At 45.9% G+C, this 52,500-nt stretch overlaps 1 protein-coding gene across 1 annotated transcript; it reads left to right on the top strand.

Moving 5' to 3' along the window:
* Window positions 1–12,064: 12,064 nt before the first annotated feature.
* Window positions 12,065–36,839, top strand: LOC139367760 (solute carrier organic anion transporter family member 4A1-like). Its single transcript, XM_071106084.1, has 11 exons — window positions 12,065–12,984; window positions 21,025–21,115; window positions 23,314–23,435; window positions 23,554–23,665; window positions 25,066–25,220; window positions 27,707–27,965; window positions 30,939–31,101; window positions 35,426–35,604; window positions 35,949–36,013; window positions 36,336–36,484; window positions 36,660–36,839. Exons 1-11 carry the CDS (start codon window positions 12,156–12,158, stop codon window positions 36,837–36,839), a joined length of 2,304 nt encoding a protein of 767 aa, XP_070962185.1. The 5' UTR covers window positions 12,065–12,155.
* Window positions 36,840–52,500: the final 15,661 nt, after the last annotated feature.

The following is a 52,500-nucleotide window of genomic DNA, read 5'->3' as shown; positions in this document are numbered from 1 at the left end:
ACATACTGGTACTGCACCTGTATGAGATACATACTGGTACTGCTCCTCTATGAGATACATACTGGTACTGCACCTGTATGAGATACATACTGGTACTGCTCCTCTATGAGATACATACTGGTACTGCACTTGTATGGGATACATACTGGTACTGCTCCTCTATGAGTTACATACTGGTACTGCTCCTCTATGAGATACATACTGGTACTGCACCTGTATGAGATACATACTGGTACTGCTCCTATATGAGATACATACTGGTACTGCTCCTCTATGAGATACATACTGGTACTGCTCCTCTATGAGATACATACTGGTACTGCTCCTCTATGAGATACATACTGGTACTGCTCCTCTATGAGATACATACTGGTACTGCTCCTCTATGAGTTACATACTGGTACTGCTCCTCTATGAGTTACATACTGGTACTGCTCCTCTATGAGTTACATACTGGTACTGCTCCTCTATGAGTTACATACTGGTACTGCTCCTCTATGAGATACATACTGGTACTGTTCCTCTATGAGATACATACTGGTGCTGCTCCTCTGAGTTACATACTGGTGCTGCTCCTCTATGAGTTACATACTGCTCCTCTATGAGATACATACTGGTACTGCTCCTCTATGAGTTACATACTGGTGCTGCTCCTCTATGAGTTACATACAATTGTTTACAGACAGATTATTTCACTTATCATTCACTGTATCACAATTCCAGTGGGTCAGAAGTGTACATACACTAAGTTGACTGTGCCTTTTAAACAGCTTGGAAAATTCCAGAAAATGATGTCATGGCTTTAGAAGCTTCTGAAAGGCTAATTGACATAATTTGAGTCAATTGGAGGTGTACCTGTGGATGATTTCAAGGCCTACCTTCAAACACAGTGCTCTTTGTGGGCAGAACTGAAAAAGTGTGTGCGAGCAAGGAGGCCTACAAACCTGACTCAGTTACACCAGCTCTGTCAGGAGGAATGGGCCAAAACACACCCAACTTATTGTGGGAAGCTTGTGGAAGGCCACCCAAAACGTTTGACACAAGTTAAACAATTTAAAGGCAATGCTACCAAATACTAGTTGAGTGAATAGTTCAACTCAACTGAAAGTTGAGTAAACGTGTGAAGAAATAAATAAAAGCTGAAATAAATAATTATCTCTACTATTATTCTGACATTTCACATTCTTAAAATAAAGTGGTGATCCTAACTGACCTAAAACAGGGATTTCTTACTGGGATTATATGTCAGGAAATGTGGAAAAACTGAGTTTAAATGTATTTAGCTAAGGTGTATGTAATCTTCCGACTTCAACTATATGTAAACACAGTGAGGATTGTCAGTCAGAACTTACTGTTTGTGATGAGGTTAGTCAGAATTTACTCTTAAATGCTCAATCTGGGTGGCAGTATACACAATGGATGTCATCCTCGTAAACCATCCTTGTACTAGTGTTTCTTGTGCGTACAGTAAGGATGTAACTGTATATAGATAAACAGTGAGAAGAAGAACACTTCCTCTGGGGCCACACAGAGATGAAGGAATCCCGGGGTATGAATAGCGTACTTTGTAGACAACACACAATGGGGAGATCACTATCAAGGCTTGATCTCGTGGAAATAGTAGGTTTGCTGTTCGCTGCCTTAATCTCCCAGGAAGCATTGAGTCAACTGGGGCTAAAAGACAACAGTCTTAGAGGGCTGTACCCTGGTTAGTTTTGATTGGTCGATTTTTCTTTTTTTCCTCCTATGACGTTACCATTGGACCATACTCTTCTCCCAGAATCAAACATAGCACATGCTCGGGCCATCCTTTCACAATACACTGTTTTTTTTTATCATACAGTACTTTCCCAAATTATTGATTTTAAAATATGTTTAGTTTGATATTTTCCTCTCAAAGTCCGTCCAGGGTCAGCGTCAAGTTCCTGTACCATATTACCAAACTAGCGGTGTAGCTAACTAATGATCTAGTTAACTAATGGTCTAGTTAACTAATGGTCTAGTTAACTAATGGTCTAGTTAACTAATGGTGTAGATAACTACTGGTGTAGGTAACTACTGGTGTAGCTAACTAATGGTGTAGATAACTACTGGTGTAGATAACTACTGGTGTAGATAACTACTGGTGTACTGGTTTAGTCTAACTACTGGTGTAGGTAACTACTGGTGAAAATAACTACTGGTATAGTTAACTAATGGTGTAGCTAACTACTGGTGTAGATAACTACTGATGTACTGGTGTAGTCTAACTACTGGTGTAGGTAACTACTGGTGTAGGTATCTACTGATGTAGGTAACTACTGGTTTAGGTAACTACTGGTATACTGGTGTAGCTAACTTCTGGTGTAGGTAACTACTAGTGTATATTACCACTGGTGTAGGTAACTACTGGTGTATTTTACCACTGGTGTGGGTAACTACTGGTGTAGTCTACCTACTAGTGTAGGTAACTACTGGTGTATTTTACTACTGGTGTAGTCTAACTACTGGTGTAGCTAACTTCTGGTGTAGGTAACTACTAGTGTATATTACCACTGGTGTAGGTAACTACTGGTGTATTTTACCACTGGTGTGGGTAACTACTGGTGTAGTCTACCTACTAGTGTAGGTAACTACTGGTGTATTTTACTACTGGTGTAGTCTAACTACTGGCGTAGGTAATTACTGGTGTATTTTACTACTGGTGTAGTCTACCTACTAGTGTAGGTAACTACTGGTGTATTTTACTACTGGTGTAGTCTAACTATGGTGTAGGTAACTACTGGTGTAGTCTAACTACTGGTGTATTTTACTACTGGTGTAGTCTACTGGTGTAGCTAACTTCTGGTGTAGGTAATGAACGGTGTAGATAACTACTGGTGTAGTCTAACTACTGGTGTAGGTAACTACTGGTGTAGTCTAACTACTGGTGTAGGTAACTGCTGGTGTACTTTACTACTGGTGTAGTCTAACTACTGGTGTATTTTACTACTGGTGTAGTCTAACTACTGGTGTATTTTACTACTGGTGTAGGTAACTGCTGGTGTATTTTACTACTGGTGTAGTCTAACTACTGGTGTAGTCTAACTACTGGTGTAGGTAACTGCTGGTGTATTTTACTACTGGTGTAGGTAACTACTGGTGTAGTCTAACTACTGGTGTATTTTACTACTGGTTTAGTCTAACTACTGGTGTAGGTAACTACTAGTGTATTTTACTACTAGTGTAGTCTAACTACTGGTGTAGGTAACTACTGGTGTATTTTACTACTGGTGTAGTCTAACTACTGGTGTATTTTACTACTGGTTTAGTCTAACTACTGGTGTAGGTAACTACTAGTGTATTTTACTACTAGTGTAGTCTAACTACTGGTGTAGGTAACTACTGGTGTATTTTACTACTGGTGTAGGTAACTACTGGTGTAGGTAACTACTGGTGTAGGTAACTACTGGTGTATTTTACTACTGGTGTAGTCTAACTACTGGTGTATTTTACTACTGGTGTAGTCTAACTACTGGTGTATTTTACTGCTGGTGTAGTCAAACTACTGGTGTAGGTAACTACTGGTGTATTACTACCGGTGTAGGTAACTACTGGTGTATTTTACTACTGGTGTAGGTAACTACTGGTGTATTTTACTACTGGTGTAGTCTAACTACTGGTGTATTTTATTACTGGTGTAGGTAACTACTGCTGTATTTTACTACTGGTGTAGGTAACTACTGGTGTATTTTACTACTGGTGTAGTCTAACTACTGGTGTATTTTATTACTGGTGTAGGTAACTACTGCTGTATTTTACTACTGGTGTAGGTAACTACTGGTGTATTTTACTACTGGTGTAGTCTAACTACTGGTGTATTTTACTACTGGTGTAGCTAACTGCTGGTGTATTTTACTACTGGTGTAGCTAACTGCTGGTGTATTTTACTACTGGTGTAGCTAACTGCTGGTGTATTTTACTACTGGTGTAGTCTAACTACTGGTGTAGTCTAACTACTGGTGTAGGTAAACACTGGTGTAGTCTAACTACTGGTGTATTTTACTACTGGTGTAGTCTAACTACTGGTGTATTTTACTACTGGTGTAGCTAACTACTGGTGTGGATAACTACTGATGTACTGGTGTAGTCAAACTACTGGTGTAGGTAACTACTGGTGTATTCTACTACCGGTGTAGGTAACTACTGGTGTATTTTACTACTGGTGTAGGTAACTACTGGTTTATTTTACTACTGGTGTAGGTAACTACTAGTGTATTTTACTACTGGTGTATTTTACTACTGTAGTTTAGAGTTACCAGAATGCCAAGAGTGTGCAAAGCTGTCATCAAGGCAAATGGTGGCTATTTGAAGAATCTCAAATGTAAAATATATTTTGATTTGTTTATAACTTTTTTGGTTACTACATGATTCCATATGTGTTATTTCATAGTTTTGATGTCTTCACTATTATTGTACAACGTAGAAAATAGTAAAAATAAAGAAAAACCCTTGAATGAGTAGGTGTTCTTAAACTTTTGACCTGTAGTGAACTCTGATGTCATCACGGCTGTGGATATCAGCTTTGTGGTATTATCTATGTGGACTCTGGGCAGAGGCTCCTGATCCTGAAAGCAGCAGCTTTGATTTAACCTGTAAAGTGACACTCAGGGAACACCTGTATGTTTCAGCTGGTTAGGGAGAGGGAAGTCGAGGCACTTATTGGACTGAAAAACTACTGGTGTACATAACCTCTGATAGTGTGTGTTTTAGAGATGTAGAGAGACCATCCTTTGGGATCCCTCATAGTCCAGTATCGTTTCCCTCCAGTTATCATGGTTCAGCGTTGTTGTTTGGGTCTGGCTGGACATGGTTCTGGAGGTGGCTGGCTGGACATGGTTCTGTAGGTGGCTGGCTGGACATTGTTCTGGAGGTGGCTGGCTGGACATGGTTCTGGAGGTGGCTGGCTGGACATTGTTCTGGAGGTGGCTGGCTGGACATTGTTCTGGAGGTGGCTGGCTGGACATGGTTATGGAGGTGGCTGGCTGGACATTGTTCTGGAGGTGGCTGGCTGGACATGGTTCTGGAGGTGGCTGGCTGGACATTGTTCTGGAGGTGGCTGGCTGGACATTGTTCTGGAGGTGGCTGGCTGGACATTGTTCTGGAGGTGGCTGGCTGGACATGGTTCTGGAGGTGGCTGGCTGGACATGGTTCTGGAGATGGCTGGCTGGACATGGTTCTGGAGATGGCTGGCTGGACATGGTTCTGGAGGAGTTGATGTCTCATTACGATGGCTTCTATACTGGAGGAGTTGATGCCTCATTATGATGGCTTCTATACCGGAGGAGTTGATGCCTCATTACGATGGCTTCTATACTTGAGGAGTTGATGCCTCATTGCGATGGCTTCTATACCGGAGGAGTTGATGCCTCAATACGATGGCTTCTATACCGGAGGAGTGGATGCCTCATAACGATGGCTTCTATACCGGAGGAGTTGATGCCTGATTACGATGGCTTCTATACCGGAGGAGTTGATGCCTCATTACGATGGCTTCTATACCGGAGGAGTTGATGCCTCATAACGATGGCTTCTATACAGGAGGAGTTGATGCCTCATTACGATGGCTTCTATACTGGAGGAGTTGATGCCTGATTACGATGGCTTCTATACCGGAGGAGTTGATACCTCATTACGATGGCTTCTATACCGGAGGAGTTGATGCCTGATTACGATGGCTTCTATACCGGAGGAGTTGATACCTCATAACGATGGCTTCTATACCGGAGGAGTTGATGCCTCATAACAATGGCTTCTATACCGGAGGAGTTGATGCCTCATAACGATGGCTTCTATACCGGAGGAGTTGATACCTCATTACGATGGCTTCTATACCGGAGGAGTTGATGCCTCATAACGATGGCTTCTATACCGGAGGAGTTGATGCCTCATAACGATGGCTTCTATACCGGAGGAGTTGATGCCTGATTACGATGGCTTCTATACCGGAGGAGTTGATGCCTCAATACGATGGCTTCTATACCGGAGGAGTTGATGCCTGATTACGATGGCTTCTATAACGGAGGAGTTGATGCCTCATAACGATGGCTTCTATACCGGAGGAGTTGATGCCTCAATACGATGGCTTCTATACCGGAGGAGTGGATGCCTCATAACGATGGCTTCTTTACCGGAGGAGTTGATGCCTCATTATAATGGCTTCTATACCGGAGGAGTTGATGCCTCATAACGATGGCTTCTATACCGGAGGAGTTGATGCCTCATAACGATGGCTTCTATACCGGACGAGTTGATGCCTCATTACGATGGCTTCTATACCGGAGGAGTTGATGCCTGATTACGATGGCTTCTATACCGGAGGAGTTGATGCCTCAATACGATGGCTTCTATACCGGAGGAGTTGATGCCTGATTACGATGGCTTCTATACCGGAGGAGTTGATGCCTCATAACAATGGCTTCTTTATCGGAGGAGTTGATGCCTCATTACGATGGCTTCTATACCGGAGGAGTTGATGCCTGATTACGATGGCTTCTATACCGGAGGAGTTGATGCCTCATTACGATGACTTCTATACCGGAGGAGTTGATGCCTCATTACGATGGCCAGCTTCTGAGCAGGCACTCACAGAAGTGCTTGTGGTTGTGGTTCTAGACTTGGCTCTAAAACGGATAATATTGAATATGTTCCCATCTGTCCTGTAGGTGATGTTTATGCCTATGGACAGTCTGCTCTCTGTAAGGTGACCCATTCCAGCCAGAAGAGGGTTGTTGCGATGACCCAGCCTTCCTTTACTTCGGTCCTTATCTCGATTGGCTCTGTGGTTTCACTACCAGAGAGAATGACACACCGGCATGCAGGAAGTGGAGGATGTTAACACATTGTGTAGGGCAGCCACATCAGGAGGATTCTCCACAGGGCCTCATGGTTAACAGAGGTCAAAGGTCATGTATAGTGGTAGTCTATCATGTCTGAAGACACACACACACACACACACACACACTATCCCTAAGCAGGTTACAACGGTGATAAATCACTTCAGAACAGCTGCAGTGCTATTCAGTTCTCTATTCACACACAACATTCACATTACAACATAACTGTTCTGCTCTAGTGAATATCTGTTCAGTTAATGAGGTTGCATTTACACTAGTTACCATTGTTTGCAATTCACCTTTTGACCTCTGATCCCTGAGATGTGTTAGCCGAAAATAGTATATTACTGTATAATACAGTGGTTATTATATATGATATTATGTTATGTTATACTGTATAATACAGTGGGGGGGGTTCTGGGTCCAGTAAGGTGGTCAATGGGAGGTGGTAGTAGCCAGTTACACAGGATTAGCTACTGTAGTGGTGGGCCGTTCCACTTGGGCCGTCATCAGCAGGATCCAACCGTTAGGGTTGGGCGTTGGGCCGTCTATTTTATTTAAGAGGCTTGGAGAGACGGGCTTAGAGCCTGGGATACCTCAGTCTTTATCTCTCTCCCTGACTCTGTTTCTATCATCAGGCTGGCTCTCTCGCCCTCTCTTCTCTAGGATATATTTGGGATTACCATGAGGAGGTAGGATGTTAATCGTGCTTAATATTGACTTAGTGTTTGCTGTCATGCTTCATGATTGGTATTGAAGAGGAATTGAGAAAACATTGAAAAAAAAAACAGTATGGTGAATCTAAGGAATTATTTTCCTCAATCTGATTATATTGTGAACTAAATGAAGTAAATGATGTTGAACCGAGGAGAGGATTATTAGGCTAATAGGTTATGTGAAAGAAGAGGGGGGGGGGGGAATTCTGCATAGCTCCCAAAACTAAGCAAGAAAAGAGGAGTTTCTTAAAACGAGTCCCTCAGAATAAAAGATAACAGCACTGTGCTCACTTTAATTATATGTTTAAAACGGTTGTTAGCTTTTCTTTCGTAATACTTGCATAACCAAACATTTAAGAAAAGGAACCAATAAAATGAAATGGGTTTAGCGACCATTGAACAAGACATCACATGTTTGTAGTTCTGGAGAAGGTTGGCAGGCCAAACTGTTTCTGCAGGTGTCCTGCAAGTTCTTTAAGCAGTTACATTATATTCAATAGAATGGTTTCAAAAATCAAAACAGAAAATGGTCTCTACAAACCAAGCAACAAGGAGTGTGTTTGATAAGGTAAGACTGGTGTCCTTAGAAATATTCAAGTGTTATCTGACTAAATGCTTTTGCTTCTTTTTGATTGCTGTTTTCGTGTTGGGATAGGTTTGATGAGATGGAGTCTGAACGGTAGAATTTGATTAGCTGGTGAACTCTTCAAGGGAGAATGAAAGCAAAGGCAATGTTGGCTACTGTGTACTTTGCCAGCGATTGACTTAAAGTATGAAAGCAAGTATTTCAGGGATTGACATAAAGTCTGAAAGGCACTTGCCCATTGGGAAAATCGGGAGTAATAGTTGGTTGCCCGAAGATTATGATCACTTGACCGAAAACATGTAAATGAGCTATTTACACGTAGAAGTGTCTTACTGTGTATTGTCTGCCTTTCACCTACACACAGGGGAGGAATCAGAAACATCAATACTGGAATTATTTTTCATTTGGTTATCAGCAAAACAATTGTCAGAGCAGATTCAACTTGCCCAACTGCCATGTACAGTACATTCAGAAAGTATTCAGACCCCTTTATCCACATGTTGTTACGTTACAGTCTTATTTTAAAATGGATTTAATACATGTTTTTCCTCATCAATCTACACACAATAGCCCATAATGACAAAGTGAATACAGGCTTTTAGAAATGATTGCAAAAAAACAAACAAAAAATATATAACTTATATAACTTACATAAGTAATCAGACCCTTCTCTATGAGACTCGAAATTGAGCTCCGGTGCATCCTGTTTCCATTGATCATCCTTGAGATGTTCCTACAACTTGATTGGAGTCCAACCTGTGGTAAATTCAATTGATTAAACATGATTTGGAAAGGCACACACCTGTCTGTCTATATAAGGTCCCACAGTTGACAGTGCATGGACTTGTCCGTAGGGCTCCGAGACAGGATTGTGTCGAGGCACAGATCTGGGGAAGGGTACCAAAAAATGTCTGCATCATTGAAGGTCCCCAAGACCACTGGGGCGACAAGTAGCCTAGTGGTTAGAGCGTTGGACCAGTAACCGAAAGGTTGCTAGATCGAATCCCAGAACTGACAAGGTAAAGATCTGTCATTCTGCCCCTGAACAGGGCAGGTAACCCACTGTTCCTAGGCCGTCATTGGAAATAAGAATTTGTTCTTAACTGACTTGCCTAGTTAAATAAAAGGTACAATTTAAAAACTCCATCCATCTTAAATGGAATACATTTGGAACCACCATGACTCTTCCTAGAGCTGGTCACCTGGCTAAACTGGGAAATCAGAGGAGAAGTCAGGGAGGTGACCAAGACTCAGATGGTCACTCTGACAGAGCTCCAGAGTTCCTCTGTGGAGATGGGAGAACCTTCCAGAAGGACAACTATCTCTGCAGCACTCCACCAATCAGGCCTTTATGGTAGAGTGGCCAAACGGAAGCCACTCCTCAGTAAAATGCACATGACAGCCCTCTTGGAGTTTGCCAAAAGGCACCTAAAGGACTCTCAGACCATGAGAAACAAGATTCTCTGGCCTGATTGCCAAGCGTCACTTCTAGAGGAAACCTGGCACCATCCCTACGGTGAAGCATGGTGGTGGCTAAAAAACCTGATAAAAAAACCTGCTCCAGAGCGCTCAGGACCTCAAACTGGGGCAAATGTTCACCTTCCAACAGGACAACGACCATAAGCACACAGCCAAGACAACGCAGGAGTGGCTTCGGGACAAGTCTCTGAATGTCCTTGAGTGGCCCAGAGTCCGGACTTGGACCCAATTTAACATCTCTGGAGAGACCTGAAAATAGCTGTGTAGTGACACTCTCCATCCAACCTGCCAGAGGTTGAGAGGATCTGCAGAGAAGAATGGGGGAAACTCCCCAAATACAGGTGTTCCAAGCTTGCTTTTTTAAATCAACTGCCCAATGGGGCAACCTCCCAGCACACTCAACTAGCATGACTACTCAGTTCACTTGCCCCAGGTAACCGGGCAACCCTTCATGTCAATCCCTGCTATGCCTATTGTATAAGGCCCCTGTGTTTCTATTCCAACTGTGGCCAGCTGTCTGTCTGAACACACACACACACACACACACACACACACACACACACACACACACACACACACACACACACACAAGCAAAGCCATTTACAGAGTTAGCCAATCACCTCAGTACCCCTGCCTTACCATCCGTTTTCATTTATTTCTTCATTTTGGGGAATAAGAAGTGGAGGTGAGGTGGTGTGGGGTGAGGTGGTGTGGGGTGAAGAGGGGTGAGGTGGTGTGGGGTGAAGAGAGGTGAGGTGGTGTGGGGTGAGGTGGTGTGGGGTGAAGAGAGGTGAGGTGGTGTGGGGTGAAGAGGGGTGAGGTGGTGTGGGGTGAAGAGAGGTGAGGTGGTGTGGGGTGAGGTGGTGTGGGGTGAAGAGAGGTGAGGTGGTGGGGTGAAGAGGGGTGAGGTGGTGTGGGGTGAAGAGGGGTGAGGTGGTGTGGGGTGAGGTGGTGTGGGGTGAAGAGAGGTGAGGTGGTGGGGTGAAGAGGGGTGAGGTGGTGTGGGGTGAAGAGGGGTGAGGTGGTGTGGGGTGAAGAGAGGTGAGGTGGTGTGGGGTGAGGTGGTGTGGGGTGAAGAGAGGTGAGGTGGTGTGGGGTGAGGTGGTGTGGGGTGAAGAGAGGTGAGGTGGTGTGGGGTGAAGAGGGGTGAGGTGGTGTGGGGTGAGGTGGTGTGGGGTGAAGAGGGGTGAGGTGGTGTGGGGTGAGGTGGTGTGGGGTGAAGAGGGGTGAGGTGGTGAAGAGGGGTGAGGTGGTGTGGGGTGAAGAGGGGTGAGGTGGTGTGGAGTGAAGAGGGGTGAGGTGGTGTGGGGTGAAGAGGGGTGAGGTGGTGTGGGGTGAGGTGGTGTGGGGTGAAGAGGGGTGAGGTGGTGTGGGGTGAAGAGGGGTGAGGTGGTGAAGAGGGGTGAGGTGGTGTGGGGTGAAGAGGGGTGAGGTGGTGTGGGGTGAGGTGGTGTGGGGTGAAGAGGGGTGAGGTGGTGTGGGGTGAAGAGGGGTGAGGTGGTGTGGGGTGAAGGGGGTGAGGTGGTGTGGGGTGAAGAGGGGTGAGGTGGTGTGGGGTGAAGAGGGGTGAGGTGGTGTGGGGTGAAGAGAGGTGAGGTGGTGTGGGGTGAAGAGGGGTGAGGTGGTGTGGGGTGAAGAGGGGTGAGGTGGTGTGAGAGATCCAGGGATCAGCTGATCACCATATGAATGACCTTTGGTTCACCTGTTAGCCTGTGTTCTACCTTCTGCTCCACAGCACCATGTGCGGTCACTGGATTCATTTGCATACATTTATCAGAGATGTTATTCAAAGTATTTCAACTGTCATTCATGGAGGACGATGCTCTTGAGAGCCAGTAAAGTATATAGGGAACATTCACTGAGTAGATACAGTATGTCTTTATGTAAAATGGTGAGATGACTGCTGTGTTTGTCTGGGGGGGGAACCTGTGGGTCTGGACAATGTAGTTGTGTTAGTGTCTTGGCCTGTCCTTGGACCAGCTCCCCCCATGCAGAGCTAATCCCTTTAGTGTTTTGTTCTGGTCCTCTGGACCACTCCATCGCCCTGGCATCATCACAGGAGGGTAATAGGCAGTACAGTACCATGAGACCGTGTTAAACCAGACCAGACCAGAGACACATGCTCTCTGTCTGTCAGCAGGCACTAGACCGAAAGGAATTGGCTCAGATTTAAAGTTCACGTGTTTTATTAGAATCATATTTTTTTTTATCTCCACGTTTTCATATTTTCAAAAGAACACCTTGTGATAATGTCTGACAATCTTCTCCTCTATCCTTTTTTAGGAGGACGTTTCCCAGAGGCCGCAGTAAAGCACATCCTGTCCATTTCCCTGTGTAGTGGTCCCCTCTGGCAGAGGATTGCTTTCTACTTGCAGACACTTTCACTGCTCAGTGGCATATCCATACCCTGGGTGAGATAGAGTACAGACACTAGCCGACAGGAGAAAGTCAACCCTTTCTTACAACGCACTCACTCTCCCAGGCCTTTTATCCCTCTCAGAGAGCCCCTCCCTGGGGTCATGCCTATCCTACTCACTGCCGACGTCTCCTTCAGCTCCAAGCAGGAGCTGCTGGACCTCCAGGACGGCCCTATGTGCCCCTCCCTAGAGACACCCAGCCCTGTAGACTCTCGGGAGGACAGCCCAGTGGGTTCAGGCCCTGGCAGCGCCGCTGGAAATAGCCCCGCTCACCACATCATCCTCACCCGGGCTGCTACCCCACTGCCTGGACAGCTTTACACGGGCCAAGCACCCGCGGAGACCCCACTGGGCCTCACATTCATCCCCACACACTCAGAAGGCCTGTGTGGCTGGGGGGCTCTGACGCCCCGAGTCATCCAGACCTTCAACACCCCTCGCTGGGTACTGTTCTTCCTGTGTGTGGCCTCCTTCCTCCAGGGCATGATCATCAACGGCTTCATCAACACCGTGGTGACCTCCATAGAGAGACGTTTTGACCTGCGCAGCTACCAGACCGGTCTCATCGCCAGCTCCTACGACATCGCTGCCTGTGTGTGCCTGGCCTTTGTCAGTTACTTTGGTGGGACGGGGCACAAGCCTCGCTGGCTGGGCTGGGGGGTGCTGGTCATGGCGCTAGGATCTCTGGTGTTCGCCCTGCCTCACTTCACCACTTCCCCGTACCAGGTAAGCATGCCCGAGCAGACAGGGGTGTGTACGGGGAACCGTACCAGACGTTGCCATGATAACGAGGGTGGGGGCCTGTCCAGCTACCGCTTTGTCTTCATGCTGGGCCAGTTCCTGCATGGGGTGGGAGCCACGCCCCTCTACACTCTGGGCGTCACCTACCTGGACGAGAACGTCAAGTCCAGCTACGCTCCGGTGTACATCGGTGAGTCACTGAGCACAACACCGTGAGCGTCGTTCTGATCTCTTTATGAGATCTTTTGTATTTCCTGTTCATATTCATTCATCTGGTGCATGTCTTTATCATCCACTAGAGAAAAGTTTCCATTGTTTTTAATAATGATACAATGTTTCATTTAAACGTAAAACAAAAATACAAGTGTACTGTGTCAAAGGACCTGTAAACTGCAGATCACAGCTTGATTCTCATATGGTGTAGACTATGGTCTTACTACTCGTCTTCTCTCTGTGCTGCCGGCTGACTGATACCGTGTTGTGGTGGCTGACTGATACCGTGTTGTGGTGGCTGACTGATACCGTGTTGTGGTGGCTGACTGATACCGTGTTGTGGTGGCTGACTGATACCGTGTTGTGGTGGCTGACTGATACCGTGTTGTGGCGGCTGACTGATACCGTGTTGTGGTGGCTGACTGATACCGTGTTGTGGCGGCTGACTGATACCGTGTTGTGGCGGCTGACTGATACCGTGTTGTGGCGGCTGACTGATACCGTGTTGTGGCGGCTGACTGATACCGTTTTGTGGCGGCTGACTGATACCGTGTTGTGGTGGCTGACTGATACCGTGTTGTGGCGGCTGACTGATACCGTGTTGTGGTGGCTGACTGATACCGTGTTGTGGCGGCTGACTGATACCGTGTTGTGGCGGCTGACTGATACCGTGTTGTGGTGGCTGACTGATACCGTGTTGTGGTGGCTGACTGATACCGTGTTGTGGCGGCTGACTGATACCGTGTTGTGGCGGCTGACTGATACCGTGTTGTGGCGGCTGACTGATACCGTGTTGTGGCGGCTGACTGATACCGTGTTGTGGCGGCTGACTGATACCGTGTTGTGGTGGCTGACTGATACCGTGTTGTGGTGGCTGACTGATACCGTGTTGTGGCGGCTGACTGAGACCGTGTTGTGGCGGCTGACTGATACCGTGTTGTGGCGGCTGACTGATACCGTGTTGTGGCGGCTGACTGATACCGTGTTGTGGCGGCTGACTGATACCGTGTTGTGGCGGCTGACTGATACCGTGTTGTGGTGGCTGACTGATACCGTGTTGTGGCGGCTGACTGATACCGTGTTGTGGCGGCTGACTGATACCGTGTTGTGGCGGCTGACTGATACCGTGTTGTGGCGGCTGACTGATACCGTGTTGTGGCGGCTGACTGATACCGTGTTGTGGCGGCTGACTGATACCGTGTTGTGGCGGCTGACTGATACCGTGTTGTGGCGGCTGACTGATACCGTGTTGTGGCGGCTGACTGATACCGTGTTGTGGCGGCTGACTGATACCGTGTTGTGGTGGCTGACTGATACCGTGTCCTGGCAGTGTTTGTGGCGGCTGACTGATACCGTGTCCTGGCAGTGTTTGTGACGGCTGACTGATACCGTGTCCTGGCAGTGTTTGTGGCGGCTGACTGATACCGTGTCCTGGCGGTGTTTGTGGCGGCTGACTGATACCGTGTCCTGGCAGTGTTTGTGGGGGCTGACTGATACCGTGTCCTGGCAGTGTTCGTGAGGGCTGACTGATACCGTGTCCTGGTAGTGTTTGTGGCGGCTGACTGATGCCGTGTGTGAATTATATCCACGTGGTTTCATCTGCATTAGGTGTGTGGGTGGTCAGAGACCACAGACTGACACAGCAGCCACCAGAATGCTGTGAGACTGTCAGACAAGGGTAGAATGACAGGAAACAGGATGTGCAGATGAGAGCAGAGGCTGATTCATTGGTATGAGGGTCATTAGGCTGACTCACTAAACACACGCGCCGATCTAATGGATCGGAATGGCAATGTTTAACTCTATAACAGTGACAGACTGTCGATTGGTTGTTGAATACAGTTGTTCAAATTGGATTGTGGGTAACATTATGTCATTATGTCTCCAACTGAACTCCAACAGACAAGTCCCAGAAACCCCTGCTACATCTGTTCTCTATTGAATCAGGCAATTTGACCATCCCTCAGACCTTCCCTGTCTTCCAATCAGCAGTTTCCCCACAGACGTCAATAATATGCCTTTGAATTGTGCCTCACCCCCCCGCTATTTTCCTTTCAGAGGCAACAGAGGCAATAGAACACAATGACCATTTCAATGACCTCAGTGAGACCTCAGTGAATGGACTCGGTCTGTCTCTGTGAGCTTATTGATCAAAAATAAACAACTCATATGAAAACCAAACTTAGCAAAGTAGGAACAATGAGGTCTTTTAACCCGGGTTGAGACAGGAACAATTGTATTTTATGTATTAAGGATCTATATTACCTGTTGCCAAGGCAGCAGCTACTCTTCCTGGGGCCCAGCAACATTCAGGCAGTTATAGACCGTTTAACATGTTTCATACCACATATCTACATCACATTAGGTGTGTTCCCTCAGACTACATCTCTACTACCACATATCTACAATACATTAAGTGTGTTCCCTCAGACCACTACTCTACTACCACATATCTACAATACTTTAAGTGTGTTCCCTCAGACCACTACTCTACTACCACATATCTACAACACATTCAGTGTGTTCCCTCAGACCACTACTCTACTACCACATATCTACAACACATTAAGTGTGTTCCCTCAGACCACTACTCTACTACCACATATCTACAACACATTAAGTGTGTTCCCTCAGACCACTACTACCACATATCTACAACACATTAAGTGTGTTCCCTCAGACCACTACTCTACTACCACATATCTACAACACATTAAGTGTGTTCCCTCAGACCACTACTCTACTACCACAGTGTGTTCCCTCAGGCCACTACTACCACAGTGTGTTCCCTCAGACCACTACTACCACAGTGTGTTCCCTCAGACCACTACTACCACAGTGTGTTCCCTCAGACCACTACTACCACAGTGTGTTCCCTCAGACCACTACTCTACTACCACAGTGTGTTCCCTCAGACCACTACTCTACTACACAGTGTGTTCCCTCAGACCACTACTCTACAATACATTAAGTGTGTTACCTCAGACCACTACTCTACTACACAGTGTGTTCCCTCAGACCACTACTCTACTACCACAGTGTGTTCCCTCAGACCACTACTCTACTACCACAGTGTGTTCCCTCAGACCACTACTCTACTACCACAGTGTGTTCCCTCAGACCACTACTCTACTACCACAGTGTGTTCCCTCAGACCACTACTCTACAATACATTAAGTGTGTTCCCTCAGACCACTACTCTACTACCACAGTGTGTTCCCTCAGACCACTACTCTACTACCACAGTGTGTTCCCTCAGACCACTACTCTACTACCACAGTGTGTTCCCTCAGACCACTACTCTACTACCACAGTGTGTTCCCTCAGACCACTACTCTACTACCACAGTGTGTTCCCTCAGACCACTACTCTACTACACAGTGTGTTCCCTCAGACCACTACTGTTCTACCACAGTGTGTTCCCTCAGACCACTACTCTACTACCACAGTGTGTTCCCTCAGACCACTACTCTACTACACAGTGTGTTCCCTCAGACCACTACTCTACTACCACAGTGTGTTCCCTCAGACCACTACTCTACTACACAGTGTGTTCCCTCAGACCACTACTCTACTACACAGTGTGTTCCCTCAGACCACTACTCTACTACCACAGTGTGTTCCCTCAGACCACTACTCTACTACCACAGTGTGTTCCCTCAGACCACTACTCTACTACCACAGTGTGTTCCCTCAGACCACTACTCTACTACCACAGTGTGTTCCCTCAGACCACTACTCTACTACCACAGTGTGTTCCCTCAGACCACTACTCTACTACCACAGTGTGTTCCCTCAGACCACTACTCTACTACACAGTGTGTTCCCTCAGACCACTACTCTACTACCACAGTGTGTTCCCTCAGACCACTACTCTACTACCACAGTGCGTTCCCTCAGACCACTACTCTACTACCACAGTGTGTTCCCTCAGACCACTACTCTACTACCACAGTGCGTTCCCTCAGACCACTACTCTACTACCACAGTGTGTTCCCTCAGACCACTACTCTACTACCACAGTGTGTTCCCTCAGACCACTACTCTACTACCACAGTGTGTTCCCTCAGACCACTACTCTACTACCACAGTGTGTTCCCTCAGACCACTACTCTACTACCACAGTGTGTTCCCTCAGACCACTACTCTACTACCACAGTGTGTTCCCTCAGACCACTACTCTACTACCACAGTGTGTTCCCTCAGACCACTACTCTACTACCACAGTGTGTTCCCTCAGACCACTACTCTACTACCACAGTGTGTTCCCTCAGACCACTACTCTACTACCACAGTGTGTTCCCTCAGACCACTACTCTACTACCACAGTGTGTTCCCTCAGACCACTACTCTACTACCACAGTGTGTTCCCTCAGACCACTACTCTACTACCACAGTGTGTTCCCTCAGACCACTACTCTACTACCACAGTGTGTTCCCTCAGACCACTACTCTACTACCACAGTGTGTTCCCTCAGACCACTACTCTACTACACAGTGTGTTCCCTCAGACCACTACTCTACTACCACAGTGTGTTCCCTCAGACCACTACTCTACTACCACATTGTGTTCCCTCAGACCACTACTCTACTACCACAGTGTGTTCCCTCAGACCACTACTCTACTACACAGTGTGTTCCCTCAGACCACTACTCTACTACCACAGTGTGTTCCCTCAGACCACTACTCTACTACACAGTGTGTTCCCTCAGACCACTACTCTACTACCACAGTGTGTTCCCTCAGACCACTACTCTACTACACAGTGTGTTCCCTCAGACCACTACTCTACTACACAGTGTGTTCCCTCAGACCACTACTCTACTACACAGTGTGTTCCCTCAGACCACTACTCTACTACCACAGTGTGTTCCCTCAGACCACTACTCTACTACACAGTGTGTTCCCTCAGACCACTACTCTACTACACAGTGTGTTCCCTCATACCACTACTCTACTACCACAGTGTGTTCCCTCAGACCACTACTCTACTACCACAGTGTTCCCTCAGACCACTACTCTACAATACATTAAGTGTGTTCCCTCAGACCACTACTCTACTACCACAGTGTGTTCCCTCAGACCACTACTCTACTACCACAGTGTGTTCCCTCAGACCACTACTCTACTACCACAGTGTGTTCCCTCAGACCACTACTCTACTACCACAGTGTGTTCCCTCAGACCACTACTCTACTACCACAGTGTGTTCCCTCAGACCACTACTCTACTACCACAGTGTGTTCCCTCAGACCACTACTCTACTACACAGTGTGTTCCCTCAGACCACTACTCTACTACCACAGTGTGTTCCCTCAGACCACTACTCTACTACCACATTGTGTTCCCTCAGACCACTACTCTACTACCACAGTGTGTTCCCTCAGACCACTACTCTACTACACAGTGTGTTCCCTCAGACCACTACTCTACTACCACAGTGTGTTCCCTCAGACCACTACTCTACTACACAGTGTGTTCCCTCAGACCACTACTCTACTACCACAGTGTGTTCCCTCAGACCACTACTCTACTACACAGTGTGTTCCCTCAGACCACTACTCTACTACACAGTGTGTTCCCTCAGACCACTACTCTACTACACAGTGTGTTCCCTCAGACCACTACTCTACTACCACAGTGTGTTCCCTCAGACCACTACTCTACTACACAGTGTGTTCCCTCAGACCACTACTCTACTACACAGTGTGTTCCCTCATACCACTACTCTACTACCACAGTGTGTTCCCTCAGACCACTACTCTACTACCACAGTGTTCCCTCAGACCACTACTCTACAATACATTAAGTGTGTTCCCTCAGACCACTACTCTACTACCACAGTGTGTTCCCTCAGACCACTACTCTACTACCACAGTGTGTTCCCTCAGACCACTACTCTACTACCACAGTGTGTTCCCTCAGACCACTACTCTACTACCACAGTGTGTTCCCTCAGACCACTACTCTACAATACATTAAGTGTGTTCCCTCAGACCACTACTCTACTACCACAGTGTGTTCCCTCAGACCACTACTCTACTACACAGTGTGTTCCCTCAGACCACTACTCTACTACCACAGTGTGTTCCCTCAGACCACTACTCTACTACACAGTGTGTTCCCTCAGACCACTACTCTACTACACAGTGTGTTCCCTCAGACCACTACTCTACTACCACAGTGTGTTCCCTCAGACCACTACTCTACTACCACAGTGTGTTCCCTCAGACCACTACTCTACTACCACAGTGTGTTCCCTCAGACCACTACTCTACTACCACAGTGTGTTCCCTCAGACCACTACTCTACTACACAGTGTGTTCCCTCAGACCACTACTCTACTACCACAGTGTGTTCCCTCAGACCACTACTCTACTACCACAGTGTGTTCCCTCAGACCACTACTCTACTACCACAGTGTGTTCCCTCAGACCACTACTCTACTACCACAGTGTGTTCCCTCAGACCACTACTCTACTACCACAGTGTGTTCCCTCAGACCACTACTCTACTACACAGTGTGTTCCCTCAGACCACTACTCTACTACACAGTGTGTTCCCTCAGACCACTACTCTACTACCACAGTGTGTTCCCTCAGACCACTACTCTACTACCACAGTGTGTTCCCTCAGACCACTACTCTACTACCACAGTGTGTTCCCTCAGACCACTACTCTACTACCACAGTGTGTTCCCTCAGACCACTACTCTACTACCACAGTGTGTTCCCTCAGACCACTACTCTACTACCACAGTGTGTTCCCTCAGACTACTACTACCACAGTGTGTTCCCTCAGACCACTACACTACTACCACAGTGTGTTCCCTCAGACCACTACTCTACTACCACAGTGTGTTCCCTCAGACCACTACTCTACTACCACAATGTGTTCCCTCAGACCACTACTCTACTACCACAGTGTGTTCCCTCAGACCACTACTCTACTACCACAGTGTTTTACCTCAGACCACTACTCTACTACACAGTGTGTTCCCTCAGACCACTACTCTACTACCACAGTGTGTTACCTCAGACCACTACTCTACTACCACAGTGTGTTCCCTCAGACCACTACTCGACTACCACAGTGTGTTCCCTCAGACCACTACTCTACTACCACAGTGTGTTCCCTCAGACCACTACTCTACTACCACAGTGTGTTCCCTCAGACCACTACTCTACTACCACAGTGTGTTACCTCAGACCACAACTCTACTACCACAGTGTGTTCCCTCAGACCACTACTCTACAATACATGTACACATGGATTTTGTTTTCTAGATATTAGCTGTTTTTTTATCTGATTCTACTGTTTGCATCAGTTACCTGATGTGGAACAGAGTTCCATGTAGTCATGGCTCTATGTAGTACTGTACGCCTCCCATTGTCTATTCTGGACTTGGGGACTGTGAAGAGACCTCTGGTGGCATGTCTTGTGGGGTATGCATGGGTGTCCGAGCTGTGTGCCAGTCATTTAAACAGACAGCTCAGTGCTTTCAACATGTCAATACCTCTCATAAATACAAGTAGTGATGAAGTCAGTCTCTCCTCCACTTAGAGTCAGGAGAGATTGACATGCATATTAGTAATGTTAGCTCTCTGTGTACATCCAAGGGCCAGTCCTGCTGCCCTGTTCTGAGCCGGTTGTAATTTTCTGAGGTCCCTCTTAGTGGCACCAGACCACATGACTGAACAGTAGTCCAGGTGTGACAAAACTAGGGCCTGTAGGACCTGCCTTGTTGCTGTTAAGAATGTAGAGTAGCACTTTATTATGGACAGACTTCTCCCCATCTTAGCTACTGGTGTATCAATATGTTTTGACCATGACAGTTTTACAATCCAGAGTTACTCCAAGCAGTTTAGTCACCACATTATTTATTACAAGATTTGGTTGAGGTTAAGGGTTTAGTGAATTATTTGTCCCAATTACAATGCTTTTAGTAACAATGAGGGGATGTAGGAAGACCCTAACTGAAGCTCTTTTCTGGTCTCTGTCTGTCTGGCTCCTCAGGGATCTTCTATACAGCAGCCATCGTGGGCCCAGCTGCAGGGTATCTTCTAGGAGGATACTTCCTCAACATCTACACAGAGATCCACATGACGTGAGTACCTCTGTCTGTCTGCCTCCACGTACCATACCTCTTGACTCAGCTCAGAGGAACAGCTTCTTAATGCGTCTGTATTTACCGGATCTGATTCAGCTGGACCCGTAGACTATAAAAATAATTTCACCTTAAAAGGGGAAATGTGTTCCTACAGCTATACAATAGACTCCAGCCACCCTAGTCACAGACTGTTGTATTGGGCGCATGTGACAAATAACATTTGATTTGATTTGAGTGGCAATTCTACAGATATACAATACTACCCTCTAGTGGCCATTCTACAAATATACAATACCTCCCTCTAGTGGCCATTCTACAGATATACAATTACTACCCTCTAGTGGCCATTCTACAAATATACAATACCTCCCTCTAGTGGCCATTCTACAGATATACAATTACTACCCTCTAGTGGCCATTCTACAGATATACAATTACTACCCTCTAGTGGCCATTCTACAAATATACAATTACTACCCTCTAGTGGCCATTCTACAAATATACAATACCTCCCTCTAGTGGCCATTCTACAGATATACAATTACTACCCTCTAGTGGCCATTCTACAAATATACAATACCTCCCTCTAGTGGCCATTCTACAGATATACAATTACTACCCTCTAGTGGCCATTCTACAGATATACAATTACTACCCTCTATTGGCCATTCTACAGATATTCAATACTACCCTCTAGTGGCCATTCTACAAATATACAATACTACCCTCTAGTGGCCATTCTACAGATATACAATACTACTCTCTAGTGGCCATTCTACAAATATACAATACTACCCTCTAGTGGCCATTCTACAGATATACAATACCTCCCTCTAGTGGCCATTCTACAGATATACAATACCTCCCTCTAGTGGCCATTCTACAGATATACAATACTACCCTCTAGTGGCCATTCTACAGATATACAATACCTCCCTCTAGTGGCCATTCTACAGATATACAATACTACCCTCTAGTGGCCATTCTACAGATATACAATACCTCCCTCTAGTGGCCATTCTACAGATATACAATACCTCCCTCTAGTGGCCATTCTACAGATATACAATACTACCCTCTAGTGGCCATTCTACAGATATACAATACCTCCCTCTAGTGGCCATTCTACAGATATACAATACCTCCCTCTAGTGGCCATTCTACAGATATACAATACCTCCCTCTAGTGGCCATTCTACAGATATACAATACCTCCCTCTAGTGGCCATTCTACAGATATACAATACCTCCCTCTAGTGGCCATTCTACAGATATACAATACCTCCCTCTAGTGGCCATTCTACAGATATACAATACCTCTCTCTAGTGGCCATTCTACAGATATACAATACCTCCCTCTAGTGGCCATTCTACAGATATACAATACCTCCCTCTAGTGGCCATTCTACAGATATACAATACCTCCCTCTAGTGGCCATTCTACAGATATACAATACCTCCCTCTAGTGGCCATTCTACAGATATACAATACTACCCTCTAGTGGCCATTCTACAGATATACAATACTACCCTCTAGTGGCCATTCTACAGATATACAATACCTCCCTCTAGTGGCCATTCTACAGATATACAATACCTCCCTCTAGTGGCCATTCTACAGATATACAATACCTCCCTCTAGTGGCCATTCTACAGATATACAATACCTCCCTCTAGTGGCCATTCTACAGATATACAATACCTCCCTCTAGTGGCCATTCTACAGATATACAATACTTCCCTCTAGTGGCCATTCTACAGATATACAATACTACCCTCTAGTGGCCATTCTACAGATATACAATACCTCCCTCTAGTGGCCATTCTACAGATATACAATACCTCCCTCTAGTGGCCATTCTACAGATATACAATACTACCCTCTAGTGGCCATTCTACAGATATACAATACCTCCCTCTAGTGGTCATTCTACAAATATACAATACCTCCCTCTAGTGGCCATTCTACAGATATACAATACCTCCCTCTAGTGGCCATTCTACAGATATACAATACTACCCTCTAGTGGCCATTCTACAGATATACAATACCTCCCTCTAGTGGTCCTTTGCAGTGTAACATTTACTAATAATTCTCAATAAATAAGCCAAAGCTCTCGACTTCATTATTGTCCATCTCGCAACTTTTTGTCCTCTTCGTCATATCTTCTTCTGTGCCCCTTCCCTGTGTGTAGGACGGAGCTGACTCCAGAGAACCCTCTGTGGGTGGGGGCCTGGTGGATTGGCTTCCTGGCAGGAGGCGCAGCAGGGCTGGTCGTCGCCCTGCCCATCCTGGGTTACCCACGCCAACTACCAGGTTACTGACCAACTTAATGTCACTTCACCAACACCACAGAACCCAACACATCCCAATGAGATCAGTCTTTGACATCAACATATATATCTGTATTTTTGTCCCCCCTTTCTCTGTCCAGGCTCTCAGAAGTATGTGGCCATGCGTGTGTCTGAGACCCACCAGCTGAAAGATGGCAGTCAGGCCAGTGCATCAGACCCTCAGTTTGGGAAGTCAGTGAAAGACATGCCCAGGTACAGTAGGTGACCCTACCCTCTACGATACAGAAGGAACCAGGCCTTCCACTCTCCGTCTCTATTTATTAACTCACACCATAACACTGACAGATGGATTCAATCAGCTAACGTTAACTAACTCACGTTTGTACATCGCGCTGGATTCGTACAATTGACCTTATTTTAGATCAACTGTAATATCAATACCGTTGTAAAGCACAATTTCTCCCCGTTTCCAACAAAACTTGGGCTCAGAAAGCAGACTGATTCTCCATGGCAACAGGGGATTAGTGAGAGGAAACAGGACAAAGACTACATTGTTGTTACATAACATGGTAGTCAAGTGTCTCGGAGTAGGAGGGCTGATCTAGGATCTGTCTGAATCAGCTTACAGTACTACAAAAATTGTTCCAAAAGGTTTCTGTGGCTGTCCCCATAGGAGAACCCTTTTTGTTGCCAGGTATAACTCTGTTGGGTTCTACCTGGAACCAAAAGGGTTTCTTCAAAGGGTTCTCCTATGGGGATAGCCAAATAACCCTTTTTGGTTCTAGAAAGCAAATCGTTTTCTAAGAGTGTATTCGTGCACATTATATTTTAAAGGCGAAAGTTATTGTGGATCAGCTCTCTGAGATGTTGTGGATACGGGCCCAGGTCTCAGCGTTAGAGATTATGGATGAGCTTTACTTTAATTAAGAACTGTAGATCTTACTAAGGAAATAACCCCACTCTCTCTCTCTCTCTCTCTCTCTCTCTCTCTCTCTCTCTCTCTCTCTCTCTCTCTCCCTTCTCTCTCTCTCTCTCTCTCTCTCTCTCTCTCTCTTTCACTCTCCCTTCTCTCTCTTTCACTCTCCTCTCTCTCTCTTTCACTCTCCTCTCTCTCTCTTTCACTCTCCTCTCTCTCTCTTTCACTCTCCCTTCTCTCTCTCTCTCTCTCTTTCACTCTCCCTTCTCGCTCGCTCTCTCTCTTTCACTCTCCCTTCTCGCTCGCTCTCTCTCTCGTTCACTCTCCCCTCTCGCTCTCTCTCTCTCTCTTTCACTCTCCCTTCTCGCTCTCTTTCTCTCTCTCTCTTTCACTCTCCCTTCTCGCTCTCTTTCTCTCTCTCTCTTTCACTCTCCCTTCTCGCTCTCTTTCTCTCTCTCTCTTTCACTCTCCCTTCTCGTTCTCTTTCTCTCTCTCTCTTTCACTCTCCCTTCTCGCTCTCGTTCTCTCTCTCTTTCACTCTCCCTTCTCGCTCTCTTTCTCTCTTTCACTCTCCCTTCTCTCTCTCTCTCTCTTTCACTCTCCCTTCTCTCGCTCTCTTTCATTCTCGCTCTCTCTCTCTCTCTTTCACTCTCCCTTCTCGCTCTCTTTCTCTCTCTCTCTTTCACTCTGTCTTCTCTCGCTCTCTCTCTCTCTCTCTCTCGCTCTCTCTTTCTAGGTCAGTGTTGCTCCTGCTGAAGAACCCTCCCTTCCTCTTCCTGTGTCTGGCGGGGGCCACAGAGGCCACCCTCATCGCTGGCATGTCCACCTTCGGCCCCAAGTTCCTAGAGTCTCAGTTCAGTCTGAGTGCATCTGAGGCAGCCACCTGGTTTGGTGAGAGAGCGTTAGAACACTAACTCCACCCCACACAAACTGTGATGTGAGACACACGTTCTACATGAAGTTAGCAAGCTTGTTTACAATGGGACTCGCGCTGCCACGTCACGGTACGTGGTGCTCTGCCACGTCACGGTACGTGGTGCTCTGCAGCGTCACGATACGTCGTGCTCTGCCACGTCACGATACGTCGTGCTCTGCCACGTCACGATACGTGGTGCTCTGCCACGTCACGATACGTGGTGCTCTGCCACGTCACGGTATGTGGTGCTCTGTCACGATACGTGGTGCTTTGTCATGTCACGATACGTGGTGCTTTGTCACGATACGTGGTGCTCTGCCACGTCACGATACGTGCTGCTCTGCCACGTCACGATATGTGCTGCTCTGTCACGATACGTGGTGCTCTGCCACGTCACAATACGTGCTGCTCTGCCACGTCACGATACGTGCTGCTCTGTCACGATATGTGGTGCTCTGTCAAGATACGTGGTGCTCTGCCACGATACGTGGTGCTCTGCCACGATACGTGGTGCTCTGTCACGATGCGTGGTGCTCTACCACGTCTCTCTCTCTCGCTCTCTCGCTCTAGGTCAGTGTCAAGATACGTGGTGCTCTGCCACGATACGTGGTGCTCTGTCACGATGCGTGGTGCTCTGCCACGTCACGATACGTGGTGGTCTGTCACGATACGTGGTGCTCTGCCACGTCACAATACTGGGTGCTCTGCCACGTCACAATACGTGGTGCTCTGCCACGTCACAATACTTGGTGCTCTGCCACGTCACAATACGTATACTCTGCCACGTCACAATACTTGGTGCTCTGCCACGTCACAATACTTGGCGCTCTGCCACGTCAAAATACTTGGTGCTCTGCCACGTCACAATACTTGATGCTCTGCCACGTCACAATACGTGGTGCTCTGCCACGTCACAATACTGGGTGCTCTGCCACGTCACAATACTGGGTGCTCTGCCACGTCACTATACTTGGTGCTCTGCCACGTCACTATACTGGGTGCTCTGCCACGTCACAATACTTGGTGCTCTGCCACGTCACGATACTGGGTGCTCTGCCACGTCACAATACTTGGTGCTCTGCCACGTCACTATGCTTGGTGCTCTGCCACGTCACGATACTGGGTGCTCTGCCACGTCACAATACTTGGTGCTCTGCCACGTCACAATACTTGGCGCTCTGCCACGTCACAATACTTGGCGCTCTGCCACGTCACAATACTTGGCGCTCTGCCACGTCACAATACTTGGTGCTCTGCCACGTCACAATACTGGGTGCTCTGCCACGTCACAATACTTGGCGCTCTGCCACGTCACAATACTTGGCGCTCTGCCACGTCACGATACTGGGTGCTCTGCTACGTCACAATACTTGGTGCTCTGCCACGTCACTATGCTTGGTGCTCTGCCACGTCACGATACTGGGTGCTCTGCCACGTCACAATACTGGGTGCTCTGCCACGTCACAATACTTGGCGCTCTGCCACGTCACAATACTTGGTGCTCTGCCACGTCACAATACTGGGTGCTCTGCCACGTCACAATACTGGGTGCTCTGCCACGTCACAATACTTGGCGCTCTGCCACGTCACAATACTTGGTGCTCTGCCACATGGATATTGGGCCCCTTATTCACAGTACTACCATTTAACTAGTTATACCTCCCTCCTCATCCCTCCTCATCCCTCACATACACATGGTACTAACCTTCCCTCCTCATCCCTCACATACACATGGTACTAACCTTCCCTCCTCATCCCTCACATACACATGGTACTAACCTTCCCTCCTCATCCCTCACATACACATGGTACTAACCTTCCCTCCTCATCCCTCACATACACATGGTACTAACCTTCCCTCCTCATCCCTCACATACACATGGTACTAACCTTCCCTCCTCATCCCTCACATACACATGGTACTAACCTTCCCTCCTCATCCCTCACATACACATGGTACTAACCTTCCCTCCTCATCCCTCACATACACATGGTACTAACCTTCCCTCCTCATCCCTCACATACACATGGTACTAACCTTCCCTCCTCATCCCTCACATACACATGGTACTAACCTTCCCTCCTCATCCCTCACATACACATGGTACTAACCTTCCCTCCTCATCCCTCACATACACATGGTACTAACCTTCCCTCCTCATCCCTCACATACACATGGTACTAACCTTCCCTCCTCATCCCTCACATACACATGGTACTAACCTTCCCTCCTCATCCCTCACATACACATGGTACTAACCTTCCCTCCTCATCCCTCACATACACATGGTACTAACCTTCCCTCTCCTCCCACCAGGCTACATGGTATTAACCTTCCCTCTCCTCCCACCAGGCTACATGGTATTAACCTTCCCTCTCCTCCCACCAGGCTACATGGTATTAACCTTCCCTCTCCTCCCACCAGGCTACATGGTATTAACCTTCCCTCTCCTCCCACCAGGCTACATGGTGGTACCCGCGGGTGGAGGGGGCACTTTCCTGGGTGGCTACATCGTGAAGAAGCTGAACCTCCGTTGCCGTGACATCATTAGGTTCTGCATAGTGTGTGCCGTCATCAGTCTTCTTGCCATCTTCATCTTCCTCATCCACTGTCCCAACGTCCCCATGGCCGGGGTGACTTCCCCCTACCGCAGCAACCTGCCACCGGGTCATCAGTACAATGAACAGTACAATGAGCCAGCCCACAACCTCCACAACAGGTAAGCCCAGACCAGGCCCAGTGGAATATTTGACATTATTTTGTCTTACCCATTATACAGTATAATAATTATTTTGTCTTACCCATTATACAGTATAATCATTATTTTGTCTTACCCATTATACAGTATAATCATTATTTTGAGTACAAAGAAGTGGAATGTTAGCTAAACAGACTGGTAGGGTTGAGACCGTCATGGAATTGTGCATGAGGGGTAATTGGCAATACAATTGGCCAAGGTCTCCGTGAGAACCTTTGGGACGGCAGATAGCCTAGTGTTTAGAAGGTTGGGCTAGTAACCAAATGATTGCAAGATGGAATCCCTGAGCTGACAAGGTGAAAATGTTTCTTCCTACCCCTGAACAAGGCAGTTGTTCACTCATTGTAAATAAACATGTGTTCTAAACTGACTTGCCTAGTTAAATAAAAGTTACATTTTAAAAAATGTGCACAAAAAAATTCTAATTACATATATACTGTACCAGTCAAACGTTTGGACAGACCTACTCATTCAAGGATTTTTCTTTATTTTTACTATTTTCTACATTGTAGAATAATAGTGAAGACATCAAAACTATGAAATAACACATATGGAATCATTTAGTAACCAACATTTTTTGGAACAGATCAAAATATACTTTATATTTGAGATAAAGTAAAATAATGGGTTGTATTTACAATGGTGTTTGTTCTTCACTGGTTGCCCTTTTCTCGTGGCAACTGGTCACAAATCTTGCTGCTGTGATGGCACACTGTGGAATTTTACCCAGTAGATATGGGAGTTTATCAGAATTGGATTTGTTTTAGAATTCTTTGTGGATCTGTGTAATCTGAGGGAAATATGTCTCTCTAATATGGTCATACATTGGGCAGGAGGTTAGGAAGTGCAGCTCAGTTTCCACCTCATTTTGTGGGCAGTGAGCACATAGCCTGTCTTCTCTTGAGAGCCATGTCTGCCTACGGCGGCCTTTCTCAATAGCAAGGCTATGCTCACTGAGTCTGTACATCGTCAAAGCTTTCCTTAATTTTGGGTCAGTCACAGTGGTCAGGTATTCTGTCGCTGTGTACTCTCTGTGTAGGGCCAAATAGCATTCTAGTTTGCTCTGTTTTGTTGTTAATTCTTTCCAATGTGTCAAGTAATTATCTTTTTGTTTTCTCATGATTTGGTTGGGTCTAATTGTGCTGCTGTCCTGGGGCTCTGTAGGGTGTGTTTGTGTTTGTGAACAGAGCCCCAGGACCAGCTTGCTTAGGGGACTCTTCTCCAGGTTCATCTCTCTGTAGGTGATGGCTTTGTTATGGAAGGTTTGTGAATCACTTTCTTTTAGGTGGTTGTAGAATTTAATGGCTCTTTTCTGGATTTTGATAATTAGTGGGTATCGGCTTAATTCTGCTCTGCATGCATTATTTGGTGTTCTACGTTGTACACGGGGGATATTTTTGCAGAATTCTGCGTGCAGAGTCTCAATTTGGTGTTTGTCCCATTTTGTGAATTCTTGGTTGGTGAGCGGACCCCAGACCTAACAACCATAAAGGGCAATGGGTTCTATAACTGACTCAAGTATTTTTTGCCAGATCCTAATTGGTATGTTGAATTTTATGTTCGTTTTAATGGCATAGAATGCCCTTCTTGCCTTGTCTCTCAGATCGTTCATAGCTTTGTGAAAGTAACCTGTGGCGCTGATGTTTAGGCCAAGGTATGTATAGTTTTTTGTGTGCTCTAGGGCAATGGTGTCTAGATGGAATTTGTATTTTTTTTGGAACACTATTATTTTGGTCTTACTGAGATTTACTATCACGGGCCAGGTCTGGCAGAATCTGTGCAGAATATCTAGGTGCTGCTGTAGGCCCTCCTTGGTTGGTGACAGGATCATCAGCAAACAGTAGACATTTCACTTCAGAGTCTAGTAGAGTGAGGCCGGGTGCTGCAGACTTTTCTAGTCCCACCGCCGATTCGTTGATATATATGTTGAAGAGGGTGGGGCTTAAGCTGCATCCCTGTCTCACCCCACGGGCCTGTGGGAAGAAATTTGTGTTTTTTGCCAATTTTAACCGCACACTTGTTGTTTGTGTACATGGATTTTTAATGTCGTACGTTTTACCCCCAATACCATTTTCCATCAATTTGTATAGCAGACTCTCATGCCAAATTGAGTCAAAGGTTTTTTTGAAATCAACAAAGCATGAGAAGACTTTGCCTTTGTTTTGGTTTGTTTGGTTGTCAATCTCCTCTCTCTCTGTCTCCTCTCTCTCTCTCTCTCTCTCTCTCTCTCTCTCTCTCTCTGTCTGTCTGTCTGTCTGTCTGTCTGTCTGTCTGTCTGTCTGTCTGTCTGTCTGTCTGTCTGTCTGTCTGTCTGTCTGTCTGTCTGTCTGTCTGTCTGTCTGTCTGTCTGTCTGTCTGTCTGTCTGTCTGTCTGTCTGTCTGTCTGTCTGTCTGTCTGTCTGTCTGTCTGTCTTCTCTCTCTGTCTGTCTTCTCTCTCTCTCTCTCTGTCTGTCTTCTCTCTCTCTCTCTCTGTCTGTCTTCTCTCTCTCTCTCTCTGTCTGTCTTCTCTCTCTCTCTCTCTGTCTATCTTCTCTCTCTCTGTCTATCTTCTCTCTCTGTCTCCTCTCTCTCTGTCTCCTCTGTCTGTCTGTCTGTCTGTCTGTCTGTCTGTCTGTCTGTCTGTCTGTCTGTCTGTCTGTCTGTCTGTCTGTCTTCTTCTCTCTCTCTCTCTCTCTCTCTCTCTCTGTCTGTCTTCTCTCTCTCTCTGTCTCTATCTGTCTGTCTTCTCTCTCTCTCTCTCTGTCTGTCTTATCTCTCTCTCTCTGTCTTCTCTCTGTCTGTCTTCTCTCTCTCTCTGTCTGTCTTCTCTCTCTCTGTCTTCTCTCTCTCTCTCTTCTCTCTCTGTCTCTGTCTCTGTCTCTGTCTCTCTCTCTGTCTCTGTCTCTCTCTCTCTGTCTCTCTCTCATCTCTCTTTCTCTCTCTATCTTTCTCAGTTCTTGGTTGGGGGACAACCTGATGGTGGGCTGTAATGCAGACTGTCACTGTTTACGAGAGCTCTATAACCCAGTCTGTGGATCCGATGGTGTGATGTATTACTCCCCTTGCCATGCAGGCTGCAGCACAGTCAACCACACGGAGGTCTCCACAGGTAGACAGGTAACCAACCAACTGTTCAGCAAAGATCTCACTTAAATTAGTTAATGAAGATGTACGGTAGTCTGTCAGTATACATGTTCACTCTGTGTGACTGTCCCTTCTGTGTGACTGTCCCTTCTGTCAAATCAAATCACATTTTATTGGTCACATACACATGGTTAGCAGTTTGTTAATGAAGAAAAATGTATTGCGAGTGTAGCGAAATGCTTGTGCTTCTAGTTCTGACAGTGCAATAATATCTAACAAGTAATCGAACAATTCCACAACAACTACCTAATACACACAAATCTAAGTAAAGGAATGGAAGAATAATATATACAGTGGAGAGAACAAGTTTTTGAACCACTGCCAATTTTGCAGGTTTTCCTACTTACAAAGCATGTAGAGGTCTGTAATTTTTATCATAGGTACACTTCAACTGTACATATGAGATGAGTAATGTAAGATATGTAGACATTATTAAAGTGGCATTGTTTAAAGTGACTAGTGATCCATTTATTAAAACCTGTTATGGCAAGGCATTCCCCGAGGGGAACCCCCCCCCCATTCAGCTGAAAAGGTTGCGCGGGGAATTCAAAAATATTATTTCAAAATATTTAACTTTCACACATTAACAAGTCCAATACAGCAAATGAAAGATAAACATCTTGTTCATCTACCCATCATGTCCTATTTTAAAATGTTTTACAGCGAAAACACAACATATATTTATGTTAGACCACCACCAAATCAAAAGAAAAACACAGCCATTTTTTCCAGTCAAAGAAAGAGTCACAAAAGCAGAATTAGAGATAAAATGAATCACTAACCTTGTGATAATCTTCATCAGATGACACTCATATGACATGTTACACAATACATTTATGTTTTGTTCGATAATATGCATATTTATATCCACAAATCTCGGTTTACATTGACGCCATGTTCAGAAATGCCTCCAAAATATCAGGAGGAATTATAGATAGCTTCGCCAGATAACAGAAATACTCATCATAAACTTTGACTAAAGATACATGTTCTACATATAATTAAAGATACACTGGTTCTTAATGCAACCGCTGAAAATCAAAAGAAATCAGCCAAGAAAAAATTATTGTAGACCTCCACAAGTCTGGTAATCCTTGGGAGCAATTTCCAAATGCCTGAAGGTACCATGTTCATCTGTACAAACAATAGTACGCAAATGTAAACACCAAAGGACCACGCAGCCGTCATACCACTCAGGAAGGAGACGCGTTCTGTCTCCTAGAACGTACTTTGGTCGAAAAGTGAAAATCAATCTCAGAACAACAGCAAAGGACCTTGGGAAGATGCTGGAGAAAACAGGTACAAAAGTATCTATATCCACAGTAAAACGAGTCCTATATCGACATAACCTGAAAGGCCTCTTAGCAAGGAACTGCTTCAATGCCGCCATAAGAAAAGCCAGAATACAGTTTGCAACTGCACATGGGGACAAAGATCGTACTTTTTGGAGAAATGTCCTCTGATCTGATGAATCAAAAATATGACTATTTGGCCATAATGACCATCGTTATGTTTGGAGGAAAAAGGGACAGGCTTGCAAGCCGAAGGACACCATCCCAACCGTGAAGCACGGGGGTGGCAGCATCATGTTGTGGGGGTGCTTTGCTGCAGGAGGGGCTGGTGCACTTCACAAAATAGAAGGCATCATGAGGGAGGAAAATTATGTGGATATGTTGAAGCATCTCAAGACATCAGTCAGGAAGTGAAAGCTTGGTCGCAAATGGGTCTTCCAAATGGACAATGACCCCAAGCATACTTCCAAAGTTGTGGCAAAATGGCTTAAGGACAACAAAGTCAAGGTATTGGATTGGCCATCACAAAGCCCTGACCTCAATCCCATAGAAAATGTGTGGGCAGAACTGAAAAAGTGTATGCGAGCAAGGAGGCCTACAACCTGACTCAGTTACACCAGCTCTATCAGGAGGAATGGGCCAAAATTCACCCAACTTATTGTGGGAAGCTTGTGGAAGGCTACCCGAAACGTTTGAAACAAGTTAAACAATTTCAAGGCAATGCTACCAAATGCTAATTGAGTGTATGGAAACTTCTGACCCACTGGGAATGTGATGAAAGAAATAAAAGCTGAAATAAATAATTCTCTCTACTATAATTCTAACATTTCACATTCTTAAAATAAAGTGGTGATCCTAACTGACCTAAAACAGGGAATTTGTACTAGGATTAAATGTCAGGAATTGTGACAAACTGAGTTTAAAAGTATTTGGCTAAGGTGTATGTAAACTTCCAACTTCAACTGTAGGTATTCCTCTTGTCCAGATGGGATAGTGCAGTGTGATGGTGATTGCATCATATGTGGATCTGTTGGTAAACAAATTGGAGTGGGTCTAGGGTGTCAGGTAAGGTAGAAGTGATATGATCCTTGACTAGCCTCTCAAAGCACTTCATGATGACAGAAGTAAGTGCTATGGGGCGATAGTCATTTAGTTCAGTTACCGTTGCCTTCTTGGGTTCAGAAACAATGGTGGCCATCTTGAAGCGTGGGGGGACAGCAGACTGGGATAGGGAGAGATTGACAACACACAAGCCAGCTGGTCTGCGCATGCTCTGAGGACGTGGCTAGGGATGCCGTCTGGGCTGGCAGCATATGCGATGGTTAACACGTTTAAATGTCTTACTCACACCGCCACCAGAGAAAGAGAGCACACAGTCCTTGGTAGTGGGCCGTGTCGGTGGCACTGTGTTATCCTCAAAGCAGACAAAGAAGGTGTTTAGTTTGTCTGGAAGCAAGACGTCGGTGTCCGTCGAAGTGGCTGGTTTTCTTTCTGTAATCCATGATTGTCTGTAGACCCTGCCACATACGTCTTGTGTCTGAGCCGTTGAATTGCGACTCCACTTTGTCTCTATACTAACATTTCACTTGTTTGATTGCCTTGTGGAGGGAGGGAATAACTACACTGTTTGTATTCGGCCATAATCCCCAAAAAACGAAATCCTGCAAAGGACTAGATGCGAGGCAGCCCTCTCTGTCTGACTGTTCCTTCTGTCTGACTGTTCCTTCTGTCTGACTGTTTATTCTGTCTGACTGTCCCTTCTGTCTGACTGACCCTTCTCTCTCCCCTACTGTCCCTTCTGTCTGACTGTCCCTTCTGTCTGACTGTTCCTTCTGTCTGACTGTCCCTTCTGTCTGACTGACCCTTCTCTCCCCCTACTGTCCCTTCTGTCTGACTGACCCTTCTGTCTGACTGTCCCTTCTGTCTCCCCTACTGTCCCTTCTGTCTAACTGTCCCTTCTGTCTGACTGACCCTTCTCTCTCCCCTACTGTCCCTTCTGTCTGACTGTCCCTTCTGTCTGACTGTCCCTTCTGTCTGACTGACCCTTCTGTCTCCCCTACTGTCCCTTCTGTCTGACTGACCCTTCTGTCTGACTGACCCTTCTGTCTCCCCTACTGTCCCTTCTGTCTAACTGTCCCTTCTGTCTGACTGTCCCTTCTCTATCCCCTACTGTCCCTTCTGTCTGACTGTCCCTTCTGTCTGACTGTCCCTTCTGTCTGACTGACCCTTCTGTCTCCCCTACTGTCCCTTCTGTCTGACTGACCCTTCTGTCTGACTGACCCTTCTGTCTCCCCTACTGTCCCTTCTGTCTAACTGTCCCTTCTGTCTGACTGTCCCTTCTCTATCCCCTACTGTCCCTTCTGTCTGACTGTCCCTTCTGTCTGACTGTCCCTTCTGTCTGACTGTCCCTTCTCTCTCCCCTATTGTCCCTTCTCTATCCCCTACTGTCCCTTCTGTCTGACTGTCCCTTCTGTCTGACTGTCCCTTCTGTCTGACTGTCCCTTCTGTCTGACTGTCCCTTCTCTATCCCCTACTGTCCCTTCTGTCTGACTGTCCCTTCTGTCTGCCTGTCCCTTCTCTATCCCCTACTGTCCCTTCTGTCTGACTGTCCATTCTGTCTGACTGTCCCTTCTGTCTGACTGACCCTTCTCTCTCCCCTACTGTCCCTTCTGTCTGACTGTCCCTTCTGTCTGACTGTCCCTTCTCTCTCCCCTACTGTCCATCTGTCTGACTGTCCATTCCGTCTGACTGTCCCTTCTGTCTGATTGTCCCTTCTGTCTGGTGCCCCTGGTCAGGTGTACTCAGGCTACAGCTGTGTATGTTGACTCTGTCTGACTGTCTCCTCTGTCTGGTGCCCCTGGTCAGGTGTACTCAGGCTACAGCTGTGTATGTTGACTCTGTCTGACTGTCTCCTCTGTCTGGTGCCCCTGGTCAGGTGTACTCAGGCTATAGCTGTGTATGTTGACTCTGTCTGACTGTCTCCTCTGTCTGGTGCCCCTGGTCAGGTGTACTTGGGCTGCAGCTGTGTGGTGGGGGGGAACGTCACGTCGGGGCAGGAGGGTCTGGCTCTGGATGGGAAGTGCACCAGCTCCTGTAGTCACATGCCAGCCTTCCTCACCTTCCTCTTCATCATCATCTTCTTCACCTTCCTGTGTAGTATCCCCGCCCTCACTGCTACCCTCAGGTGGGTACAGACCCTAACTCTAAATCTCACTGCTACCCTCAGGTGGGTACATACCCTAACCCTCACTGCTACTCTCAGGTGGGTACATACCCTAACCCTCACTGCTACCCTCAGGTGGGTACAGACCCTAACCCTCACTGCTACCCTCAGGTGGGTACATACCCTAACCCTCACTGCTACCCTCAGGTGGGTACAGACCCTAACCCTCACTGCTACCCTCAGGTGGTTATGGAGCAGACAGACAAAAGAGTGTGTGAACTGTGGTATATTTCTGTTATAACAGTCTGATAGTATCCTCAGTGTGTGAACTGTGAATCTGAAGTGCTCTCTGTCGACCCCTACAGGTGTGTCCCAGACAGCCAGAGGTCCTTTGGACTGGGAATCCAGTGGATCGTGGTGAGAAGTCTAGGTATTTCATTTCTCTTGTTGAATTTGCTTTGATTTGATAAATGTGTCCTTGTAGCTTGAGATTCCCGACAACAAGCTCCCGAGTGGCGCAAGGGGTCTAGGACACTGCATCTCAGTGTTAGAGGCGTCATTACAAACCCTGGTTTGAATCCAGGCTGTATCACAACCAGCCGTGATTGGGAGTCCCATAGGACGGCGCAGAATTGGCTCAGCGTTGGCCGGTTTAGGCCAAGAATTAAGAATTTGTTCTTAACTGACTTGCCTAGTTAAAGTTTCAATTTAAAATAAATAAAAAAGTAAGTAATGTGATGTTGTTCCTGAAGGTGGGATCCCAGGCCCAATAGCGTTTGGCTCTGTGATCGACATCTCATGCATGCTGTGGCAGGACCAGTGTGGAGAGCAGGGCTCCTGCTACCTCTACCAGAACTCTGCCATGAGCCGCTATACACTCATCGCTGGCATCATCTACAAGGTAACTCAAGGCCTACATGTCTGTTATTTCATTCTGTTATAGGATTGTGTTCAATGACTTTCTTCATTCTCACGACCATATCAAATGTTTGTTTAACTGAGAGAGAATTATATTCTCCCTCTAACCATAGTGCATGTCTTATCTCTCTCTCTTCATCCGTCCCTCCCTCCGTCAGGTTCTTGGCATGATGTTCTTCCTGCTGGCCAGTGTTCTGTACAAGCCCCCTCCAGAGTCGCCCCAGAGCAGCTGTGAGAGCACCGACCATGGGGCAGGGGATAGCGGGGGAGAGACGGGGGACCTCTCCATCAAGGACCTTCCACCAAAAATCATCACCAATGTACACGCCAGGTTATGATGACTTCAGACCCCACCCACATCTCACCGTGCGCGTGTGTGTGTGTGTGTCGTGCCACTGCATCCTCAATCACTGCCAGCCCGCACCCGTCTCATGGCCACTCCCATCGCACAGACACATTACCCCAGGGCAAGTCATATCTGATCCACCCACTGAGCCCAACTTCATCCCATGGGCTTGCCCTCCATCACCTCCCTGCCAGCCCACTGAACTTGGGGTTTGTGTGATGTGATGAAAGACTAGGGTCACAGATAGGGTCAGAGGTTATTCTAAGAAGTAGGAAAGTCTCCTGGTGGCTTTTGGGATATAAACCACTGAAAAGACTTTAAGGGATCTAGTAAATGTGGATCATGGAAACGTTACAGACGATAGAAATGTGAAGGTCATTTCCCATTGAGACGACATATTACAGAGTTTACCGTGAACGCAGTCTCCGCTAACACGGGAACATTGCCTTTAAATTTCATTCACGTTGTAACAATAAACTTCTACAAAACGGATTGAAAAGAAGCTTTAAATGATATGGGACATTTTTTATTTTTTATGATTTTTTTTTTCTCCACCTTTATTTAACCAGGTAGGCTAGTTGAGAACAAGTTCTCATTTACAACTGCGACCTGGCCAAGATAAAGCATAGCAGTGTGAACAGACAACACAGAGTTCCACATGGAGTAAACAATAAACAAGTCAATAATACAGTAGAAAAAATAGTCTATATACATTGTGTGCAAAAGGCATGAGGAGGTAGGCGAATAATTACAATTTAGCAGATTAACACTGGAGTGATAAATGATCAGATGGTCATGTACAGGTAGAGATACTGGTGTGCAAAAGAGCAGAAAAGTAAATAAATAAAAACAGTATGGGGATGAGGTAGGTAAAAATGGGTGGGCTATTTACAGATGGACTATGTACAGCTGCAGCGATCGGTTAGCTGCTCAGATAGCAGATGTTTGAAGTTGGTGAGGGAGATAAAAGTCTCCAACTTCAGCGATTTTTGAAATTTGTTCCAGTCACAGGCAGCAGAGAACTGGAACGAAAGGCGGCCAAATGAGGTGTTGACTTTAGGGATGATCAATGAGATACACCTGCTGGAGCGCGTGCTACGGGTGGGTGTTGCCATCGTGACCAGTGAACTGAGATAAGGCAGAGCTTTACCTAGCATGGACTTGTAGATGACCTGGAGCCAGTGGGTCTGGCGACGAATATGTAGCGAGGGCCAGCCAACTAGAGTATACAGGTCACAGTGGTGGGTGGTATAAGGTGCTTTAGTAACAAAACGGATGGCACTGTGATAAACTGCATCCAGTTTGCTGAGTAGAGTATTGAAAGCTATTTTGTAGATGACATCGCCGAAGTCGAGGATCGGTAGGATAGTCAGTTTTACTAGGGTAAGTTTGGCGGCGTGAGTGAAGGAGGCTTTGTTGCGGAATAGATAGCCGACTCTAGATTTGATTTTAGATTGGAGATGTTTGATATGAGTCTGGAAGGAGAGTTTACAGTCTAGCCAGACACCTAAGTACTTATAGATGTCCACATATTCTAGGTCGGAACCATCCAGGGTGGTGATGCTAGTCGGGCGTGCGGGTGCAGGCAGCGAACGGTTGAAAAGCATGCATTTGGTTTTACTAGCGTTTAAGAGCAGTTGGAGGCCACGGAAGGAGTGTTGTATGGCATTGAAGCTTGTTTGGAGGTTAGATAGCACAGTGTCCAAGGAAGGGCCAGAAGTATACAGAATGGTGTCGTCTGCGTAGAGGTGGATCAGGGAATCGCCCGCAGCAAGAGCAACATCATTGATATATACAGAGGAAAGAGTCGGCCCGAGAATTGAACCCTGTGGCACCCCCATAGAGACTGCCAGAGGACTGGACAACATGCCCTCCGATTTGACACACTGAACTCTGTCTGCAAAGTAGTTGGTGAACCAGGCAAGGCAGTCATTAGAAAAACCGAGGCTACTGAGTCTGCCGATAAGAATATGGTGATTGACAGAGTCGAAAGCCTTGGCCAGGTCGAGGAAGACGGCTGCACAGTACTGTCTTTTATCGATGGCGGTTATGATATCGTTTAGTACCTTGAGCATTGCTGAGGTGCACCCGTGACCGGCTCGGAAACCAGATTGCACAGCGGTGGGATTCGAGATGGTCAGTGACCTGTTTGTTGACTTGGCTTTCGAATACCTTAGATAGGCAGGGCAGGATGGATATAGGTCTGTAACAATTTGGGTCCAGGGTGTCTCCCCCTTTGAAGAGGGGGATGACTGCTGCAGCTTTCCAATCCTTTGGGATCTCAGACAATATGAAAGAGAGGTTGAACAGGCTGGTAATAGGGGTTGCGACAATGGCGGCGGATAGTTTCAGAAATAGAGGGTCCAGATTGTCAAGCCCAGCTGATTTGTACAGGTCCAGGTTTTGTAGCTCTTTCAGAACATCTGCTATCTGGATTTGGGTAAAGGAGAACCTGGAGAGGCTTGGGCGAGTAGCTGCGGGGGGGGGGGGGCGGAGCTGTTGGCCGAGGTTGGAGTAGCCAGGAGGAAGGCATGGCCAGCCGTTGAGAAATGCTTGTTGAAGTTTTCGATAATCATGGATTTATCGGTGGTGACCGTGTTACCTAGCCTCAGTGCAGTGGGCAGCTGGGAGGAGGTGCTCTTGTTCTCCATGGACTTTACAGTGTCCCAGAACTTTTTGGAGTTAGAGCTACAGGATGCAAATTTCTGCCTGAAGAAGCTGGCCTTTGCTTTCGTGACTGACTGCGTGTATTGGTTCCTGACTTCCCTGAACAGTTGCATATCGCGGGGACTATTCGATGCTATTGCAGTCCGCCACGTGATGTTTTTGTGCTGGTCAAGGGCAGTCAGGTCTGGAGTGAACCAAGGGCTATGTCTGTTCTTAGTTCTGCATTTTTTGAACGGAGCATGCTTATCTAAAATGGTGAGGAAGTTACTTTTAAAGAATGACCAGGCATCCTCAACTGACGGGATGAGGTCAATGTCCTTCCAGGATACCCGGGCCAGGTCGATTAGAAAGGCCTGCTCGCATGAGACAGTATCTATAGTATGGGACATGGGATAGTATCTATAGTATGGGGCAGTATCTATAGTATGGGACATATATTTATAGTATGGGACATGGGACAGTATCTATAGAATGGGACAGTATCTATAGTATGGGACATATATTTATAGTATGGGACATGGGACATATATCTATAGTATGGGACATGTATTTATAGTATTGGACATGGGACAGTATCTATAGTATGGGACAGTATAGTATGGGACAGTATTTATAGTATGGGACATATATTTATAGTATGGGACATGTATCTATAGTATGGGACAGTATAGTATGGGACATGGAGCAGTATCTATAGTGAATGTCATACCCTCAGTTTGAAGCATTCCTTATATTGAGTGATGAAAGAAAGAGGCGTTTAACACTCGTAAAACAACCCTGTTGTCTTGCACTAACACAGTTACAGCACATCATTTTCATATCATAATATAAACTATAGACCACAAGTATTTAAAGATACTTACTGTTATTATACCTATTATACCTATATATGTCCAGGGGTGGACAACTCCAGTCCTCGAGGGCCTGATTGGTATAACACTTCTTCTCCATCCCTAACAAACACAGCTGATTAATCACATTGCATTCTAAACTGAAGATCATGATTAGGTGATTATTGGAGTCAGGTGTTTTAGCTTAGGGCTGGGGCATAATTGTGACGCCAATCAGGCCCTGAGGACTGGAGTTGTCCACTCCTGGACTAGACAGATCCATGGTGTGATATCATCCTGTCCACGTGTCCTTCAACTAGTCAGATATCACAACGCGATATCAAGACACATAACTGCACTTTAAGACCTAATCAGCACTGATGAACTTAGACAATGGTATTATACAAGAGTTATGCTGGCAGTGTATGCTGGTTGTAATTAACAGCTAGGGACAATGCACAAAATAAATGAGTTGTAGTATAAAGATAAGACAACAGGCCTCTTCTCCAAACTTCCAAGTGTGCCCCTCATTGCCCCAATCCGTTTTCTGTTTTGGGATCTTATTTTTCCAGATAATTTATGATAGAAATTAACAGCACTTTTGTTCATGTATTCATTTAATTTGATTGTTTTCACATGATTTGGTATTGTCCCAGACATCTTTGTATATGCAGTAGAGCAGGGCTGCCCAACCCTCTTCCTGGAGATCTACCGTCCTGTGGGTTTTCAGTCCAACCCTCTTCCTGGAGATCTACCGTCCTGTGGGTTTTCAGTCCAATCCTCTTCCTGGAGATCTACAGTCCTGTGGGTTTTCAGTCCAACCCTAATTTAACACACCTGATTCTACTTATTAGCTGCTCAACAAGATCTTAACTAGCTGAATCAGATATGCTAAATTAGGGTAGGACTGAAAACCTACAGGACAGTAGATCTCCAGGAAGAGGGTTGGACTGAAAACCTACAGGACAGTAGATCTCCAGGAAGAGGGTAGGACTGAAAACCTACAGGACAGTAGATCTCCAGGAAGAGGGTAGGACTGAAAACCTACAGGACAGTAGATCTCCAGGAAAGATTAGTTTAGTTCCTGAAAGCAGCTGCTGCCTATGTGAATACGTGGACTCACCTTCAATACTACCCTGATCAGCTTATTCTGGGCTATCTGGAGCTTCCCCTTCGTAAGTTTAGATAAGCCCCCAAACCAGGAAGTACTAGCATAGTCAAAATGGCATTGAATGAGGGCAGTAGCTAGCACTTTCATGGAGTCCTTATCAAGCAGCTTGGACATTCTAGCCAAAGACGTAGTCCTGGCATTAACCTTCCCTAGCACCTTATTGGCCATGCTCACACCTCCCAAGCTTCCATCAATGATACATCCCAAGTAGCTAACAGAGATTTTAGTAGTCAACACCTCAGCCTTAATTCCACACTGATTTCAGAGAACCTACTCAATTTAGGTCTGGATCCAAAAATAATTACTTCAGTTTTCCCTAAGTGCAGAGATAGCTTATTATCTCCAAGCCATTTGCTAATGCTAGTAAGCTCCGTGCTAAGTATGCTCTCCAACATAGTTTTACTTTTGTGTAGAGTCATCCACATGAAGAAAAGACGGCAAGAACAAGCATCTTTCATATCGTTAATATACAATAAAAACAGCAGAGGCCCAAGCACGCTCCCCTGTGGAATGCCACAACTCATTGGTTTTGCCTGAGACAGTGAACCATTAACCTCTACCACTTGGTTAGACTGAAAACCTACTGGACAGTAGATCTCCAGGAAAAGGGTTGGACTGAACCTACTGGACAGTAGATCTCCAGGAAGAGGGTTGGACTGAACCTACTGGACAGTAGATCTCCAGGAAGAGGGTTGGACTGAACCTACTGGACAGTAGATCTCCAGGAAGAGGGTTGGACTGAACCAACTGGACAGTAGATCTCCAGGAAGAGGGTTGGACTGAACCTACTGGACAGTAGATCTCCAGGAAGAGGGTTGGACAGCACCGAGGTAGAGGATGTAGCTGATGATTCAGAATGAGTTTTCCCTGACCAAACAATCCCCCCTCAAATTGCCCTGTTCTAGAACACTTTACAGTATATATTTTTGTCTTTATTGTTTACGTTACGATCACATGACTCTTTAGAACTTGTGTTGGCAATTTTACATTCCTCATGTTTTTTATGTTTTAAATGTATTCATTTTTGATGGACCCAAATGCCTCCATCTTCTCTCCTTCGTTCTCCCACCTGATCCCACCATGGACTTTACCGCCACGTGATAGTGTGTGTAACCTTAAACCTTCCTAGTCTTACTGTTGTGTCTCTTCACTCACTAGCCCTTCTGTAAATCTAGTCTTATGGGTTTTGTTTTGGTACTTTTGTAAATGGAATAGAAATGTATATGACTTTTATTGAAATGTTTCTTAAGATGTTTTTTTTAAACAACAGGTGAACAACGCTATCATTTGATTTCAAAATCACTTGCATGTATCACATGTACACACACATAACCAAGCAAATGACATGTCTTCTCTCACTCCCTGTATCTCTCTCTTCCTCAAACACACAGACAGACAGACACACACACACACAGACACACACACACACAGACACACACACACACAGACACACACACACACACACACTCTCATCCTCTTACTCTCCCAGCAGAAACAACGAATATACTATAACTATCTCCATTAACCTTCTGACACTTCACTCAGACCCTCAAATATTGAAGCTTTTTCAATTCCAGGGGATTGAATTCATGTGACTGAAACAAGGATTTTTCCCTCACTCACTCAAATCACAGAAACATTGACACAGAGACCATTGGACCAAACACATTGATGCATTTTAATAGCCACCGCGTTCTTCATCAAGCGGTACTAAAGAACTAAGCAAGGTCACGCAAGAAGAGACGGAAGTAAAAGACAAACTATGTGGGAGATAGGATTGTGGGACAAAGGATCAGTTTCCATGGATACTGTTGAGTCATGGCTCTCTTGTCGGGTCTGTTTGCAGACATTACATTTATGACTCTTGGCAAATACCCACAGGGACACATTACTGAACATTAAATACACCTACATGATCAAATACACACAGGGACACATTACTGAACATTACACCTGGATGATCAAATACACACAGGGACACATTAATGAACATTACACCTGGATGATCAAATACACACAGGGACACGTTACTGAACATTACACCTGGATGATCAAATACACACAGGGACACATTAATGAACATTACACCTGGATGATCAAATACACACAGGGACACATTAATGAACATTACACCTGGATGATCAAATACACACAGGGACACATTACTGAACATTACACCTGGATGATCAAATACACACAGGGACACATTAATGAACATTACACCTGGATGATCAAATACACACAGGGACACGTTACTGAACATTACACCTGGATGATCAAATACACACAGGGACACATTAGTGAACATTACACCTGGATGATCAAATACACACAGGGACACATTAGTGAACATTACACCTGGATGATCAAATACACACAGGGACACATTAGTGAACATTACACCTGGATGATCAAATACACACAGGGACACGTTACTGAACATTAAATACACCGACATGATCAAATACACACAGGGACACATTAGTGAACATTACACCTGGATGATCAAATACACACAGGGACACATTACTGAACATTACACCTGGATGATCAAATACACACAGGGACACATTAGTGAACATTACACCTGGATGATCAAATACACACAGGGACACATTAGTGAACATTACACCTGGATGATCAAATACACACAGGGACACATTACTGAACATTACACCTGGATGATCAAATACACACAGGGACACGTTACTGAACATTAAATACACCGACATGATCAAATACACACACGTTCTGAGAATCAAACACAGTATTTCAAACATTACCATACTTATTGGAACAATAGATATTTCACACGTACTGTATGGAAACCCATCATACTGTACAGACAGCAGAGGCAAGGACCTTGTAAATGAAATACACACATTCATATATATATATATATACACACTGCTCAAAAAAATAAAGGGAACACTAAAATAACACATTCTAGATCTGAATGAATGAAATATTCTTATTAAATACTTTTTTCTTTACATAGTTGAATGTGCTGACAAAAAAATCACACAAAAATTATCAATGGAAATCAAATTTATCAACCCATGGAGGTCTGGATTTGGAGTCACACTCAAAATTAAAGTGGAAAACCACACTACAGGCTGATCCAACTTGGATGTAATGTCCTTAAAACAAGTCAAAATGAGGCTCAGTAGTGTGTGTGGCCTCCACGTGCTTGTATGACCTCCCTACAACGCCTGGTCATGCTCCTGATGAGGCGGCGGATGGTCTCCTGAGGGATCTCCTCCCAGACCTGGACTAAAGCATCCGCCAACTCCTGGACAGTCTGTGGTGCAACGTGGCGCTGGTGGATGGAGCGAGACATGATGTCCCAGATGTGCTCAATTGGATTCAGGTCTGGGGAACGGGCGGGCCAGTCCATAGCATCAATGCCTTCCTCTTGCAGGAACTGCTGACACACTCCAGCCACATGAGGTCTAGCTAGCATTGTCTTGCATTAGGAGGAACCCAGGGCCAACCGCACCAGCATATGGTCTCACAACGGGTCTGAGGATCTCATCTCGGTACCTAATGGCAGTCAGGCTACCTCTGGCGAGCACATGGAGGGCTGTGCGGCCCCCCAAAGAAATGCCACCCCACACCATGACTGACCCACCGGCCAAACCGGTCATGCTGGAGGATTTTGCAGGCAGCAGAACGTTCTTCACGGCGTCTCCAGACTCTGTCACGTCTGCCACATGTGCTCAGTGTGAACCTGCTTTCATCTGTGAAGAGCACAGGGCGCCACTGGCGAATTTGCCAATCTTGGTGTTCACTGGCAAATGCCAAACGTCCTGCACAGTGTTGGGCTGTAAGCACAACCCCCACCTGTGGATGTCGGTACCTCATACCACCCTCATGGAGTCTGTTTCTGACCGTTTGAGCAGACACATGCACATTTGTGGCCTGCTGGAGGTCATTTGGCATGGGCTCTGGTAGTGCTCCTCCTTGCACAAAGGCGGAGGTAGCGGTCCTGCTGCTGGGTTGTTGCCCTCCTACGGCCTCCTCCACGTCTCCTGATGTACTGGCCTGTCTCCTGGTAGCGCCTCCATGCTCTAGACACTACGCTGACCGACACGGCAAACCTTCTTGCCACAGCTCGCATTGATGTGCCATCCTGGATGAGCTGCACTACCTGAGCCACTTGTGTGGGTTGTAGACTCCGTCTCATGCTACCACTAGAGTGAAAGCACCGCCAGCATTCAAAAGTGACCAAAACATCAGCCAGGAAGCATAGGAACTGAGAAGTGGTCTGTGGTTATCACCTGTAGAACCACTCCTTTATTGGGGGTGTCTTGCTAATTGCCTATAATTTCCACCTGTTGTCTATTCCATTTGCACAACAGCATGTGAAATTTATTGTCAATCAGTGTTGCTTCCTAAGTGGACAGTTTGATTTCACAGAAGTGTGATTGACTTGGAGTTACATTGTGTTGTTTAAGTGTTCCCTTTATTTTTTGGAGCAGTGTATATATAGACAGAGTGGAGATTGCATACATAAATATCATTGACCAGACAGAAACAACAATGGTTGGTGTGACCATAATGATACATTAAGAAAATCACTTTACCCAGTACATTCAAACTATACATTTGATACTTGTATTCCTCTCTCTTTTTTCCTCTCTTTCTTGGACTCAGGAATTAACAACTTGTCATCTTAAATTGTCACACAGAGTCTGCTGTTCGGTTAGAATGATACTTTTTTTTTTTTTATAGTTCCAGGTCTAGGAGATGGAAGGAGGGTTCAAACCGTAGCCCTCTTCTCCTGCAGCCTGTGAGGCCTACTGTCCTACGTCAGTCTGACAATGTCATTACCGTGGAGCGGTCTCCTAATGGCGAAAGAAGGTCGTTGGGCTGAAGTGTGCTGAGGCGCCAGTGAGAGTCATTGGCCAATGCCTCTCATTGGTTTCAAAGGAGACTTTGATCTGAACACCGTGGACTATATGCTGCTCTGCTGCTATGGAGACTGACCACAACACAGTGCCTTCAAGAGCTGAGGTGGAGTCAAGACCGATAGGTTTACTGTGTGTGTGTGTATTGTAAGTGTGGATGTGTTTAGATGAAAGGAATGCATGAGGAGGCTCGGTATGTGACTGTGTTTTAACGCACCTCCGTTATATTACGCTCCACTGTTGCTGTTGAATGAAGAAGAGGCATACAAGCTGAAACAGCAGAGTGGTGCTTTGTTGCATTGACATGTGTTGAGTTTTCACTGCACGATTACCGTGTACATTACCGTGTACATTTCTGTGAATACGTATTATGTACCAACCATCACCTTCTTTGTGATTCACCAATCCATTTACCTTATTCAATTTTGTTGGACGATAACTTCAATCCGCTTCGTGCTTATTGTGTGTGTCCTCGTGTACTGTGTCCTCGTGTACTGTGTACTGATGTACTGTGTACTGATGTACTGATGTACGATGTACTGTGTACTGTGATATGTATTACTTTCCGACCACACGTGTATTACAGTTTTTCCCGATTGTTATTGAGACACGTTCTCTGAAACTACATCTCAGGTACTCAAAATTCTAACACAAAAACAGCCAATTTCCCCCAAACCCCAAACGTCTTGCAAAATGAAACACAAGCGATCAAGATCATGTACTCCCTGCTCAAAGGGAAACTCTGAATACAAAAGGAGACACACATACATCAAATGAATCTTACTTAGTGACAACTGAGATCACACCGATGTGACATGTTCAAAACACTATCTATCTATCGGGATGAAGGTAAGACCCAGGCGCAGACCGTGTCGAAAATAACAATGTTTATTACAGCAACGGAGGCAAAGGTACAGGACGGCAGGCAGGCTCAGGCAGAGTGATCAGGTGGGTTCAGGGTCAGGCAGAGTGATCAGGTGGGTTCAGGATAAGGCAGAGTGATCAGGTGGGTTCAGGGTCAGGCAGAGTGTTCAGGTGGGTTCAGGGTCAGGCAGAGTGATCAGGTGGGTTCAGGGTCAGGCAGAGTGATCAGGTGGGTTCAGGGTCAGGCAGAGTGATAAGGTGGGTTCAGGGTCAGGCAGAGTGATCAGGTGGGTTCAGGGTCAGGCAGAGTGATCAGGTGGGTTCAGGGTCAGGCAGAGTGTTCAGGTGGGTTCAGGGTCAGGCAGAGTGTTCAGGTGGGTTCAGGGTCAGGCAGAGTGATCAGGTGGGTTCAGGGTCAGGCAGAGTGATCAGGTGGGTTCAGGATCAGGCAGAGTGATCAGGTGGGTTCAGGGTCAGGCAGAGTGTTCAGGTGGGTTCAGGGTCAGGCAGAGTGTTCAGGTGGGTTCAGGGTCAGGCAGAGTGATCAGGTGGGTTCAGGGTCAGGCAGAGTGATCAGGTGGGTTCAGGGTCAGGACAGTAAGCTTGACCAAGCTTGACCAGTTCTAAGTACACAGGGGATGATGGGGAAGATGGGCGACACCTGGAGGGGGGTGGAGACAAGCACAGAGACAGGTGAAACAGATCAGGGGGGGTGACAGTATCAAAACCTATTTCAGTTTAAAGACTAAGATGTTGTTGTTATATTGTAGATTGTCTGTGTGTGACTCAATACATGTCAAACATTATACTGTAAGCACACAGTAAAAATGCTAAAATACAGTAAATATATTTTGCATATGCAAAGGAAGAAAAATATGCCTATACTCTACTATATATTAGATCAACTGTACGGTATAGATAAACTGTATAAAATCATAAGTCAAGAAACAAATACCACATTGCAAAAGACAATGTTTGTTGTTTTGGTCCAGCAACAGATTTTCAACAACATCACAGGTGATATTCTCCTTGGCCAGACAGCGGAGGAAATATCTTCTGGCATGACGCATCCAACCCTGACAGGACTCTGATGGAACGTCACCACAGACCTCCATTGCCTGGAGAAGGGCCGTACGTTCATGGGGTTTGTGAACATACACCTTCCACCGCCATGCTGAAAGCAACTCATCAATGGGGTTGAGAAATGGGGAATATGGTGGGAGAATTGTAAACCTGGGATGGTTATGGAAGTAGTTGTGGACCTGAGCAGCCCGATGGAAACTCACGTTGTCCCAAATCAGAACATACATTTGCTGCTCAGGATCACCTGGCGTCTCTCTGCTCAGGATCACCTGGTGTCTCTCGTCTCTGGATCACCTGGCGTCTCTCTGCTCAGGATCACCTGGCGTCTCTTTGCTCAGGATCACCTGGTGTCTCTCTGCTCAGGATCACCTGGTGTCTCTCTGCTCAGGATCACCTGGTGTCTCTCTGCTCAGGATCACCTGGCCCTCTCTGCTCAGGATCACCTGGCCCTCTCTGCTCAGGATCACCTGGTGTCTCTCTGCTCAGGATCACCTGGTGTCTCTCTGCTCTGGATCACCTGGCGTCTCTCTGCTCAGGATCACCTGGTGTCTCTCTGCTCAGGATCACCTGGTGTCTCTCTGCTCTGGATCACCTGGCGTCTCTCTGCTCAGGATCACCTGGTGTCTCTCTGCTCAGAATCACCTGGTGTCTCTCTGCTCTGGATCACCTGGCGTCTCTTTGCTCAGGATCACCTGGTGTCTCTCTGCTCAGGATCACCGGGCCCTCTCTGCTCAGGATCACCTGGCGTCTCTCTGCTCAGGATCACCTGGCCCTCTCTGCTCAGGATCACCTGGCCCTCTCTGCTCAGGATCACCTGGCGTCTCTCTGCTCAGGATCACCTGGCCCTCTCTGCTCTCGCTGAAAAACATTGTCAAGTAAGGTGTTCAGGAAATGAAGGAGATGGGCAGTGTTGTATGGTTCAAGGGTGGCATGGCGGTGGAGGACCCCATTATGGCTCATGGCTGGGCATGTGGGGACATTTCCCCTGTGCTGGCCAGGCACCTTAATGATGGCGCGTTGACCAATGATGTCCCTTCCTCTCCTCCTCGACTTCACTAAATGGAATCCAGCCTCATCTATGAATGAGTTCCTGGGGGATGGGACTTGCGTCCATCTCCATGATTCTCTAAAATGACAGAAAATACTACAATTGCTGTATAGTAAAGTTCACTGGCAACATCAATGAGTCTCTAATGTTTCTAGAGTGTAATACCAGAACATTACTCACTTGCACATATTCCTACTATTTATCCTTCACTCTTTGGTGATTCCTTTCCAATATGACTCTGTAGATGTGCTTCATCTGGAGATGGTGTTTGTTAAGGATGGGGTCTGTGGTTGATAAACTCACTCTGATGTTATGGAAGATGGCAGGGTTACAGCCTCCTGTTTGTCTGTAAATAGACATGTTCATGGTCTTCCTTATTCCTCACCTCTATCTCCAACTCTCCCTGCTAAGTTTGCTTCCATTGTTCTCCAAACACAGGAGTACTCACCTGTGGTCTTGTTGTCCATACCAAAAGGTTTGAGTGCAAAGTTGAACATTTATGCAAATAGTGTTTGAACATGTGGAGAGTGAAAATGATCAGTTGGTAATTGAGCTCAGCTTGTTGAACAGTGTTGCTTTTCATTTGAACACAAGAGATTTTAGTTGTCAAGGTAATGCCAAAATGTAGAGAATTGTGTGTTGTGTTTTGCCAAATGTTTGTTATATAATAATAATAATAATAATAATTTCAATCTGTGCCAGTAGTATTGCAGATTTGGTTTTCTGGTTCTGCTAAATGGGTTACATATTTGGGTCATTGTGCCTCATGGGCCAGTTTTAGTGTGTTAACAATTGGGAAAAACTGTCAGTATTATTTTGCAAACCCTGTGACAATGTGAAAGAAAACTTTTCAAACTCAGGCTCAATGGTTGCGAGTTGTTTCCCATAGTGACATTAAAGTAAAACTCCACACACCATCCATATTTTGGTATTTCTTTAATTAGTCCATTGTTGATATAATCCCAACATGTTTTGCACGTCAGCAATCAAGTTTTAAAGATATATAACTTTCAAAATACAGAAATACAGCCGGTATGATGCAATTTGAATTCTATATTGCAAAACGCTGCATCATGTAATTCAAAATGCATCACAACGGCTGTATCTCCAAAAAGCGTTTCGGTGTAATTTTCCTTCAAGTGCTGAGAGGGAATGTATTTCATACTCATTCAGCTGTACTTATTGACAGTAGCCAGACACACAGATGTCCTGTATAACAAAATATTCATTAGGTCAACAGTTGACCCCAAAGCAAAGGCAACAATTTCCTAAATGATAGATCATTGTGGCACTATTGTGAGACCAGACACTGATAGAGACCATCATCTGGAATAGAAACAGAGTTTTAAAGGTTTTCCACAGACAAATATACCCTTCCCCTTTAAAGACAGTAGTCATCTACCCTTCCCCTTTAAAGACAGTAGTCATCTACCCTTCCCCATTACAGACAGTAGTCATCTACCCTTCCCCTTTAAAGACAGTAGTCATCTACCCTTCCCCATTACAGACAGTAGTCATCTACCCTTCCCCATTACAGACAGTAGTCATCTACCCTTCCCCATTACAGACAGTAGTCATCTACCCTTCCACTTTAAAGACAGTAGTCATCTACCCTTCCCCATTACAGACAGTAGTCATCTACCCTTCCCCATTACAGACAGTAGTCATCTACCCTTCCCCTTAATAGACAGTAGTCATCTACCCTTCCCCTTTAAAGACAGTAGTCATCTACCCTTCCCCATTACAGACAGTAGTCATCTACCCTTCCCCATTACAGACAGTAGTCATCTACCCTTCCACTTTACAGAAAGTAGTCATCTACCCTTCCCCATTACAGACAGTAGTCATCTACCCTTCCACTTTACAGACAGTAGTCATCTACCCTTCCCCTTTAAAGACAGTAGTCATCTACCCTTCCCCTTTAAAGACAGTAGTCATCTACCCTTCCCCTTTATAGACAGTAGTCATTTACCCTTCCCCTTTAAAGACAGTAGTCATCTACCCTTCCCCATTACAGACAGTAGTCATCTACCCTTCCCCTTTAAAGACAGTAGTCATCTACCCTTCCCCTTTAAAGACAGTAGTCATTTACCCTTCCCCATTACAGACAGTAGTCATCTACCCTTCCACTTTACAGACAGTAGTCATCTACCCTTCCCCTTTAAAGACAGTAGTCATCTACCCTTCCCCTTTAAAGACAGTAGTCATCTACCCTTCCCCTTTATAGACAGTAGTCATTTACCCTTCCCCTTTAAAGACAGTAGTAATTTACCCTTCCCCTTTAAAGACAGTATTCATCTACCCTTCCCCTTTATAGACAGTATTCATTGACCCTTCCCCTTTAAAGACAGTAGTCATCTACCCTTCCCCTTTAAAGACAGTAGTCATCTACCCTTCCCCTTTAAAGACAGTAGTCATCTACCCTTCCCCATTACAGACAGTAGTCATCTACCCTTCCACTTTACAGACAGTAGTCATCTACCCTTCCCCTTTAAAGACAGTAGTCATCTACCCTTCCCCTTTAAAGACAGTAGTCATCTACCCTTCCCCTTTAAAGACAGTAGTCATCTACCCTTCCCCTTTATAGACAGTAGTCATTTACCCTTCCCCTTTAAAGACAGTAGTAATTTACCCTTCCCCTTTAAAGACAGTAGTCATTTACCCTTCCCCTTTAAAGACAGTAGTCATTTACCCTTCCCCTTTAAAGACAGTAGTCATTTACCCTTCCCCTTTAAAGACAGTAGTCATTTACCCTTCCCCTTTAAAGACATTAGTAATTTACCCTTCCCCTTTAAAGACAGTAGTCATCTACCCTTTCCCTTTAAAGACAGTAGTCTTCTACCCTTCCCCTTTATAGACAGTATTCATTGACCCTTCCCCTTTATAGACAGTAGTCATCTACCCTTCCCCTTTAAAGACAGTAGTCATCTACCCTTCCCCTTTATAGACAGTATTCATTGACCCTTCCCCTTTATAGACAGTAGTCATCTACCCTTCCCCTTTAAAGACAGTAGTCATCTACCCTTCCCCTTTAAAGACAGTAGTCATCTACCCTTCCCCTTTAAAGACAGTATTCATCT

The sequence above is a fragment of the Oncorhynchus clarkii genome, chromosome 16, assembly GCF_045791955.1.
Source record: "Oncorhynchus clarkii lewisi isolate Uvic-CL-2024 chromosome 16, UVic_Ocla_1.0, whole genome shotgun sequence".
NCBI classification, from domain to species: domain Eukaryota; kingdom Metazoa; phylum Chordata; class Actinopteri; order Salmoniformes; family Salmonidae; genus Oncorhynchus; species Oncorhynchus clarkii.
The sequence above is the reverse complement of the archived record's forward strand: the minus strand, read 5'-3'. Positions and strand labels throughout refer to the sequence as shown.

Coding starts and splice junctions, on each gene's coding strand:
- LOC139367760 (XM_071106084.1), top strand. CDS start 12,156: ATGCCTATCCTACTCACTGCCGACGTCTCCTTCAGCTCCAAGCAGGAG. Junction 12,985..21,024: donor CTACGCTCCGGTGTACATCG/GTGAGTCACTGA, acceptor CTGGCTCCTCAG/GGATCTTCTATACAGCAGCC. Junction 31,102..35,425: donor AGGTCTCCACAGGTAGACAG/GTAACCAACCAA, acceptor GCCCCTGGTCAG/GTGTACTTGGGCTGCAGCTG.